Source organism: Vicia villosa, linkage group LG6 (assembly GCF_029867415.1).
Source record: "Vicia villosa cultivar HV-30 ecotype Madison, WI linkage group LG6, Vvil1.0, whole genome shotgun sequence".
Classification (NCBI taxonomy): Eukaryota; Viridiplantae; Streptophyta; class Magnoliopsida; order Fabales; family Fabaceae; genus Vicia; species Vicia villosa.
In genome coordinates, this window is record NC_081185.1 from 134861280 (window position 1) to 134933368 (window position 72089).

General features: G+C 35.3%; 5 protein-coding genes across 5 annotated transcripts; 3 read left to right on the plus strand and 2 right to left on the minus strand.

Moving 5' to 3' along the window:
• The first annotated feature begins 18037 nt into the window (after window positions 1-18037).
• On the plus strand, window positions 18038-19126 carry LOC131614743 (putative F-box protein At5g55150). The gene has a single exon (XM_058886300.1). The coding sequence runs from the start codon at window positions 18038-18040 to the stop codon at window positions 19124-19126; it is 1089 nt and encodes a 362-aa protein (XP_058742283.1).
• Window positions 19127-24935: 5809 nt separating this feature from the next.
• LOC131610111 (transcription factor bHLH3-like) lies at window positions 24936-26853 on the minus strand. The gene is made up of 2 exons (XM_058881982.1): window positions 26706-26853; window positions 24936-26625 (listed from the first exon to the last, which is right to left on the minus strand). Exon 2 carries the CDS (start codon window positions 26606-26608, stop codon window positions 25097-25099), a length of 1512 nt encoding a protein of 503 aa, XP_058737965.1. The 5' UTR covers window positions 26609-26625; window positions 26706-26853; the 3' UTR covers window positions 24936-25096.
• A 10701-nt stretch (window positions 26854-37554) lies between these two features.
• LOC131610112 (cytochrome P450 94A1-like) lies at window positions 37555-40415 on the plus strand. Its single transcript, XM_058881983.1, has one exon. It carries the CDS (start codon window positions 37683-37685, stop codon window positions 39231-39233), a length of 1551 nt encoding a protein of 516 aa, XP_058737966.1. The 5' UTR covers window positions 37555-37682; the 3' UTR covers window positions 39234-40415.
• Window positions 40416-40582: 167 nt separating this feature from the next.
• Window positions 40583-44389, plus strand: LOC131614744 (calmodulin calcium-dependent NAD kinase-like; the record flags this gene model as incomplete). The annotated part of the gene is made up of 8 exons (XM_058886301.1): window positions 40583-40778; window positions 40894-41117; window positions 41192-41256; window positions 41562-41783; window positions 42073-42199; window positions 42516-42838; window positions 42932-43076; window positions 43215-44389. Coding segments are annotated over 8 exons (1539 nt in total), but the record flags the coding sequence as incomplete, so codon positions are not given.
• A 5820-nt stretch (window positions 44390-50209) lies between these two features.
• LOC131610113 (histone H1-like) lies at window positions 50210-51495 on the minus strand. The gene is made up of 2 exons (XM_058881984.1): window positions 51219-51495; window positions 50210-51121 (listed from the first exon to the last, which is right to left on the minus strand). Exons 1-2 carry the CDS (start codon window positions 51405-51407, stop codon window positions 50423-50425), a joined length of 888 nt encoding a protein of 295 aa, XP_058737967.1. The 5' UTR covers window positions 51408-51495; the 3' UTR covers window positions 50210-50422.
• Between the last annotated feature and the right edge of the window lie 20594 nt (window positions 51496-72089).

The following is a 72089-nucleotide window of genomic DNA, read 5'->3' on the forward strand; positions in this document are numbered from 1 at the left end:
TATACAAGTAAGCATATACAATATATACTGTATGTATAAAGCTAAAAACCACATGAACTATTACGATGCAATCCTAAACAAAACCATCCCGACAACACCACCATTTTATTGATGTGGTATAGCAACAAACATAAAAGATTTGGAAGTATTTATCCGGGAATTAGCGTGTCCACATAGATGGTTGTTAGAATGCCATTCTACGGTTTCACTGTTTTCGAGCTTCGGTTTGAATGGATTAAAAGTAAAAGTGAATAATAAAAAGATATAAATAGAAAATAAATACATTCTTCGGATATAATTAGCTTATCAGGCATGCAAACATACTCACTCGTCACAAAATTAAATTTATCGACCAGCTATACCCAACCTACGATAATCTCCAATGTCATCACATATCAACCACTAAACCCACTGTATCATCTCAGCAGCGATCTCTCCACACACCTCGACAACACAGAAGACAACCGTGTTGCTCGTGCCGACAATCTCTCAACACAACACAACCAATACAGAGGCATTAAGCACAAATACCCAAGTGAATGTTAGCTCTAAATCTATCTCTAGAGTCTAGAAACTAACAGATAATTATCCTAGATAAGGATTCGAGTAATAGATGGGCTTGGTTATTGGAGGTTTTTTAGGGGTGAGAATTTTTCTTCAAAGAGTCTAGCAATAGAAACAACATGACTAAGTGATGCAGGGTTTAGAGAAATTACCTCGCGTTGAAGGTCTTTGTGAAGCTCACAGAGATAACAGTCCAATAACGCTTCTGGATCCAAGCTCATTGTCCGATTTTCCAACGTAGTAAAAGCCAAATAGTAATCATTGACAGATTTGATTTGAGTCAGCTTGAACAAAGCCTTTCTTGGCCGCTTAAATTCAGAAGGCCCAAACTCTAATTGGAGTGCACGAATAAACTCCTGCCACGACCGAAACAGAAAATCACGTTGAATCATCTAAAACCAAGGCACCACGGCCCAATCCAAGTGAACAGAAGCAATGGTAATGCGCTATGGGTCGGCCGTGCGGTAGTAATAAAAAAATTGATTCGCCTTAAAGATCGACGCCAAAATATTTGTACCGTCAAAGCGAGGAAAATCAAGACGAACATTACGAACATGAAACGGCGGCTCACGGTGAGGGTGCGAACCATGGGGAATGGAATATTGAGAGATTGTTGCAAGCACGGCCTCCATACGAGCCATTGAAGCAGCAATATCGGAGATGGATGTGCCAAGAGTCGTCACATATCAATGAGTTGATGTAACTATTACTGTATCTGAACTGAAATCCTTTCCATCAACTGCGACAGTTGGGTTTCAAGGACCTGTAGTTGATTTCCGTCAGCCATGGTTGCAATGAAAGCACCAAGTTGTTATGAGTACACAAACAACAAACATATAATGAAATGAAGGTGAAAGATTGTATTTATGCAATAGCCAGTAATACTCCAATACAACCACAAATGATATCAACAATAATGACAACATGAATTAAAAAGGATAGAATCTTCTCACAAGGAGAAGTACCCATTATGCTGGGTCTAGAGAGAAGAGAATTATCCTGTCAATTTATCTACACCCCTTATGTTATCTTTATCTACTATCAAGCCTTTACTAAGACATTGCCCAAACACCCCATTTTGCCCTTCACTTAAATTTCTTTTGCACTACCGATTGGATAAAAAGGTAATCAACTAAATGTGTTATGGAAAGTTCCTACCTTTATCACCCAAATCAACAAGTGCTCATTTCTAATTGGTCCAAGGTTTTCTTTATTTTTTCCCTCCAACAAAACCATACGACTCCTCCTACTTCTTCAAACATTGTCAACATCTCTCTCTCTCTCATTACCCTTTCCTTCTCTGCACAACTCCGGGTAAGACATTTATTTCTCATTACCCGTTATCTCTCATTACGATTCCGATATGCTGGTTTGCTTTTCCGTTTTGCTGGTTTGCTTTTCTTTGTATCTTCATTTGGGTGTATCTTTTTGTTGGCTTTTCATTCAATATTTGCTGGTTTGCTTTTCCGTTTTGCTATAGTGACGTTTTCTTTGTATCTTCATTTGGGTGTATCTTTTTGTTGGCTTTTCATTCAATATTTGCTGGTTTGCTTTTTCGTTTTGCTATAGTGAAGTTTTCTTTGTATCTTCATTTGTTTGTATCTTTTTGTTGGCTTTTCATTCAATATTTGCTGGTTTGCTTTCTATACGTTTCCTTTTTTTCTGCTTTCTATAGCTTTACAATTTTGTTGATGTATCATACATTCCTTGATTGTTTTCTTCTAAATGTACCGGTTATAAAGTCTCTTTTGCGTCCTCTTGCTATAGTATTTGCTGTTCTGTTTTGGTTATTTATATTTCCAGTCATTTTCTGCGGTTTGCTTTTCTGGTTTGCTTTTCTGGTTTGCTATATTTCCAGTCATTTTCTGCGGTTTGCTTTTGTGTCCCATATACTAAACTGTCTGCTAAAGAGTTGAGAAAGCTCATGATAGCGGTGAGTCACTGTGTTTGAATTATAAATTTTTAGTTATATAGCTCACTACATATGACATATTGATCAAACCTCTTGGTGTTCTTGATTGCATAGAATGGAGAAGACAACCCAAAAATATGGCCGGCTCAAGTTGACAATTTGTTGAATAAGGAAATGGCGTTCCGTATCAAATTTCAATCATCTTACAAACAATATTCAATTGTGACAATACTTAATGAGGATAATGTTTACAACAAACTTAAGGGCTACCTAACCCCGGATGAGGTAAATACATGTTTCTTTTAATGTTAGCAGTTTTTTTGGTTGCTCCTTTATATGTGATTCTGATTTAAACTTTGTGATCAGCATACCTCAAATGCTCCTGTTTTGGAGATCTCCAATTCTGATCCAAATCATGAGCCAACTGAACCTATTGTAAGGGCCTAATGCATACAGTCTTATTTAAACTTTGTATACTTTTACTTCCATTAACTATATTTTTTTTCATCCTTAGATGACACTTTCTGCGGAAGCTTCCATATCTCCTCAACCTTCGTCTGCTGCAAACCATGCTTGGAGTCCTTCTGCAAGCTCCAGTAGCACACCTGCCAAGAGGGGAGCTATAACAACATCAGTTAATGATTTGATTGAGGCTGAAGATCTGACTCCTAAACAATCTGCTACTAAGGCTAAGACTGCAAGAAAGATCAAGCATATCAAGAAGGAGTAATCTTGAGTTCTTAATTCAAAAGTGGATCTTTATTGCTGCATTGTTATTTCAAACTGTATTAGTACTGATTTCATATGCCCTTTTTTGTATTCTACCTGTTTTATGGGTGTATCTATGCTTTCTATTGCATGATGATCCAAAGTAAGCCACTAAACAATTGGTCTTAGTATTTTGTAATGCTTCTATTTTGAGATGACTCTATTTTGTAATGACTCTATTTGGTAATGACTATATTTTGATGGCATTTTATATAGATTTTGTACCTGCACTTTATATGATTTTAATCCATTTGCATTTTATATTGGTTTTCATGTGATGGAGGGTATAATATAGGTGTTACCTCATGAGTATTATATTGGGTATTATATTGGTTTGCATGACTCTGTTTAATTATATTGGTTTGCATGACTCTGTTTAATTATATTGGTTTGCAAGACTATGTTTCATGTGATGTCATACAAAACACACGAATATATTGATGGCATTTTATATGCTTTTATACAACCATGCTATATAGGTTTAATCCACTTGCATTTTATATGGCTCTTCATGTGATGAATGGTATTACAAAGGTGTAGCCTCACCTTTTTTGGAGTATGCTGCGATTTAGAATGCATTGTGTATCCCTTACAAAACACTATCCATACACACTCCATCGCATGAAAGCAGAAATTGTTTTTCAATTCTTTTATGTTAATAGCCCCTATTCTGTAAAGCTGCTTTTGATGTGATATACCATAATTTAAATAAACTTTTGCATTTTAATATACAGATTCGGTACTAACACATTGCCATTGGAAGAGTTAAAGATTTCTTTTACATTGGGAACCACACTTTGGACAACTTGCAGCAGACCCTACCATGTAATTTCGTAGGCTTTAAGGAGTGTCTGTCCCTTTATACCCTTGCAAAACGGATCATAGGAAATCAGTCAACAACTTTCTGCACCATTGGATAAAGTAAGTCATACACAATGTCAACTCATCATTAAATGCTTGCTGCTTTTTCAAATAGCTTGCTTAGTTGTACCAAGTATATCATCTAAAACCAGCAAATACTTCTCCCATTTTCCACGGTACAGGTACATCAATTTTGTACTTTTTGGTGTAAGGTCACATTATGTAATATATTATTCATTGCTTTATACTATGTTGATGATTCACTGTACACGGTTCACTGCACAAGATATTTCTCTTTTCTGATGCATGGAAACCTGGGATTTATATGAACCCCTTTTGCCATTTGAATGTAATTACACCACTTGGTTGTAAACTGACATTTGAATGTAATCCCACCACATGGTTGTAAACGGACTAATTAATTGAAAAATTTAAACTACTAACTACTAGCATATTAATTAAAATAATATTAATTTCAAACAAATTTTGGATTCAAATTTTTAGAGGGAAAATATTATTTTGGTGCGTTTTTCACTTTAGTTTGGTTATGGCTCTTAAAAAATAACAAATAAACATGCTGACCTTTTCCCTAACAATAATGTCTTTGATATATCTAAACATGAACATTTGAGCAGAGTTGAAACATTGCAGTCAAGAAACAAAGAGCATAGAAATTCAAGGTTTCCATTTTAACTGTTATTGCAATCAGTTCTAATCACTACATTACACTAATATTCAAAGTTAGGTTGGTATCGGTTTATTTCTTTGTTTTATTTATCTCATTAGTATTGTCTTAGATTGATAATTAATTTGTTATTGGCCTACTACTCATTTTTTACAGAAAGTTATATGTGTTATGTACATAAGAAGCATTTTTTTATGTGTGGCAGATTGTATAGAAATTCACTTTAAGTTATGGACAACAATAACTTGCATTTGGCTGGAAAGAAGGCAAGGGCACGACGATCGCTTATTATGAAAGAAAACCGTTCCAAACGTCAAAGACAGAACTTAATATGGTTTTTTTTCTAAAGAGTTTATATTGCATTTAGGTCAAACTTCGTTACTGCGCATTTTTCTTGTCGTTGATATTATACTACACCACCAAAAAAATGCACCCGTGCGACAGCACGGGTCTCCGACTAGTTTGGTTATGTAATCTTTCCACCATGTGCTAGGCACCCTCATTTTTTGGCTGCATCTAATTCCCGTAGTTTTTAGATATATAACCGAATGCATTTCCTCATCTGCTAAGTCACATGTCCCAACATGTATTTCATGGTCACATGTCCCAACATGTATTTCATGGAAACAGATTCTTTACTTTCCTATTCTCTAACATCTCCTAACTTTAGGCCTATTTCATGAGAGAGAAATGAAAAAAAGGTGAAAAAATGGAGGAAAATTAAAAGAGAGAGATTATATTATTAGAGAGAGATAGAGTGAAAGTTAGGGTGTGGTTCCCTCAATAAAGTCAGAGGATCCACATCCGTATTTCATCACCATTTGCCGAGTCAGCTTGTGGTGGGACCATTTCTTGCCCATGTGGCCTAGCACATTAGTGGTGATATCTTTATAATATCATTTTTTTAAGGAAAAAAAAAATCTAAAATGGCTCACGTTTATTTTATTGCTTTAGAGACAACAAGATTTTCAAGCATAGCTTTAGCTTTGTCCACACGTATGAATACGAACCGTGACCTTAAATTGAAACAAATACACATTAGTGATTTCTTTCTTCATTCCATTTCTCGTGTTTGAAATTTACTCATATGATCATAGATTTTGAATTTGAATGTATCAAACAAGCTTAACTTGGACGCCAAACCACGGTTCCATTAACGTGGAAATGAATAGTTGAAAATAATTGACTTATATAATTTATATCATAAGATAAAAAGTCAAAACAACGTCAGCAACAAGAATCAATAAAAAAAAAAGTACTATACCGTACATAAACAACTAGTAGTAACAAAGAAAGCGAGCATGCAAAATCATGAAGTCTACTCCCATAAAAACATTAACAGTAACTATTTTACATTAATTCCAGACTCAACTAACCTAAATAATACTTTATTCCCATAAAAACATTAATAGTAAATATTTGTTGATTGGATTAATTAAGCAATTTAGAATCACGTTGCTGTGTTTTACTCTTTCAATATTTTGAATTGGTCATGTTTTAGTGAGATATGGTCGCGCGTAAATATGGGTGAGTCCAAGGTATTATGCTATTCAAAAATTTCAATATTCAAAGCTATGATAGTCAAATGAAAACAATAAACAACTCAATTTCACTCCCTATATATAAATGCATTGTGTCTATTCTTTCATCAAACCACAACATATTTCATCATATACAAATTCATTCAAATAAACTCTTAGCTCAAAGCTCAACAAATCTTAGATACATGGCTTTCTCTTATAGAATGATCCTTTTCAGAGTTTTGCTTCTTGTACTAATCATTTTTGTTACATCTCAACCAGGAGGAGTGAATTGCAGACCATTGTTCATAAATTACTATGAATGGTCTTCTTGGGGTAATGGCCTTCTCTTGCAGTCTCTTCCGAACGCTCCTGCACCTCCTACAACCGGAGATCATACTCATCCTTAATGACATTAACACTCGTTCTTCAAGTTCCACACTTGGCATAGGAGTATATCAATTTTTTAAATTTATTTTTAGTTGCATGTCTCACATGCAATTTTTTCTTTCATATAGTGTATATTTTTTTATATTGTTGTATTCACATTCAATTTCAGTCACCTCACAGAATATATCTGCACAAAATTGAGATATATTCTTTTAGGTTGTTGTATGTAAATTTGGACTAAATCTAAATAAATATTTAAATCTTTCGATTTAGTAGATAAATATTGATTTTGAAAGAAACTTACTATCCTTCAAAAGTGACTGCTATGTTTTGCAAATTGCTCTTTACTAAATTTCCTTCCAGGCATCGGGAAAAGTTTGGGTGTGTCATAATAATATTGATCGGTGTTTAGAATTTGCTAAACAAAAGCATAGGAAGTGACAATGGTTTAAAAATAATAACATATATATTTTTTGAATAAGGTAGTATATAACAAAAGAAAAGAGGAATAAAATAGATCAAGACCCTCTAAAAAAGAAACCAACTTAAAAATAAATAAATAAATAAATCAAGTATATTTTTTATAAAATTTGTCCTAAAAAATAAATGTTGGAAATCTTGGTATGATGTTAACTTGGACGGTTGAGCTTTCGTCGATGTTGCAGGAATGGACACTGATGTGAATAGTACGGTTGAGCTTTCGTCAGTGTTGCAGGAATGGTCACTGATGTGGCGTCTTGAGCGATGTCTGGTGATTTTGATGCGTATTATGAGTGTGTTGCGATAAGATCTTCAAAGTATTCGACGAGTTGAATAGAAATACGATTCCATAATGAATTCTCTTAAACTCCAATAGATTGTTTATTTTTTTTATTCACTTTTCCCGCATTTACCTTCCGCAAACCAAATCATGAAACTTAGAATACGAGATAGTTGAACGGCAGTTTTTCTCCACCAAACTATGTGGACTACGATACGATATAACCTATATCACCCGGTAATAAATATACCTATTACTTTTTGCTTGCTGCTTTACCGCTCCAACACCGTCGTCGTTCGGCTGGCCGGCTCGGCTCGGCTCAGTTCAGTTTGGTCCGGTTCGGTCTACATGAATTAATTTTTTAAAACCCGAATTAGTGAAAGTTAATTATCATTAATTAATAAATTTGTTGGAAATTAAATATTATTATTTAATAGTAGAAAATTAATTAATATTTAATATTAATTAATTACGAAATGGTGATGTTGATCAAGTGAAAAACGGCTAGTTTTGACTGGACCGGTTCCACTCTCCCACGTTTTTTTTTCTCCACTCAGTTGGATCCTTTGCCAATAAATAGAGTTCTTAGTTTTATTTGCAACTTACTCCAGAATTCACATTGGAATTCTCTCTTCTCTCTCAGCTCTGCTTCATCTAAATATTTTTTCTTTTGTTTTCGACTGGATTAATTCCAGATACTACGACTGGTTATAATACCATCTGAAGGTGTATCTCTTCGAATGATTCATCATAGTGCAATTGATCATCGTATTTTCCCGAATGGGCTGTTTTATCCCGGAGATGTCGTCGAACCTCGAACTGCTTTGCATAATTATTGGTAATACGGCGAAACGTCTTAAAGAAAGCGACCTAGTACGCGATTCGTCCCGATAATTTTCTTCGTGGCAATATTTTCAAAAACCGAAAATAACAATAAAGGTATAAAGCTAAAGAATTGAGTCTGTAAGATAAAGACTTGCGTTAGCAAGAGAATCAGCGTAGCTATTTCCTTTTATATAGACGTGAGAAGCAACAAAAGAAATTTTTGAAATGATATTTATACAATTAATCCATTTGATCGATATAAATGTGTCAAGATACCTTGAAGGGGGTTTGATAGCTTCTATCACAACGACATAATATGATTCCAACCATAAATTGTGTCCACCCTTCTCATTAGCGAACTCAATTGCTGATATAGCATCGATGAGTTCGGTATTCAGAAAATTTAAGACACCAAAAAATAAACAAAAGCTCCAAAAAATGACCCTCAAAGTCTCTGTCAATGCCACCACAAGCAGAGGGCCCTGAGTTAACTAAAGACGCTCCATCATAGTTGATTTTATTCTAGTTGCATGGAGGCGACTTCCAAATCACCTCCAAAATTCATTGGGCGTTATGAGGCCAAATTTTGAGCTTGAAAGTTTTTAGCATCTTAAAATCATGAATGTTCACAAAGGAGGCCGCATTAAATTATTACTATGGTAATGAAGTGCTATCCATATTTCCCATAATGATGTTTTTTTATGAGTGCACAAAACATATTCAATGGCATCATGTTACTAATGACACCATATGTTTTATTTCTATTCCTTTTACCGACCAAGTTATTGATATCTTCACCAAAACACATCATTTGACGCGCTTCAATGATCTATCAAACAAACTCTATTGGCATCTACAATACCAACTAGAATTTAAGGGAGGGTGTTAAGAGAAATTATAAGAAGACTTTTTGCTGATAGATTAATTATAGAAGATCACAACTTTATTATTAAGAGAATTATAGAATTACCTTTTAATAATAAATCAATTATAAGAGATTACTACTTTAGCTTACATCCTCAAATTAACTAGTATTGGGATGTTTTTTAATATTTTTCATTTCCACGCTTTCGGCTAATAGGAACAAAAAATTTGTACAAGTTAAAAAGGAGGGAGGAGTAGTAACTAATTTTTGACAGAGTTAATTACACCAACTTAGAACCATGTTAGAGTGTTTTACTCTTTCAATTTATTGAATTGGTCATGTTTGTAGTGAGATATGGGTCACGCGTGAATATGGGTGTGTATGTGTTTGTAGTCTATTCAAAATTTTCAATATTCAAAGCCTTTGAAGTCAAAGCAAACCTATAATCAACTCAACTCCACTTCCTATATAACACAGTTATGTCTCATCTCCTTCCATCAAACCACAACACATTTCACATACATATTTTATCATAAACAAATTCATTCAAACATACATGGCTTTCACTTATAGAATGATCCTTTTCAGAGTTCTGCTCCTTGTACTAATCATATTTGTAACATCTCAATCAAGAGTAAATTGCAGGCCATTATCCATACATTGTTATGAATGGTCTTCTTGGGGTAATGGCCTTCTCTTGCAATCTCTTCCAAACGCTCCTTCACCTCCTTCAAATGGAGATCCTACTCATTAATCATATTAACATACACACATATTTGTTCAAGTTCTATGTGTCAGTGGATTGTATCAATTTTTATATTTTTTTAGTTGCATGTCTCACATGCAATTTTATTCTTTCATATGGTATTCATTAATTGTATTCACATTCAATTTCAATCATCCACAGAAAAAACTTGAGGTATATTCTTTTAGGTTGTGATATGTAAATTTGGACTATGTCTGAATAAATATATATAACTCTTTCTGTTTGATGTATAAATACAGATTTTAAAAAAAGTGATTGTTTTCGCTTGTTACTTGCTCTTCAATAAATTTCCTTTGAATTAAATATATACAGTGGATAATAATAGTATTCATCATTGGATATTAAGTGATAGTTGAGGTTCAATATACTGTCCATGTTTAAAATTAGCTAAATAAAAGCATTTAAAAAACGAAAGAAAAAAAAATTTGAGTAAAAGAAACATATAATAAGATGTTACAGCTGCAAGATGAAGATCTATTGATTGAAGTTATAGCACTTGTTTATGTAACTTCAAGTCAGGCTTTTCAAGCTTCTTAGAATAACAAATTAGATGGAGGGAAAACTAAAATTGAAATCTATAACATAAAGAGAAGGCTGAATGAATAAATCATGTGATCTCATGGAATTTGAAGGGAAGGAGAAAAGAGAATTTTTTTTTTAAGCAAGTTGTATTAATGAAGAACAAAAGTTCTGAATACAAGAGGATGATAATAAAATCAACCTAAAAGAAAATTACCCAACCAAATGGAACCTACCTTAAGTAAAACAATGGCTTTTTGCTAAACTCATAAAAGTTACAATTGAGTTGCATAATTTTCCCGATATACGATCACCTCCAAACGAGCTCTTTGCATCTCTACACCACATCCCTCATGTTTCAAGAAGAATTCTTGAAAACAATCTCATTCCTACACAATCAAATATTTCATATTATTGCCAACCACACACTTCCCACCTTGCCTCTTTTGACTTTCTTTTGGTGACAAAAGAAACTTCAATCACAATAACTCTTTAAAATCAAGCACAATGTTCAAATTCATACCAATCCAAACTGTCATTTCCTTCCAAACTTCTACCATAAAAGGGCAACACAAAAAGGAGTGAAGCAAGGATTCACCAACCACTTCACAAAAAACACAAGAAAGATTAGAGGAAGAATTAAGAATACCTCTTATCATAAGAGAGTCTCTAGTAGGAATCTTGTTTTTGAAGCATCTCCACCCAAAAGCCTTCACTTTAAGAGGCACATCCGCATTCCAAATAGAAGTCAAAACACAATCGAATCGATTAGCCGGACTGCAAGGAATGCTAGATTTTCGCAACTCGCTATAACACGAGGAAACAGAGAAAACGCCATCCGCCGCCAACGTCCAAAAAGCTGAATCCGCCCCGGAAGCATCATCCTTAGGCGCTGGCAGCAGCTGCCCCAAGGCTGTCCGCCCTGTAACAATACTCGGTTGAGTCGAATTTTGGATTCCGAAATCTCCCCAATGCCACTCACCGTCTAACCAACCACCCATAACGGAAACTGAGACGTCCTGCAAAAGAGATAAGTCAAACATTTTCGGAAAAGTCTCCTTTAAAATTCCCGCTTCCGACCATAAAGCATGCCACAAGGAAATAGAATGACCATGACCGATATTAAATTTAAGACTCTTCACTAAAAAGTCTTTCGGAAAGCTTTTATCCAAAGAAGTGATGTCCGACCACCATATGGATCTCTTATTCCTTGTAGCATTCTTCTTTTCTCCTACGAACGCTTTTAACTTCACATCCCCATATCTCGCCTTCAAAAATCTATACCGTGACGAATTCGAACCTTCAAAAATTCGCCACCTCCACTTCAAGAGAAGCGCTATATTGAAATTTTCCATACTTCTTATACCAAGACCGCCTTTATCCACCGGAAGAAACACTTCTTTCCAACTCACCCAATGAATTTTACGCTTCTCCTCCGTTCCTCCCCACAAAAAATTACTTTGAAGTTTATTGATCTCCGTCGTTATCTTCATATGGGCTTTGTAGAAAGATAAAGTGAAAATTGTCAAACTACTCAAAACCGATTTCAAAAGAGTAATCCTCCCACCGAAACTAAGCCACCTCCCTTTCCAAGAATTCAACTTTTTTATAATGTTATCCAAGAGCGTTCTCCAAGATGAAGCCCTTCTAGGATTAGAACCGATGTAAATACCAAGGAATTTGAACTCTTTAGCCTCCACCCTACAAGAATGAAAAGAAGTTGCTACATCCAAAAAATGCGGATTAATATTAATACCAATGATTTTACTCTTGTGATAATTGATACATAGGCCCGATACCAATTCGAAACCTTTCAAAACCGACTTAATGTCCCAAAGATGATTCCAACTCCCATCTCCTACCAATAAAGTGTCATTCGTGAATTGAAGTATATCTATGAAACATCATCCGCTCAAGTTGCAACCCACAAAATCACCATTTTGAACCGCCTTATTAACCAAAGCCTTTAAGCCTTCCACCACGATAACAAAAAGGAAAGGAGAAAGAGGATCCCCTTGACGAAGACCCCTTTCCACATTGAATTCCAAAGTAGGACTACCGTTGACAAGAACCGACATCTTACTCGAGAACACCAAAGCTTCCATACATTTCATCCACACTGACCCAAATCCCATCCTCCTCATGATATATCTAAGGAATTTCCAACTAACTTTATCATAAGCTTTTTCGAAATCCACCTTAAAAAGAAGACATTCATTTCTTCCTTAGTAGCATAGTCCACTAACTCATTAGCTACAAGAACGCCATCAATCATTTATCTTCCCGGAACGAAGGCACTTTGGTAATTCGAAATTATCGAAGAGAAGACCTTCTTGATTCTACTAGCCAAGACTTTAGATATGATTTTATGGACACACCCCACCAAGCAAATAGGGCGGTACTCATCAAGACCCAACGGATTAGAGGACTTTGGAATAAGAGCAAGAAAGGAAGAGATAATAGACTTTGATAACATCGCTCCGTTGTGGAAATCTCTAAAACACATAAAAACATCAACTCTTACGAAAGACCAACATTTCTTGAAAAAGATAAGAGAAAAGAGAATTTTGAAAAAGATTTTTTCTCGTTAAAGTATAGAAAAATATTTAGTATAAAATAGTGTTTATCATTAACATATTTTTAATTTTTAAAATACTATAACAACAAAAATTATATTGAATAATTTGTCTAAGTCCTTCAAAATTCTCCAATACATGATGTCGACTAAACTTCCCGAGTCGATTAGCACCTGCTTGATGCTCCAGTCATGTATCTGCACTTTTATGACCATCAGATCATTCACATGGGCCAATATGTCTCTTGAATCTTGTTTTGAGAAACTAACTGCCACCGACTTCTCTTCTCCCGATCTAGGCGATGTTTATTGCGAAACATTTATTACTTCTCGGGCATACCTCTTCCTTGTCGAGCTGGTTTCACCACCTCCTGCAAAACCCCCTACGATAATGTTAAGGGTGTGACGCATCAACCGGGTTTCACGCTCTTCCTCGGCGCTCTTCCCCTTCTTGGTAGGGGGGTCCTCCGAGTTTGTTTCCCTCCAAGAGGGGCTCCTCTTTCCTACAGGCCCCCCAACATATTTCACGTAGGATAATAAATTTCCTCGTTGAATAAGTATCTTGATTTTCTTCTTCAGGTGATGACAGTTTTCAATATGATGACCCTTCATACGGTGATAAGAAAACCAGGATCCTTCATAACTCCCCATCACTGGACCGAGCCTCATAGGCCTGGGTGGTGTTGGTAGCAACACGAGATGCGTCACTTCGTGCAATATGTCCACTCGCTTGGTGTTGAGCGGTGTATAGACCTCGGAGTGTTGTCGTATGGCCTCCGATTTCGCCTAGCCGTTGGCCTGTACGTCTCGGGAGACACATCTTTGTTGCTCTTTTCTTAGTCCCGACCCTTCTTGCCGGGACTGAGGTCTCTCCTTGGCGTCTCGGGATCGCTTCTCCATGTTACTTTCCTTGCCCTTAAAGTAACATTCGGCCCAATTCATTACTTCATCCATGTTAGAGGTTGGCTTTTACGCCAAAGAGTTATTAGAGTGACCGGCCCTCAAACCGCTTTGAAAAGCTCCCACAAACTTTCTTAAGTTGGGTGTGAGACCTTTATGGTTTCCTCATTGAAACGCGCCATGCATTCACGGAGAAACTCGAAGTGGCATCATTTTTCTGGTCAGGTCCTGGTAACCGGTGATGGAGAACCTCGGTAGGCTCATGTACTAGCGCAAGACGGCATCCTTAAACGTTCCGACCATGAGATTAAACTTTATAGAGTCGGAAGCACCGTCTATCTCCATCTGAATATTGATGGAGATAATATGCTCTTGGGGATCGCTTTTGTCTTCAAAAGATGCCAATGCTAGAGGTTTAAAGTTTTCCGGCACGAAGTCCTCCCATATGGCTTCAGCCAACGGTTGAGGGTCTACCAATTCATCCTTCTTGTCCACATCTGGTTGGCTTTGAGCCTGAAGTGTCTGAACGCTATCTTGCAAGGTTTCGTTCTCCTGTTAGAGAGCCTCCACGACGGCCATTAATTGCGCCATATCTGGCAGAGGGTCCTGCTCACTCATGCTAGGCGATGATCCAAACATCCTGCTGATGTAAGATCAAATGATTTTGTGCGGCCTGAGAAACTTTTACCTAGGACCCTCGGTGGGCTTCAAATGATTCTGCATAACACCTTTGGATAGCCTTCCTGAAGTGAATCAAGCAAGCTTGAAGATGTTTTGTGCTCTCAAAGCTATTGGATGTTTTTGTATGTTCTGCATATTGTCTATCCTCTTCTCCATAGGATACTCGCCTTTTATACTTAACCCTTTGCACTTATTAGGCAGCAACCCTTCAGATGGAGCAATAATAAGGCTTTCATAACGTCTGTCGTCGTAATCATGAGGGTGTAACGCTTGACGCCTTAATTTCTGTAACCTCCATGCATCTTTCAGACTATCGTAATTGTTATGTCGGCTTGGCACCTCGACCCTCCGACTAGATGTGTGCCTCGCTCACTCCGAATTTGTTCATCAGCCTCGAGTAGGTTCATTTTTCCTTATGAACGACCTCACACCTCGTGTCCAGTCCTACACGCTACTCCTACGCCCGCCTTCAGCATATGTTCCTTTTCCTACTTGCAAATCGTCTTTAAGAATTTTAGAGTGTACATAAGCCCCCCGATCACAAAACTCATCGGGCAGATGTGTTCGGCCAACGACCCTTAAAATTCCTTGGCCGATGTCCTTAACTGACTACTCTCATATCCAATGATTACCTGGTGAATACGTGCGTCAGTGGGTTTTTAAAAATAATGATGGCGCGCGTCCCATCAACATCTCTTCACTTTCACTTATAATGATGATTTTATGGGGAAATCACTACCATCATGACGCTATCCCCTAGCCTCCTTAACTAATCCAATATATTTAAAAACCCCTCACCTTCTCCTTCTCCTCATCTCACCTACTTTATTTGCTCCAAGGATTCTCTCTGCTTTGCCTCCTCTTCTTCATCAACGTGTCTTCAACCTTTTCCTTTCATCACTCAGGTAATCTTTATTTTATTTTTGTATTTTAATTTTTTATCAAGGTGCTCATACGAGAGTGCGACAATTTGGATAATGTACATGTTCCCTGAAAGGCCCAAGAGAGAAGTGAACTCTAGGAAAAATGCATGAAAGAGTGTGAGGGACATTTGGGGAGGACGGAGTTCGACCAAATCATTAGAGAAGTTTACGGTGATGTATTTTCACCTCTTAGCGACACTGATTCAGAGTCCCTTTCCTAAGGTTGTGTCGAAGTCTTGATGGAGACAAAAAAATCCTTCATTGATTTAGAAGTTTTAAGCTATGGCCACAGCACGGTGGACTCCCATGATATCTCCAAACTCCGTTCTAGCATGAGCCTCTCATCCACTAGGAATGAAGAAGATGTGGTGCTAGAACCATGTGAGGACGGTGAAAAAGACATTATTCCTTATGTGGGGCCCCGAGTTGGTTCATTATTCCTTATGTTCGACCTCACACCTTGTGTCCAGTCCTACATGTTACACCTTCGCCCGCCTTCAGCCTAAGTTCCTTTTTCGACTTGCAAATCGTCTTTAAGAATCTTATGGTGTACACTCGTAAAGTATTTTGTTGTGTTTTTTAATTTAATATTGGATGTATTTGGATAGGCAGACCTGATATTCATGCATCAACAGTGCAACAAATATATATATACCAATAATATCTCTATTTAGAAAAACAATTTAAAAATAGAAAAACGATTAAAATAAAATTATAAAAATCTAAATATACAATTAAAAATCAAATAAAATCAAATTTTTTTAATATTTTCGAAAATATGAAAACGTATAATAAATCAAATAAAATAGAAAAATAAGAAATTTAAGGTTTTTATCTAATAAAATGGCACTGTAAAATTTGATTCAGAATAAATTTTTTAAAAATGTCGGAGTTTTTTTATCGTGTAAGGTGCATTTAAAGATGCATCTCCAAAAATTTTTTAGGACAATTTTAATTTTTTAAAAGTGTGAGCCACGCCATAAGAGTAGAAAATGAAATTGCCTCAACATTTTTGAACTTTGAAGTCTCAATAAAATATATTATTAATAGATTAAATCAATAAAACAATAATTTTTGGAATTTTTTAAAATTATAAAAAAATTAATATATTAGTGATTGACTGAATCAATAAACATATATATATTATAATGATTGGTCTATTTTAATTGTTCAATAATAAATTTAAATAATAATATATATTATTATTCATATCGATTTCAAAATTAATAATTTTACTAAGATTGTTTTTTTTTATTCTGTATAGTTTTTTGTTGTTATGAGTATATCTTTTACTATCTATATTATCTTATTTTCACACCAAAAAAAAACACTTTTAAAGTACTATGAATAATCAAATATAACTATATCTTATCATCGTCAAATATAATATTAAATAGAAAAAATCTGATTAAAAAATCAAATATATAAATTATAATGATTGGTCTATTTTAATTGTTCAATAATAAATTTAAATAAAAATATATATTATTATTCATATCGATTTCAAAATTAATAATTTTACTAAGATTGTTTTTATTTATTCTGTATATTTTTTGTTGTTATGAGTATATCTTTTACTATCTATATTATTTTATTTTCACACAAAAAAAACACTTTTAAAGTACTATGAATAATCAAATATAGCTATATCTTATCATCGTCAAATATAATATTAAATAGATAAAAATCTGATTAAAAAATCAAATATATAAATTATAATGATTGGTCTATTTTAATTGTTCAATAATAAATTTAAATAAAAATATATATTATTATTCATATCGATTTCAAAATTAATAATTTTACTAAGATTGTTTTTCTTTATTCTGTATATTTTTTGTTGTTACAAGTATATCTTTTACTATCTATATTATCTTATTTTCACAACAAAAAAAAAAAAACACTTTTAAAATACTATGAATAATCAAATATAACTATATCTTATTATCGTCAAATATAATATTAAATAGATAAAAATCTGATTAAAAAATCAAATATATATCAAAATGATTTTAGATTTCGAGAATTCTAATAAAATTGGGATATGAATATACACTCAAGAATGGCTTTTCTCTCACAAATACATTACACCATAACTTTGAACGAGATTGGCTTTTCTCTCACCATAACATTTTGCTATATATAATATTATTCTATAATAAATTTTAATAAAAGAAAATATTATTATTCATATCGATTTCCAAATTTAGAATTATACTAAGGTTTTTTTTTTCTAATTCGGTAATTTTCATATCTTTTACAATCTATATCATCTGATTTTCATAACTATGTCTTATCATCATCAAATATAAATATATCTTATCATCATCAAATATAAATATTAAATAGGCTAATATCTCATTAAAAAATAAAATATATATCAAGAAGATTTAAGATTTTGAGAATTCTAATAAAATTGGATATTAATGAGACTTAATTAATTGATACACACAAGATTTAATATTTTAGCCTATATATAATTCTGAGAATCCCACAATACATTGCACCATAACTTGAATCACGATGGATTTCCTCTCAAAAGCTCCTTATGTCATCCTTCCTTCTTTCAATCAAGCAACATATTATGAAGAAGACGACAGCAACGTGCATCGTATCATTCTCTTCGACAATAAATACTACAAGTGGAACACTATCTTCAACTCCCATGAAGGTGCTTGGTGTATAGGTTCTTCAAATAATTTCTTGATATTTCTTGACATCAAAGGTTGTCCTTTTCTTCTAAATCCATCTTCCAACACTTTTATTCATGTTCCACCTTTTACCTCATCATTCATTAAACATGCAAATGTTCCCTCTTATTCTTATTATGTTCAATCTCTTCGCAAAACCTTTATATCCAAAGCGGTGTTGATGTCTTCTCCATCTCCTTCACAATACACTCTTGCCATTATGTATGATTGTCCATGTAGGATTGCTTTTTGCAATAATCATAATGCTTCATGGGTTGAACTCTATGATGTGAAACGATCTTATTCTGATATTGTGTTTGATAATAACATTCTATATACTTTGGATGAAGATGGATCAATTGAAGGGTGGGATTTTCTTTCTCAGAAGATTCCGAAAAAGATTTTGGAAATTAATTATCCAACCATGATTTTAGATAGGGAACAAGTGATAAAATTTTCGGTTGATAAATTTTCATCTAAACTTTATTTGGTGAAATCCAAAGGAGATTTCTTGTTGATAGAAAGGTTCATTGGTAATTTCGTTCGTGCTAATGGTGAAGTAGTTTATGAAGGAAGTTGTCTATCGGATGAGGTTGAAATTTGTCCTTATAGAACAAAGCATTTTAATGTGTACAAACTTGATTTGGTGAAGAAAAAGTGGGAAAAAGTGAAGTTTTTAGATGGTCAAGTTGTGTTTGTAGGCGCTAACGAGTCAAAGTTAATGGATGCTTCCAAATGTAAAAATGAAGAAAATTCAATTTACTTTAGTGATGATAGATGGGAAGAGATGAACTTAGACTATTTATACGGTGGACATGATTGGGGTGTTTTTAATCTTGAAGATTCAAGTGTCAGGTTCTTAACTCCTTATGCAAATAAGATGGATCCACCACCTATTTGGGTGGTTCCATATTCTAATTAACTTGTGTTACAAGTAATTCAATTCTCGAATTGTGATTTTATTTTTCAAGTGAATGTAATTTTAGTATCTACTACTTATAGTCAGGATTATTTCTATATGTTTTATTTGCATTGGATTATGATAATATAATTTGATTATTCGTTGTGTTCATTCATTATAAGAAATTGAATATCAATTTATTTATTATTCAAATAATTTAGTAGTTAGAATCGCACTCATAAAATCGGAATTCGACTTGAATCTCTCCCAAATACATATTAGTCTAATGGATAATTTTTTATAACCAGTATAATTTTTTTATAAAAAAACTAAAATCTCATACACTATAAAAACTAATCATGCTCAGTTAGTACAACTTTATTTACTAGTTGGAGAAATCTTACCTTTATTTATGTCATTTCTAATTGTTGCTTTAAGATTCTAAACACATGAACAATTTGTATTTATCTTGCTTTTGCTTCAATGATTTTCCTTTACCACTTTATACCTTCAAGACTGCATGTTCATCATTTTCTCTGTGTGTTGTAGTGTATGTTCTTATTTGAAACAAAACAAAACAAAACTCACCATCTTCTCTCCAATTTCATTTATACTAAGAGGTATGCAATGATGGGTTTTTCTCTTTAAAAGAGAGAAAAAGAAGAAGCACTAAAAAGAAAATAAATAAATGAATAAATAAATATAAAGAAAAAAACTTTTCTTTAAAGTAAATTCGCCACTCATGACAAGTAATTGGGTATAATACCTTTAATGCAAATTAATTAAAGATTTTAATTTATTTTAAAATAAAATAATTTAAAAGGTGATATGATAATGAATAACTTTTGAGAGAGAGAGAGAGAGAAGTACTTTTGAGTAGTGAAAATTCTAAAAAAGAATTTAGCCACTAATATTTTAGAGAGATCACTATTAATACTTTAGTAATTCAGACAATTTATAGTGGTAGATATTGTTATTATAAATAGTGTGGAAATAGTCTAATCAAAGAAAAATCAATTATTTGTTGGTTTTGTATTAAGTGATTTTTTTTTATCTTTTCCAACAAGTGGTATGAGAGCTTCGATTTGTTATGCAATTTAATTTGTTTTATTCAGAATAGACAATCAACCTTCACAATATCATTAACAATGATTAAGTTAACTTCTACACAAACTAATCCATTTAGAGGCCCTGAACAAAGTACATCCTCTGAGAATAATGTGTACCATCCTTGCAAAATAAAGGGACCATGTGAGCATAGGGAATGATAACAGGTCGAATATTGTAGGCAAAGGAGATGTTTGCCTAAAAACAAACACTAGTTGTCACCTAACACTGAAATATGTTAGAAATGTTTCTAACATGCATCTCAATCTAATATCTATAAGCTACTAGACAAAGAAGACTATACTAGTGTATTTGGGGATAAGAAATGGAAACTAGAAAAAAATTCTTTGGTGATAGCCCGAGGAAAGAAAGTAAGCAATATTTATGTGATATAAGTCAAAGTCAATAATAGGTATATTAATGCTCTCAGTAAAGACTCCTCGATTGAGCTATGGCTAAAATGGCTTGAACGTATGAGTAAGAAGGGACTTTAAATTCTAGCCAATAGAGGTATTTTGATATGTATGAAGGGATTCAAAATATATCTTGATACATGTACACATTGTTTGGCTAGAAAGAAACGGAGAGATTTATTCTACTATGATGTCCCTTGTAGAAAACTAAATATTTTAGATTCTGTGCATTCTGTTGTTTGTGGTCCAATGACCACTAGTACTCATGAAGGTGCAAGGTATTTTATTACCTTTATTAATTACCACTTCATGAAGGTTAGGGTGTATGGCCTTAAAACAAAAGACCATGTGTTTGTAGTATTTAGACACTTTCGTGCTAGTTTTGATCTTGAAATTGATATGAAGTAAAAATGTGTTTGCACGAACAGTGTAGGAGAATTTATAGGAGCTTTCAAAAATTATTGAATTAGTAATGGAATTTGGCATGAACTATCTTTTTCAAAGAAGCTTCAACACAATGGAGTGGTAAAGAGGATGAATAGAACTATTGTCGAAAAAGTGAGAACAATGTTATCTCATGCCAAGTTACCTTAGAGTTTTTGGGGTGAGTCTTTGATTGCATTTTATTTTATAAACTTATTCACAAGGAGATGTCTGATCAGTCAAGCAGGTTTACCTAAGGAACTTTAAAGTGGGACTACTTATGTTCCTTGGTTAGTATAATGTCGAACTGAATGTCATGACATTGCAGTTCAACATTCCAGTCCAGTCAAGGTCAAATCTTGGAAGGAGTAAAAGCTGCACAAAACATGGATTGTCACTTATTCTATCATAGCAAAGCATAGGTTCACACATGAAAGCGAAAATAGCGACTAACACCATGTCAAGACATTTTTTAAGACATGTTTGCTGAGTGACTAAATAGAGCATATATTTGATAATGTGATCACACACGTGTCGGAGGAGTGCAAAGAGAGGTGTGGTAATCGTCCATGTGCATGCATTGGGACTATTTCCTTTTCAGCTGAAACAGTCAAGATCCAGGAAAGGTATTCAGAGATACATTTGAATGAGTGTACATTGAATAGTCATGAGTTTCCTTTAGAAGAGCGTTTCATGTTGACCAAAAACATTGAAACATTCAAGGAGCGTTATCTTCGAAGAAATGGTTCAGCTATTTATAGAGGTCCCTTCTCACCTCTGTCATCTCGTGAGTGCTAGTTATCTCATTAATCATGGGTTTTTTCTGTGTGTGGGTGAGTTACGTCTGTTGTTGGTTTTGTGAGGGTTGTCTTTGTCAATTTTTGGCCAAAAGGGGGAGAAAGGGTCAACTCGATTGAGCCTAAAACTAAGTTATGCAAGTGCTGAACAGACATATCAAAGAGGAAGCAACTATGTCCCATGGCTGGTCATAAAGGAGATTGTTGCATTTGTGACTTGTAATCTGAGTTATGAACATAGTTGTGACTTGTGTTCTGAGTTACAAATTGGGTGTTTGGTATTCTACTTAGGAGGTTTGCCATTGTCCATGGTCCTCTTTCTCCACCACCTCAAAGGAAGATCATCCCTTTGAAACAAAGAAGAGCTTCTTGCGTTAAGGGGTAGTGGTCATCTTCTTCCTCATGTACATCAAATGAACTCAGAACCTCCTTACAGTTATTAATGTTGTAAGTAGTGCTGAAGATATTAATGCAAAGGAAATTCGTCAAAATACTGAAGAAAAAGATCTTTCTAAAGATGGTATTCTAGATCTACATTTGTTTTGTTATTTTTATTTGTTTTAGCCAAAAATTTGCCAAAGGGGGAGATTGTAAGTTCTTTGTTTTTAGGATTGGCTTAATTTTTGTAAAACAAATAATGACAGCAATAATGTAATGTAGAATAGGATGTAAAACTTGCTATTAGAACATAAGTACAAAAAAGGTACAGCAAGAAGATGTCCTATGAGATGTTAGAATATGTTCTGTAATAACATGTCCTATGGAATAGCTTTCGACATCGCGCCTGCTGAGCTGGATTAATGAGATTTAGTTTCAATTTAACAGATGCATAATATTCTTTGAATATTATGCAAATCATATAAGGCGTTATATGTTTAAAAGGTCTGAAGAATTAATCAAAATATTTGAAGATTATATAGTTTCTAAATATGGAGATATATTCGGAAACTAGGATATTGAAGACCTTGATTGTAGCAGAAGTAACTGCTTATTTGTAACAGCAAATTAGCTGTGATTGAAGGCCCAAACCCAGTTGGGAATCAGATATAAATATAAGGGTTTGTGACTAGTTAATATGGACTCAAGATGTAGAAGTCTAGGGTTTGTCTGGGTGAATCTCCCGGGCTGTGGGAAGATCACTATGTCTGTCTCGAAGCTGTAAAGCAAGAAATGTTATGTTTACCTTGAAGCCTGTAGGTAAGAGGTATATTGTTCTTAGAGGGAGCTTTGAAGTAACTCTAAGATATTGTTCTTAGTCAAGATTCTTGGCTAGGTATTGTCTTGTAAGTGTATCTTTCGGTTGTTGTTTAAATAGTTGTTACTGGGTTGTAACAGTTAGGTATCACTAGGGAGTGAGCAGAGGTTCTCTTGTCTTGGATGGGTTTCTAAGATAGAGGTTGCATTGGGTAGTGACTAGGTAAACTGGAGGTTGTTTATCTGTAAACCGGAGGTTGTTTACATAAAATAGTACTACTGATAGTGGAATCTTCTTCCTGGCTCGGGAACCCCCCAGAGTAGGTGTGTTTGTCGCCGAACTAGGTCAACAATTGATTGTATTCTTTACTTTTCAATATTGTGCGAAGCTGTTTATATCTTGCCTGTGTTTTTTTCATGACAGACCTGATGTCTCGACATCCTTTAGGACATATGGGTCTGTTGCACCAGAATTTCACTAATAGATACAATGTCATATTTACCTCCCTATCTAAGAAATTTAATATCACATTTTCCCTCCTTGTTGTAGCTCCACCTATGTATACGAGTAGACATAAAATCATTGTTGTTGATTTTGTCAACAATAATCATTGAATTCAGATAAAGTTTAAACATGATTGTCCATCGCCTTCTGTCATTGACCGTTGGTGACAGAACTGTACTGAAGATGCAAAAGCATGGGAATCAGCATATACGGGACGCATTAGACACTAGAAAAACGAAGTTTGAAAGTCATCTTGATTTATTTTGTATTTCTATATGTAGCACATTTTTTATTTTATGTATATATTTTATTAGGTAGATATTTTGTTGGGTTATTTATTTCACAAAATTAATGCCAAAAAAAATCAATATCTCAATGTTTACCGAATTTTCCAAGATTTCTGAAATTTTTTGGTACATATCGGATATTTCAACACTTCTGGTATGGCAATACCGGTCTATACCAGAAATTTTAAAAGGTTGATAAAAACAAAACAAAAAAATCAGTATTCTATAAAAAATTACCGATATTTTTGTAAAATTTCGGGCACGTACCTATACTTTATAAAAAAAATCGATAACTTTAAAAAAGAGTATAACGGTAAAGGCAAGTGTCAGGTTAAAAAAAATTAAATATCTAGTCTTTATCATATATGAATTATTAGCGACTCCCTTTGGCCTTTTGTTTGGGGGAGAAGTTTTAAGTACCCCAACCCCAAATCAGCATACCTATCTAAAAGCCATTTTACATACTAAAATTAATGAAAATTTGACAGGATACTAACAAACTGAATTGATATTTTATAAATTAAAAAGTTCTCTTATTCATTCATTGGAAGTTGGAACAATCTTCTCCATTCTCTCAACCTTGATGATTGCCCAATCCCCCACAAAAATGTGTCCATTCACTAAAAAGCTTTTAGTATATTTTAGTAGAATTGATGATATGAGGAGCCAGATTGAGAAACTTTCCCCCATAATGGAACATGTTTTCTCCACCAAAACTTGTTAAAGCAAATGTAACATGTTATATCATCTAACAATTTAGTTAGTTGAATGATGATCATAAAAATTACTTATCAATTTAGGAAAGTAAATAATAAATTCATTTATCCACAAATAAGTAAATGATGAAAACTACATTGGAACAAGCAAGTAATAACTGCATCTATAAACACAATCCCCCTACTGTGCAAGAATAAGCAAATTGCAACAGATACTCTAAAAACAATAACATGTGAACGCATTCTAATCTACAGCTGAATTCCTTGAAGACGGAGAACCAAAGAATGCCATGACCAAGAAGGACTGCTGAATTCCTTGCGTAAAACTTTCACAAGTTCATGTTCAAATTAAGCATTTGCTCGGAGATAATCAATGACAGATTAATCATTTTGGGAAGTTCAAAAAGATTTCTAGCTCCATATCTTACTATTTAGAATATAATACACTACAAGTTTCCAAGAATTTCTTGCATGTAATGTCAGCTAGCATAAGAAGAATACATACATAGTTTGCATTGAGATATACACTACATAATAACTATACTTTCATCACAAACTTTTGGATAAAGATGCTTCAAGCTTTTCTTTCAACTGTATCGCAGCTGCTTCCCCTCCTTGGGTTCTGATGGAGAAAGTATGAATTACCTTATCCTGTGCAGTTGAAACATTTGCCTCTTGAGCTGCAATTTGATGTTCTCTCAACACTTTAACGATTCCAGAAACCGGGTGAATATCCAAAGGGCAACTCACTCTCACAACTGCATCGTCCTGTCTAGCCTGAAAATCGATATCTTGCAATGGCAACTGTGAGCCCTTAGCCATGTTTTTCTCAGTTTCCAAAAGCTTGATCTTCTTCTGGAGATCAGTGATATGGGTGATAGCATCGCCAAGTAGAGAGGCCTTGTCCATTTTAGAAATGTTAGGAACAACAGCTCTTAAGGCGTAAAATCTCTGGTTAAGCTTCTCCCGTCTTTGCCTCTCCGCTTCAACGTGATTCAGCGGTTCCTCTCGTCCATTGGCAGGCTTTCTCCCTCTTTTTCTAGGCTTCCGCTCGTCTCCAAGAGGCGAGGATGACTCTTCATTAACCAAATCTATAGAAGATACCCTTGCTTGAGAAGTGAAATTCCCAGGAACCATTTGACCTAACTGAGGGTACATTTTTGCCTCATTAATCTCTCCTACACCGCCATTCGAAGAATTACCATAAGCATGATTCGGCCCAAGCGCCTGCACTTCGTAAGAGTCAGAAGTGAAACCAGAATCATCTTCCACCTTCGGGGAGAAACTAATAGTAATGGACTGAGATTTCGCATCCCCCCCTAAGCTCAACTCACGCCCAAAAATCTTCGGTACCGCCTTAGCCAATCCAGAACTAGATTCTCCAAACGTCGCCCGGACCATATCCAAAAAGCCCTGCTCTTCCGGCACCATCTCCATAGAACCAAGCTCAACAACCCCAGCCTTAAGAGGCACAAAAGCAACAGTTTGAAAACCCGCCGATTTAGCCAAAAACGACCTCGATTCATACTGCTTCAAACAACTACCCGCATCCGAAGACCAAGTCGGCTTACTACACTTAAAAGAACTCCCAGGACCATACTGAGAATTAAAACCAAACACATAATAAACCGAAGTCAAGTAAAGCATATACAAATCCGAAACTTCATCCAATTTCTTATAAACATTCTCAATCGAATTAGATCCACCCCAGGAAGCATGAATCTTCCCCAACACCCTCCTCCTAACCTCATCTCTCTCCCTTTCCTGCTCACTCCTCGGACCCCCAACCGGATCCTGACAATGCCCCTCCCCATATTTCAACACATACCCACCCGATTTCAAACCCGCAACCTGCCACAAAATCACATAATTCCACCTAGAACCCTTAACAATATGACACAGCCTTTGATGAATACCCGTATCCATATTAGGCGGAACAATAACATCGGAAAAAACATGTTTAGAAACCGCTGTACTAAAAAACCCAACAGCATCAGTTCCCAATACAGATTCCAACATAGCCTTGTCTTCTTCATCCTTACAAAACCTCCCACCCGCCATCTTTGTACTCTCAATTCCTACAAATTGAATCTTTCAGGGAAACAAAAACCCTAAACAGAACCCAAAATTTGCATAGAAGGAAAAGATTAAGAGTTACCTGAAACAGAAAGAAATTAGGGTTTATAGAAATGGAATTCAGAAGAACTTCATTTCTGCTAGATCTAACTTCAGATCTCAATAATCAAGTGTTCAATGCCAATAAATAATTTTTCATTTTCATTTTTTTTTGTTTTAAGATTTTTTATTGTGAATTTATTCTCTAAATTTTGGATACTGAATCTTCGCAATTATGGATTTGTGATCGTTGGATTAGAATCGGACGATTGTTATCTCATATTCTAAATTTAATGATGTTTTTATGCTGAATATATAAACACACACTAGTCACGTGAAACGCTGCCGTTTTATAATTTGAGATGGAAGAGTGCGTATTATTCAAGTTTTGTCTGATTAAAAGGACAAGTCCTTACAAAGGTGTATTAACATGTGAGAGATGCTTTTAGGTGTGGATTTTGATGCCAGTGTCACGCAAAATTCAACCTTCACAACAAAATTATGTTTTTTTCTTTTTATGGAGGTTACAAATATGCCAATAACCCATAAAGCTCTTGAACGTGGGGAGGGTCTATACCACAAGGACATCAAGGAATGAGTGAATTATAAAAATAATAATTAATTATATATTAAAAATGAGATTGAAATTCGCTTTGAGGTAAACTTTATTTGTTAAAATGATATTTATTTTAAAACTATTGAAAATAACATTTATTTTGAAACACACTGTATTTGTTAAAAGAACATTTATTTTGAAACTATTTCGGTGTAGAACAGAAGATTAATGATGTGTTATTGTGAAGCTCTCTAGTACATTTGTGCAAGTTCCTGGTACGGTGGAACGGGGATGTGCCTATAATGTTAACACTCCAACACTCGAAATAATGAGGTCACAAAGGTGTAACTTTGCGAGAGTGAATGAAATTGTACATGTTATGGTGTCAAAACGTTATGGTGATTAAAATTGTCCCCGATGAGTGCAATGTGAATTAAGGGAGATTGTTGGATTGGATCCAACGGCTTAAGATGATCGAGCGACTTCATTTTCGTGTGTATCCTCTTGGCGAGAGTCCATATGTTCATCAAATTTGATACACTAGTGTATTGGATTGGGTATTCTCGTATTGGGTCGGTCTTATTAGGTATTTTAACTGCCCCAGAAAAGTTTCCTCCAAGTTCTTGTCTCCGGGTATGGAGCCATGATTCAAATGGAAGCATAGACGAGCCTTAAGATTGTTTTCCTTCGTTTCCTCAAAGAATCACAGCAAGTCCCACCTTAGAGACGGGGTTGGAGACTAGGCAGGGAAATGGGGCGGGATGGGGACGGGTTTTACCTTTCCGATACCCAAATACAAATTCTAGTTAAATAATGCTTCTCTCCAGAACCTAAACATGGATAAATAATTGAACCCAAATTTGTTCTAAACCAACATCAGAATCCATTTTTTAAAGTTGAAATGATTTATTTTTCCAAACCCTAATAAGTCTCAAACTCCAATAAATATTAATATACATTAGAAATAATAAATTATAACAACCCTGGAAATTTTCAAATACACATTTATTAACTAAACAATTAATATTTTACATTAACAAAATCAAATGGGTATCGGTGTCCTCATTATTCATCTCGTTCCCAATCTATTTAAAATAAGCAAAACTCAAATCTAAACCCAAACTCAATCAATGTGAGTTTTCCCTGTCAAATTTGGGGTACATGTTATGTTTCCATGTATAGTAGAGACATGGTGAGTGGGAGCAAGTGACCTCGTGAACACACGCATTAAATGGTTTTCCTGTTACTAAAACATTTTGTAGTTTGGGCCATTGAATACTTGAGTATTACTCGAGTATTTTTTCGTGGTCGAGGTCGCATTTGGGTCATTGATTGTACTTTAGTACTCTCTGGAATCTTGCACATCGTGGGATTCCCCGCTACGTGTATATGTGTGTATATTGCATTTGGGCCATTGATTGTAATTTAGTACCTCTTGAATTTGGCAGATCCTGAATTCCTTATTATATGTGTGCATGTGTGTATATATTGCATTCGGGTCAGACCACTGATTATACTTTAGTACTTTCTTGAATTTTTTATTTTATGGGCTCTCCATATATATATATATATATATATATATATATATATATATATATATATATATATATATATATATGTGTGTGTGTGTGTGTGTGTGTGTGTGTGTGTGTGTGTGTGTGTGATTAAATGCACCTTAAGGTGTGTGTTTTTAAAACACACCTTCATAAAAAGAAGTGGGTATACGTTAACTAAACTATATATATATATATATATATATATATATATATATATATATATATATATATATATATATATATATATATATATATATATATATATATATATATATATATATATATATATATATATATATATGGGTGTGTGGGGGGGGGGGGGGGGGGGGGGGGGGGGGGGCGCGCGCGTGTGTGTTTTTCCCATTCATTTCTCATCTCAATATATCTTGCATTCATCTCAGTTTCTCTCTTAAATCCTTTAAAAATCAAGTCTTATCCAAATCCCAACTTACCATTTCTCCATATCCACACTTCAAATTCATCATTTTCATCTCTGTGTACTATAAAGAAGGGCATTTGGCTTGATTTATGTGTTAGGTTTAGTGAAAATATGGTAATTATAGATTCTCTGTTCATATTTTGCTCACCACTCATCATGTCACAACAAAATTAATTAGAAGTTGCAAAGAAGAAACTTTTTGAGTGTGTTTCTAAGCGGCCAAGGGGTGAAAGTTCAAGAGCCCATCAGATAAATGATATGGTGTATGTCTTTCACAAGGTTCGTGAGGTAATTCTAGAAAAAGAACAGGTTTTCTATAGACATAATTTCTTCAAAAACCCATACAATAGAAACAACTCCATTACTAAAGTTGCAGTAGAATAAGAAGGTTTGACATTCTTTAACTTCTTTGAAAGGGATAACTTAGCTACTTTTTTTGGTAGCGTTGTTCATGGTACATTTCGTGAGAAAACTAAACTGAACCAAACCAAATCATAGTAAAAATTCACTCAAACTGGACCGTTTCAGTTTATTAAGAACCGAACTAAAATCATTGGTTTGGTATACTATATCGAAATTTCGAACCATACCAATCTGCTTGGCTATTCAATTGGTTGTGGAACAATTGGTTCATCTGAAATTACTTCAGGTTGGGAAATAGGGTAAACAATGTATATAACAACCTTTCCATTACTTTTGGCCCAGTTCAAAGCTTCTAAAGCACTAAAGTCATCTTCTAGTTTCTTCAATGTTCCAGCAAAGTCGTACCAAATTTCAAGACACCCTGGATAGTTTAACTCCTTAACAACTCCCAACATCTCAAAGTACCCCCATTTATCACCATCAAACCTACCTCTTGCCACTTCCCCTTCTATGTAGTTATCACCAACAAAAAATCCCCCATGATGAATTTCAACATAAAAAATATCTGAATCCATTTTTCCTAATAATGACACAAAAACCCTAAATCAACAAAAGAACCACATGCAATGAATCGTTAAGTTAGACAGAACATAACATACCTGAGTGTCTTGATTTCGTCAGCTACAATTACGCCTTCGTCTTCTCCAAGTACCTTCGGCAAGTAGCTTCAATGACATGCTTCTCGTCTTCGCCTCTAACATTTCTGCATACTGATTTAGGATTAGGGTTTAACAAATGCAATTTGTTCCTCTAATTGTAAGATTCTGCCTTTAAGTGAGATAACAGACAAGTCAGCAAAGTTAAGTGACACCTAAGCACCGTTTGTGCCACATCACGTTTTTTGGAACAGAATTTGTGGACAAGGGCAACGCTGAAGGCGTTAGTCAACTTAAAGGATTTAGTTGTAGCAAAACCAACATAAGGGACCAAAGTGTTACAATTAAATAACTTAAAGGACCACGGGGGTGATTTTGCCTAATAAAAATGTTTAATGGTCAAAACTTTTTAAAAGATGCATAGTCAAGTAAAATTACACGAATAGTTTATTTAGAGTTAAACTCAACCATATATTTCAATTAGCACAAATATTAGAAAAATGATTTTGATCTCATGTTTTTAAATATATAAAAGTGTACAAGAATTAAGGACATATTCTAACTTATGGCCCAATATGCATCTGAAAAACCTTATTATGTCAAAGTTAATTGAAGTTAATGAAAGACAAATGACAATAAAACTAAATTAAAAAACATACAGTTAATGAGAAATCAAAATGAATAACAATGAGTAGTGTGATCAGGTTTTGAACGAGAGACAAGTCTTCTCATACAGGAACCTAAATTTTTGTGAGTAAGTCTCTTTTGTAATTTATTTGTATTAGGTACATTCCACTAGTGTCTCTGAGAACCTAAATTTCTAGGAAGTAATGTAAACTCGTCGAGTCTTTCAATGAGAAGGAAATATTGAGTCGTGTTATGAACTTTTTCAAAAATTTGTTGTTACTCCCTGTCGCTATTATGTCATCAACATAGATAAGAAGGAATGAAGTTTGTTCCTTACCTCATAGTCTACATATGTGATTAGGTCTAGCAGAGTCAATGTAACCCTTAGGTTGGTTCATAAACACGGTTTCCTTAAGATGATCATTCAAGAAAGTATTATTATGTCCAATTGTATTACTTCCCAATTTAAATGCACTCCAATTGTTAATATAACTCTAATTGTGCTAGATTTTACTACTTGGCTAAAATTTTCATCAAAGAACAAACTTGTAGTTTGTTGTAAACCCCTAGCTACCAGTTTTATCTTTCTTCTTTCAATTGAGCCATATGCCTTGTACTTGGTCTCAAAAATCCATTTTGAGTCTATGATGTTCTCTTGACCCTGATATGATACCAGCTTCCATGTTTGATTGGACATGAAAGTTTTGAGTTCTTTGTTCATTGCTTTCTTCCACATTGGCCTTTATATTTCTTCGTTCACACTTTTTGGTTCTCTTTCATCTGGGTTAGTTTTTGTCAATTCTACATTGATCTCATGTCTTTAAATATAAAAATATACTTTCTCCGTTTTTTATTATAAATCGTTTTGAAAAAAAAATTGTATTTAAATATAAGTCGTTTTACAATTCAATGAATAATTAATGATATTTTTCCTATATATCTTTAAATATTTATTATTCTCTCTTTTCAATTATGTAAATTTATCTTTCACATGTCATTAATAAAGAATAATTTTATAAACACCTTCATAATTTCTCATTTTTTATACAATAATTATTTTTTTAATATGTATGAAAAATTCAAAACGACTTATAATAATAATAATAAAAAAAACATAGCTAATATATAGATAATTGTACAAGAATTCATGCACCTTAATTACAATGAATGAACCACAATAAAGCTAAATAGAAAAAATATGGAGTACAACTAATGAGGAATCAAAATGAATGGTAAAAGAGTGGCATGATTTATTTATTTTTTGGAAAGTCAAAAGATAAAAATATTGCTGCTAGGCATAAGAGATGTCAGAAGTTACAACAACCTTATTACAGCAAAGTGGGAACACACCCGTACAGGAACATCCAGTACCATACTACACCAATTATGTAGATAATCCCAGACTCCTATTCACCACTCAAACTAGGAGAAAAAGAACAAAACTTATACCTCATACAAAAAGAATGAAACCTCCTTAACTTTATTATACCTACCTGTAATACGGTGAACTGACTTTTTATTAATCGGAATGTCGCGGTAAGCAAGAGTCGCCACCGACTTTTATTTTATCCAAACAATATTCGGAAAGGCAAAAAGAAACAGAAAAAAACCTTTAAAGAAAATCTAAGTTCGGGGGGTAATTTATGCAAAGGGAAGGTGTAAGGCACCCTTTGCATCCATGGTTTTCCATGGGCTCTTAATTGCTTTGCTTGCTCGTTTGTTTAGAAAATGTAGATGAAAGTGGAAAAATGGACTTTAGCTCGTAAATGAGCGTAGCCAGCTTTTGAAGAATTTAGAGAAAGAATATAGAAAATAGAGCATGGCAAGGCAATTAGGGGCAATTACCTTAAACTCAGATGATAGGTCTCTTTTTAGCCTTTCAGAATGAAAGGGTCTATCCTTGCCATAAGAGGGCAGGAAGCCTTTCGTTTGGAGGTTGAAGGGTCGTCGAAGCATCCTTTGCCATAAGAATGTCCCATGCCATAGAAGGGCAGGTAGTCTAAGGCAAGGATCAGAATAAGCCTTATTAGTAGGCAGCCAGAAGATACCTCAGCCTTTTTCCGTAGGCAACTTCCGAGGGTCGAGATCATTTGTATATCGAAGGCAGCATCATTTAGGGTCGTGACCTTTTTATCGAGGCAACATGGCTGAGGTATCCTCGTATTCGAGGGACTTGGCTTATTCTGCAAAAAAAACACAAGGCAACAGGCAACAAGGCAACAGAGAGGTTACCCAAAAGCGTGCGTGTGTGCACCAATCACGTGATTATATTCAATTATATTATCTTGTAAATTAGCGATTCTAAATTCAATTCATGGTTGCCACTCCCTATTTTACTAACCACGCAGATAATATAAGGCAAGAAACAGTAATATGGGGGAGGGAAATTGTAACCAGCGGATCCCTTAATAGGGTTTGACACAAGTAATAATAATAAAAGGCATAAAATAAAATGAGGTTTAGGGTTACCAATGACGTAGCTTTGGCAATTGATAAACCTGAAAAGGAGGAAGAACAAGAAGGCAAAGTGCAGTGAGTGCATTATCGGTTCGAAAGCGAACACAGTCAATCCCTAAAAATAAGGATATAATGTATTTAAAAATAAAATAAACAAAAGTACTTAGCTTGATTTGATCTGATATGGTTAGCGGGAAGCCTTGGGGTTAACCCTGAAAAGGCAAAGGCAGAAAAAAGATGAAGGCGGGGAAAACCCTAGATTTAAAGGAAACCAAATGGACTTTAAGAAAAAGAGTAAATAAGGTACTTAGCTTCGAGTCTTGATCGGGCGCATTGTCGGAGTGAACCATATTGGTAACCCTGAAAAGACACAGAAAACAGAAGTATTTAGTGTAGGGTGTGATCTTCGTAAACCCTGATTAGGGCACAAGTTAACCATGATTAACAGAATAAAGAGGCGAATTCATTGTTGGTTTTCAACCCAATCAATTAACTCGGCAGAAAATGAAATCTCGATTAAACAGCCTAACCCTAATTATATAACTTAATTAATTAATTAATAAAAATATTTGTAATTAATTAAACAATTTAAATAATTTAAATCAAATTAATCATTTGAATCAAATAAGAATTATTTTTTTATTTTTATGTTTTTGTAAAAGAAGAGAGTTAATAACAATTTTTATTAAAAGGAAATTTTGAAAATAAAAGGTATAAACAATGTATAAATAAATAAACCAAAATAAGTTATAAAATAAATAAAAATTGGAAAAAGGAACTTAGCTGAATATTCCGGTGTGGTTGCAGCCTGGGAGTCCCATGGTGGAGCTTCAAGTTCCTGGGCGTGGGCTCTCACGCTGGCTTCATCTGATGGCCTCAAATTGAGGGTGCGCTGTGAACCTTCACTAGCAGAGTGTACCAGATTCGCTGGAAACAAATATCAAACAAATATCTAAAAAGAATGAGTCGCTCTCAGGACTCGAACCCAGGTACATGGACTCACGCCAATACCTTGCCACTGAGCCACTTACCACATGATGTCCATTGAATCAAACATGAACAATTAGTTAAAAACAAATAATTTCAAAAAGAGGAAACGCGCGCGAGGAGCCTTCTTCTTCCTCGTGAATTTTCAGCAAAGGCAACACTTTTGCCCACAGAGTTTACGCGTTGCCATAGCCTGCGACTTGCAACAATCAAGAAAACGCTACATAAATCAAATTAAAAGCCATGGATCGATCCAGAATTACTTCCTGAGCGTAATGGTGCAAATCTCATGGTCCAATTAATCCTGTATACACAAACCCTAAATCGGAGGTCACTAACCCTAGCCATGGTGATTCTTTCAAACAAGCATTAAAACCGAATTAGACCTCCAGAAACATCATAAGCATCAATTTAAACACAAATATGCAATCAAATTAAATTTATAATGCATGAATTCGTGAAATTGAATCTAAGAAGTGTATGAACAAACCGCAGGCGTATGAGCGAGATTCCAGATGCCCTGTGACTTGGAGATGATTGGGAAAGCTTCCTAGGATTGCTATGAAGCTTGCTTGACTCTCAGAACTCCTTGAATTGGCTTCAATCGTGTAAACCGAATTTCAATTTTCTTGATTTTTTGAAACTTTTGTGAAGAGTTTGGAGGCAACCAATCCTTGTAATTTTTCGTCCCCAGGGTTTGATGTTTGTTCTGCTTATATATCTGAATCCATTAGGTCAACAAACTTGAGAAAAATCCTTGTGAATCAATCTTTTGAAAATTTGATTGGATCTTGAATGAAATATTTCTAATTAGGGCCAAACTCAATATTTTTCCACCATTTAACCCTTGCACGAATTTTGTAGTAATTAGTGAATATTTTGATGATTAATGATGATTGAAATTGGGAGGAAAATCAAATCTTTGATTATTTTTTCATATTTTATGCAATTAATTCATGGTTTAAATGAATTAAAATCATAAATAATTGATAAAAATTATGAAAAATAAATGGTCTTTGTTTTTATCACGTGGATGGGCCTATAATAAGGGTAGAACAAAAAAGTGCGAGCCCATTTAGAAATGTTTTGAGTTTTAGGCTTTTGTATAAGAGAGTATATCTAGGAGCTTTGTGTTTTGATTTGAACTTGAATAGGAGAAGATGTATGGGCAAATTTTGGGGTATGACACTACCCCATTACAAATAAAAATCAGTACCAGGCCCTGCAGAACTGAATTCTATCCGCGAAAGATTGATACGGCTATGCTGACAAGAAGCTGCTCGCCATACAGCCCATAGTGAGGCACTACATCATAGTGTACAGAAAGATAAACCAGACCTCCTCTACATGTGTTATTAACATTAATGACGTAGACGTAAACTTCTCGCTGCTGATTAACGATAATTCGCGCTTAAAATCATAATCTGAGTAACACTTCAACAAAACATCTTACTGAACCACCCTGCATAAGACCCAATGCATCACACATTCCTCCAAGTCCCCAATCAGCTAACCACATTTAGAAGCCGACACACCATAATCCGCTCCAAAACAGGGCAACCAAACCAACACATTAATAGAAAAATTAATAATAAGACAAACATAAAATCTTCGTGCGCGATTCCGATATCCATAGCATATGTACCCACCTGCAACGTAATTTCTACGCACTCCTCCAGCCCAAACATTCTTTTGAATTCGAAATCCGTTGATTTACTGCGTAGCTAAAACCTCTGACCTTCGACTTTATCCAGCTCCAAGACAGTATCTGAATTGCTTCCACACCATTTCTATTGCCTTGCTCCGAGGTTTTGAAAACCTTATCATTCCTCTGTTTCCAAATTATCCATATGCATGCAAATCAAATGACCATGAATCTTTCTTTATTGACTCTGCCTCCACAACTCATCCCTGCAAACTGCATAAAATTCTACACAGCGGAATTGTGAGAAACATACCAAAATCCTAGCCATTGATACACCTCACTCCATACAACTATCGTTGTCGGACACTCGAAAAAAATGTGCGCAACGTTTTCCTCACACAAGCAGCCATACGGATATAATACTTGAGATTGTGCTAAGATTCCCCTTTTAACTAAATTCTCTCTACTTGGAATTTTGTTTTGCCATATTCTCCAACTCAGCACCGACACTTTATGCGGAACAAGTTTGTTCCAAACATCCGTCATTTCCCTGTTTACTACTATTTGAGTCATTATCCTTTCCATGATCACAAAATAAGCTTTTTTAACTGAGTATCCATTCTTGTACCACCTCCACTTATCTTTAATACCATCCCTCAAAGAAATGCTACAAACCTTATTTCGAATTTCTTCCTCATACCTAACGTTTTCCCCTTCTAACAAACTCTCCCAACTCCCATTCCAAACTGATCCACGGCTTTCGCTCTTAATCGCCTCACTAACCAAAATGTACTTCTCCGTAGATAACTTATATAAATCATGGTATGCATTCTTAAGACTCTTCCCTTCCATCCACGGATCCTTCCAAAATGCAGTTTTCGTTCCGTCCCCAATTTCTATAGACAAATTATTATCAAACCAATGTTTCCTAAAGCTACCATCCTCCTTGTCTAGCATCTGCAGGTCTCTCCACCATAATGAGCTAAATTTATCCACCTTTTTACCCCAAACTCACTCTCACCGTACTTACTCTTCAAGATTCTAGCCCACAACATGTCTTTCTCCGTATATAACCTCCACTTCCACTTTCCTAATAGCGCTAAATTAAATGCCTTTATATTTTTAATCCCCAAACCTCCTTCCTCCTTCTTCCGACAAATTTTATCCCATTAAACCATGATTTAATATTGAATGAGAGATTACAGGTCCTTCTTTTTTTTTAGATCAAATGAATGTCGACATATTCTAACTTCCAACATGGATAATAATAATAATAATAAAAAAGTTAATTAATAATAATTATTATTATTATTATCATATTATTATTATATAAGTCAACTATCATATAAAATTATATTAATACATGTCATAGTTTTAAAAAGAATAATAATAATAGCTATCATATTTTATATTACACCACTGGAAATATAAATTAAGATTTTAAGTCAAATTAACCTAGTTAAATTAGAATGAATTGTTGGAACAAAATTGTTACTGCATAGCACAGGTCTTTAAAAAATAGAATAGAAACTGGAATTACCTATTTTAACATGTTTTTTACCCAAACACCACCATGGTTACATATTGATTCGTGACATATCGCATGAAGTACTCTGATTTTTGCTTCTATTCACATAATTTCTCCCAGTATATATTTAGTCAAAACTTACCAACGTTGAATATTCATTTCTTCTGCTTTCTTTCATTTCATTTCAACCTTGAATCGTTAGAACAATGCTTCAACTTGAAGTGCTTCTTCTCTATCTCTTACCCGTTCTCTTGTTAATCCTTCCCATAATACTCTTCTTCTTATCAAAACCAAACAAGAAAGAAAAACCACTTTCTTCATCTTCAAGCAACAACAACATCACAATCCCAAAATCATACCCACTTATCGGCTCTTACTTATCTTACAAAAACAACTTACACCGCCGCATCCAATGGCTCTCCGACATCGTCCAAATCTCCCCCTCCGCCACTTTCCAACTCGACGGCGCCTTAGGTAAACGCCAAATCATCACCGGAAACCCATCCACAGTCCAACACATTCTCAAAAACCAATTTTCCAATTACCAAAAAGGCACATCCTTCACAAACACCCTCTCCGATTTCTTAGGAACCGGAATCTTCAACACCGACGGCCAAAACTGGAAGTTCCAAAGACAAGTCGCAAGTCACGAATTCAACACCAAATCAATCCGTAACTTCGTAGAACACATAGTCGACACTGAACTCACCAACCGATTGATCCCGATCCTCAACTCATCGTCCCAAACAAACCAAATCCTCGACTTCCAAGACATTCTCCAACGTTTCACTTTCGACAACATCTGCAAAATCGCGTTTGGTTTTGATCCCGAGTATCTAACTCCGTCAGCGTCAACTAACCAAACAAAATTCGCTCTAGCATATGAAGATGCAATGGAAATAAGCTGCAAACGTTTTCGTTTACCGTTACCAATCATATGGAAAATCAAAAAATACTTCAACATAGGTTCCGAGAAGCGTCTCAAGGAAGCAGTTACAGAAGTACGAGAATTCGCGAAAAATATAGTACGAGAAAAAAAACGTGAGTTAGAAGAAACATCATTGCTTCAAACAGAAGACATGTTATCGCGTTTTTTAAGTTCAGGCCATTCAGAAGAAGAGTTTGTTACAGATATGGTGATAAGTTTTATATTAGCAGGGAAAGATACAACTTCAGCTGCATTAACATGGTTTTTCTGGCTATTATGGAAGAATCCACGTGTTGAGGAAGAGATAGTGAAGGAAGTGAGTAAAAAATCCGAGTCGTTGGTTTATGATGAAGTGAAGGAAATGGTTTATACGCATGCGGCGTTGAGTGAGAGTATGAGATTGTATCCGCCTGTGCCGACGGATAGTAAGGAAGCTGTGAAAGACGATGTTTTACCGGATGGAAGGTTTGTGAAGAAAGGGATGATAGTGACTTATCATGTGTATGCGATGGGGAGGATGAAGAGTTTGTGGGGGGATGATTGGGCTGAGTTTAGGCCGGAGAGGTGGTTGGAGAGAGATGAGGTGAATGGGAAATGGATTTTTGTGGGGAGAGATTTGTATTCTTATCCGGTTTTTCAGGCTGGGCCTAGGGTTTGTTTGGGAAAAGAAATGGCTTTTATGCAAATGAAGAGGATTGTTGCTGGGATTGTTGGGAAGTTTAAGGTGGTGCCTGTGGGGAAAATGGATGAACATCCTGGTTTCATTTCTTTTTTGACTTCGCAGATGGAAGGTGGGTTTCATGTCACCATTCAGAAGAAGGTTCCTTGACTGATTCAAGGTTGGTAGCATCATTCACGTTAATTATTAATAGTAATTGATAGAAGAATAAAGCAAATAAAGTTGACTTGTTTGTTTGCTTTAATGTTTAGATTATTCTACAATCTAGAGGCTTGAATTTTAGGATTGAATATGTATACAGTACGTATGATATAGCACATTTGGTTTTGTTTGTTTGTCGGCTGTCGTTGTTGGATGTTGCTTGAGGGATGGTGTCATGTTTTATTTATGGTAAGTACTTGGAGTTTGATAAACACTTTGATAGAAGTTTCATTGAATTTGTATTCATCATTCATTTATTTATTACTGTTTAATTTTCTGAATATTAATTTATTTTTAATGTATTTATATTTGAAATAAATTTAAGAGTATTGAAATTTAATAAAACACTCATATTCTCACCACACCCGACCAATACCATTACACTCCAACATGTATAAACACATAATTTATTTTAATTAAAATACATAATAATTAAATAAATACACAAACAATTCAATTAAATCAATTAATTGAATTTGAAGTGTTACACACCCCGTTTAAGCCCATCCAAAAGTGGGGTAGGACGGACCAACTTAAACGTCCGAGCTCAAAAGTTAAATTAGTCATGTTTGCTAACGAGTTGGCGGGTCGGCCTTAGCCGCGCTCCCGCCCCGTTTTTAAAGTGGATTAGTCAGGACGTGTCAACTTAAGGCACTAAGCCAAAATCCGTAGTCCAATCCGTCAAAAATGATGGGTCTAACGGGTCAGTCCCGCCGTTTTGCCACCCTTAGGGAAAATGAGGGACCGCCTACTCCTTGAAAATGGCTCAGAATATTTCCTACTCTAAATTATTATATTTTTTACTATTTTTTTCTTCTATTATTATTTTAAAAATCATTTAAAAATGTAAATATTTATATTTTAATAATTTTGTTATTATTTTTTAAACATTATAATATTGTATATATAATAAAAACAAACAAACTTTCATGCAAACTTAAGAGTGCCATGCAAAGTTATAGATCCACATGTCAACTTTACGACATACGTACTCCAAACAAACATAACTGTTAATATCCAACAAACAACGAAGGCCACAGGAGTGAAGAAATTCCTTCATCGATCAAACTGCAGAATCAAAGTAAAAAAAGCAAAGCCGAAGACACAAATTATATATCCTTCATTACACCTTGTGGTCATTGGCTTTTGATTTATGGATGACATACAGACAGGTAATAAAACATTTGTTAAGAACAACTCAAATTTCATCGGCATCTATATAAATTTATCCATTTGTTTTTCATAAGTTCCTATAGCAATGTAACGCTATTATATATTGATTTATATTCCTCACACAATCCATTGTTGTTCATTCAGATTATGATGCCAACCCCAGCTTTACACAGATCTTGGTAATCTCATCTATTGGGTTGATATTTTTCATAGCATTGCATTATCACCTCAAAAAGATTAGAGATCAAAAGATCATTCCACGTTTAAGATTATCGCGCGCAGGTCACCCCCCAAAACTCGAAAGATTCTCTCATTACGTAGGTAAACAAAAATACGTATTCTATTCAATTACATACATGGAGGGATCTACTATTGTTTTATTTATCATTTGGAAATTGGAATAAATCTATATGTAATTTTCTTTGATTTGTTACAGCTAGGCAAATGGGGTTCAAGGATAGACGAATCGGTCCTGATCTAAACAGATTGGCTTCTGAATACATAAGTAAATATGAGGGGTTTGAAGATGATATTTATGCCTATTTTGAGAATGAACCAGATGCTGATTCACTTTATGTCAAGTTGGTGGAAGAGTTTGAGAGATGCATTCTTAGTTACTTTGGATTTCATTGGAACCATTGTGACATATTGATAAGTCAGGTATCAGGGATACTTAGTTATTAACAAATACCAGCAATACACTCTCTAAAACTGAGATTTTTTTGGCTTTGCAGGTGTTGAGCTCGGAAATTTCTGAGCCAAAAAAGAAGTTAAAGAACATAGTTATGGCCGCTACTAGGTGTGTATTTCTAACATTCTCTTTGAACACCTAGCATACCGTATTTTAAAATGAGATGAGAGTCATTATTATGTTCCAAAGATTTGGGATTTGGTGCAGTAGTTGTTCACGCAAATCCTGATCTCGACCGCTCAATCTCAAATGAAGCCGGGATCGGTTAAAGCTAATTCTGGTAGCACAATCTAAGTATTTCGATCTCATGTCAATGATCGAAATCGTTTACTACGTAGAATTACTAACGCAGGAAATTCGGTCCATGTTCAAAAGAGTCGTAAATTCAGAGAGCATATTTTTTCTTTGCACAGGGATCAAAGGTTCGAGAGAGTTGCCAAGAGTCTGAAGGTGGCTAGTGTTTTTAATACATTGGTGGAAGAGATGAAAGCGATGGGTATTGCAGTAAACGATGACTCTCAATGTACAGAGGTAATGGCTCCTGTAGCTCACAGTGATAGGAGCCCGGTCCTCCTTCTAATGGGGGGAGGTATGGGAGCTGGCAAGAGCACTGTACTCAAGGATATTCTCAAAGAGTAAGCAATTACAGCAAGAAATTACAGTTTCTGAACAAAAGCTAAACATTACTTTGTTAGTTTAATTCTGTATAAAGTCTGCACATAATGGATTGTTTGAGTATATATTAATCTTTAACTAGTTAAGATTCTCCAAAAGGAAGTTCATAAATGTGTTGTTTTTCTTGTTTCAACTATCATTAGTGCTTATCTAGCTTTATAGTTTTGATGTACAAGACTCATCATGAAATTGTCAAAATAAACAGTATAAGAACCTAATGTTGTTTCTTTATGAATGAAATTTAAGCAGACCTTTCTGGGCAGGAGCTTCAGGAAATGCCGTAGTCATTGAAGCAGATGCCTTCAAAGAATCAGATGTCATCTACAAGGCACTTCGCTCAACAGGCCATCATGACATGATTCGAACGGCCGAACTGGTGAGATAATTGAGACTCTTCTCCACTCTTACCTGCAACTTTATTTCCTGTTTGTAGACTGAATGAGAGTAGATACACATATGTGCTTAATAAGTTGTTTTTATAAAATATCTTGAAGAACTTTAGAATATAGGCTGAAACAATTTAATCACATCATAAGTTATATTCATAAACCTTTTCAAACACATGCACGTGTATATGTACTGTAAGATTTCTTCTGAACAGTCCTAATAATCCAGCAGTCATCATTGCATAACTGTAGCTTGTAAGTTGTAAATGCTTTTCATTATTGCATCATGGAGTCTGGTCCAAACAGGTACACCAATCATCCACAGATGCAGCATCATCCCTCTTGGTAACAGCACTAAATGAGGGTCGTGATGTAATTATGGACGGCACACTCTCCTGGGTTCCATTTGTTGTGCAGACAATAACAATGGCTAGAAATGTTCACCGCCGCCGTTATCGCATGGGAGTTGGCTACAGAGTCAACAAAGACAGAAGCGTAACTGAAAACTATTGGGAACGAATTGAAGATGAAGAACCAGAACAAATTGGAGGAAAAAAGAGAAAACCATATAGGATTGAGCTTGTTGGAGTAGTGTGTGATGCTTACCTTGCTGTTGTTAGAGGCATAAGGTCATCTTTCAATCTTTCCATTTGACAATAACTCACAAATCACAAGGAATGAATTCCTCTTAGATATTAATAACTAGAATTGAATGTCAACAGGAGAGCTATCATGTGTAGAAGAGCTGTGAGAGTAAAATCGCAATTGAAATCCCACAAGAGATTTGCTGATGCATTTATGACATACTGTCAATTAGTAGACAATGCCCGTCTATACTGCACAAATGCATTGGAAGGCCCAGCCAAGGTACAAAATTCCAACATTATGTTTCTTAACATGTGTTCTAAGGGCACAAGTTAGCATCGTTCTAATAGTATTTATCACGGTTTCTTTTTTATTGTATGTTTAACATCTGCTACTGCTGACATTATAACTGATGTAAAGTTGATAGGATGGAAAGATAGAGACAGAACCTTGCTGGTTGATCCAGATGAAATTGACTGTTTGAAGAGGGTTGCAAAGTTAAATGAAGATGCCAACTCCATATATGAACTCTACAAACAACCCAACCCAGCTTGTGAAGCTGGATCCGTATGGAAAGACATTGTATTATCTCCTTCAAGGTTGAACATCCAACAAGAGCTCAAATTTTCAATCCAAGAAATTGAGCGCTTGAAATGAGAACTTCAAGGAGCACATAAAAGTTCCCACCTACGCATCTTTTCAGACAAGGATAATCAGATGAAAACCTTCAAGAGCAGACAAGTAAACCATGTTGAAATTTGTGACATAAGATTTTTTGTATGTTTTATCAATGTTAGCTAGTTACCTGTATAAACAAACAGCGTGTAGTCAGAATTTTGTAGCAAACTGCTCATATGCAGTCAATGCCTGTAGAGTACATACTGCACAACGGTCAAACTGATCAATCAAACAACCTACTTGGAGAAATTCTTTAATAAGGGAGGGCTCGCATAAAAAAGTGACATGCATCTACAGTAGATATATCTCGTTATTAGAGTATACCAGATTAGAATCAGTAAAAACCGTTGGTTAGTTAGTTACTATTAGAATGTCTGAGACTGTAATTTGCAATTATTCATAGATGCAGAAAGTATAGAGATGTATGAACAGAATATTGAATTAAGCTTCTCTGTTTTTATTGAATGAATTCTATTACAATTACAATAGAGGCTAATAGTATTTATAGGTTGCCTAAAGGATAGGGAGAGACTGACTTTAGCCAGTTTACTGATTGACATGTGCCAGTCAGTTAGTTACATCACAGCTTAGTTAGAGACATTACAACAGATTCAGTTACATGGCTTAACATAATCAGTTAGACGGTAATGCTTCAGTAAGACAGGGTCTAGGCCTGTTAAAGTGGGCTTCTACTAACTTAGATAACTCTAGCCTTTGACATGCCCCCTGCAAGCTTAACTAGAGGTTGCTTCACACACAGTAAGCTTCGATCTGAATTCTTCAGACTGGGAAGGAGAAGGGGCATTGGTCATGACATCTGCGCATTGCCCAAGACCGTGGACAGCCTGGAGCTGCTGCTGTAGAACTGTCTCTCTGACAAAAAACAAAAAAAAAAGATCCAACTCCATGGAGGACAGGATTGTGAGCTAGAGCAATTGTGCTCACATTATTACAATGAATGAGGGGTGTCTTGAACTTGATCCCTAATTCAGAGAAGAGAAATTGTAGCCAGAGAAGTTCTGAGGTAGCTAAGGCTAGACTCCTGTATTTTTGCTCAGTACTTGACCTGGAAATAACATGTTTCTTAGCCCACCATCTAACCAAATTGGAACCTAGGAACACACAGGCCCCAATCAGCATCACAGAAGGCTTGCAGAGTGATAGGATATGCAGGAACTGGTCTGAGGAGTAGACTAAGTTGAATGGTGCCTTTGAGGTAGCATAGGATTCTTTTAACTGCTTGCCAATGTGAATCAACAAGGTGACATACCCTGTTGACAGAGAAGCAAATAGTAGGCCTGGTGATGGTGGCACACTAAAGAGCTCCCACAATGGATCTATATTGAGTAGGACTCGGGAAGGTATCAAAGCCTTCCTTAAAAATCTTAAGGCCAACAATCATTTTGAGGGAAGAGATTTAGCTTCCTGCAGGTTGGTCTTTGCGAGTAAGTCCCTAATGTATTTTCCTTGAGAGAGAAGTAGGCACCCATTTGGTTGAAACATAGCTTCAATACCTAGGAAATAGTCCAGATCTCCTAATTCCTTTAGAATAAAATTGGAACTGAGATTGGTAACTATAGAAGTGATAAGCTGAGTATTGTTAGCGGTGAGGATGAGTGTAGTGTTTTTAGAATAAACAAAAAGAGAGGGGATTTACTGGCATAGCAGCCAAGTTGCAACAGTGTACTTTTAAGTTTGTCAAACCAAGCCCTGGGAGCCTGTTTGGGACCATATAGGGCATTGTGGAGTTTGCATACTCGGGACTTGTTTTGGGACTAGGAGGTTGAGAAAAGCATTATTGACATCCAATTGCTTTAGTTTCCAACCTTGTGAAAGTGCAAGAGTGAGGCTGGTTCTGACAGTGACAGGTTTGATGACTGGTGAGAAAGTTTCAGTGTAGTCATCACCATATCTCCGATGAAAACATTTAGCCACAAATCTGGACTTATACTTATTGATGGACCCACCAGGGTTCTCTTTCACTCTTAAAACCAACTTGCAACCAATAGACTCTGCCATGTGGGAGAAGAACAAGAGACCACGTAACGTTGTTGAGAAAGGCAGTATAATACCCAATAATATTGGGTGTTCATAGCAACTAGCTAAGTGAGATGAAATGGAGCATGTTTTGTGGTTTTACGTTCTGCATGAGCAATTGGGAGTCTAGAATTGACTCTTGGGGAGATGATCACAAAATCCAATAACAGAAAATCAAGAGAATTCATTTGAGAATTCTCTCATCAATCTCTTGAAAATTTAGAGTTCTAACATGGTATCAATAGAAGCACCCTACAGTCCATAGGCCTCTAGTCCTCCCACCCCATTGCAGCGCATTGAATTTTCTTCCCCAACGGGCAAACACTCAATCTCTTCCATTTCTTAAAAACTTGACTCAGAAAACTATATCATGTGGTGTCAATAGGTTGAACCTATAATCAAAGCTCATAAACTTCACCACTTATTACTAAATCCTCAAATTCCAGTGAAATTTAGTTCACTTGATGACGCAAATCATAACCACATTTCCCCTGCATTCGAAGTTTGGGAACAGTGAGATCAAATACTCCTTGTGTGGTTACAATCAACCATCTCTCGCAATATGCTTTTGTCACGTTATTGGTTGTAAAAGCTCAGGGATGCTTTAGGAAAAATCCATGCATATTTTCAACAACACACAGCGCGAAGCTATTTCAGCTTGGATCGAAACTCCGACACACAGCGTGAAGCTATTTCAGCTTCGATCGAAACTCCGACACACAGCGGCGAAGCTATGTTCAAGTTCTGCTACCCAACACTGTTATAGCACCGCTTTTTAACAAAATTTCATATTAAATAGAGTATTCTGGGACAATAATAATTTGTTTAAAGCCTGTTATGCAATAGCGCTTATAGCACCGCTTTTTAACAAAATTTTATACTAAATAAAGTACTGTGGGACAATAGTAATGTGTTCAAAATCTGTTATGCAATTGCACTTAACAAAAGTTCAAGTAACTACTAAATATATCAGATACATTAAAACTTTTCTTTACGGCTATACCATTTCACCCCACCATAACTTTATGATATTACATAGAAATATAGTAATAACTATGTACTTCATAAAGAGAGAGATTGTGTTGTATTGTATCTTTATTTTCAGGTATCCCTACCTTATGTATGGGCATCATAGATTCTTGGACTTTTCCAATCATTAGATAAGAAAAACCAACTGCCAAAACATCTGCGCTCCCTACTAATTCCAGACCAGTGTCACATATAGTGCCACATGCCACACTGCACCTCAATTTTGCTGTATTGTAACACCTGTTTGTTGTGTTGCTAGCTGGCAGCAGTACCCTGCAAAATAACACCTCATTGTAACAATAATCCTGTCATTATATTAGTAAATGTTTTAATTGAGCACCTTGATTCATCATTTTATCTCAACTCTCCTTATTTATCATATGATTTCTTTCATTGTGTTATTTAAATTATATAGCCTAACTAATCCAAACTTCTGATAAGAAAAAACAGTTTTTTCAAAGGATGACTTGAAACCCACACATACCTGTTTTCTCAGTTTACAAGAAAACTTGATTATGTTTACCATATGGTTCAGATCGTGCAAGATTTTTTTCCAAATAGACGCAAAACTTCCAAAAACATAGACCACAGTAGTGGCAATTTTAAGCATTCAAGTCAAACCAAAATGCTACCGTAGTAACTCAGTAGATCTCCACAACAATTAATGATGAGGCTTACCCCTGCTTCATTAATTTAATTATTTCTGGTCAATTAACTAACAGCTAGCATGCACAACTAAAAAAAAATGCATTCAGTAACACTAACAGCTAGCGTGCACAACTAAAAAAAAAATTCTTATTCGTTTCATTTTCCCAGAACTCTCAACACGATTACCACCAGAGAAAATCATATTAAATAGATCTGTAGTTATTAGTAAATTCCATTCCAAGAAAACAGCGATACAGCAATCCATTGGTACAGCCAAGAAGAATTGAAGATGGATAAATTCAACTAGACATCTGCAATAGTTAGGAAATAACAAATTGGCATCAACAAAATTATAAGTGCAGTTAATCATAATTCCAAAAGAAGTTCCATCCAGCAAAAACAGAACAGCACTAATATCTTTATGTTAATTTATCAAAATCGCGATCCTTTCAAGGAAGGGACTATAACTCCGATCATAAGATCATATCTTAGATTTTTTTTAAACATCTATTTAAGTAAACTCTGAGTCGCATTTAATAATGTAAATAAACAACCGGAAATTTACAATACTGGTTCAGAATAGGCCCTTAACCCATCCGTGTGGAAAATGCCCAACTAGTGGGATATCGCTTATTACAGCATTTTTAAAAGCTTCCCCGTTGATCCATCCGGAGTGTGATCGTCTGTGCATCTTAACCTATTTGGAAATATACAATTTGATAACCTTGCTTCACATCATTCTAACCCTATACTTTGGAAACAACATAAAGAAGAATGGGAGCAATTTTTTGTAAGACATTTTGAGCACCCAAAGATTACCTGTTAAATAATTTCAAAATTGTATATTCCTATAAAATTCAAGTCATGTAAAAGCTTAGGCAAGTCACGGACAAAGGACGTATCAAAGAAACCAGAGAACTCAAATTAGTTGTTATTTAAAAGGTTGAAGTCAATACTATGCAGTGATTAAATTAAAGGCTATTTGAACCAAAATATTTGACCTCTGAATTGCCCAATCTTAAAAATCAGTTTAAAAAAGGGACAAGTAAATGGGGAAGCAGCCAATACTACACAGAAAAACTGAATTTTGAGAGCTTGCCCAAATATTTGCCAAAACATTTGAAGCAGCTTTTCTAACAGGGACTATAACATGGACAGTAAGATCCAATCTGAAAAAATATGAGTATAACCAAACATATTCATATATGCATATAAAATAAGCTAGAGAAGAAAACATGACCTTAAATCATCCTCGGAAAATTTAACAACTCAATATATAAAGGCATAACATAAGTTCTAGTAAAAGGACAACATGGTGTTGCAAAGCTCTAAATATAATGGGATTCATAGATTAGAAATGGTCAGACCAATTGTGATTATGAAAGGTTAATTTCACAACTAAAACCCGTAAAATAACATGACTACAACTCTGACCATTTCAGTTCCTATAAGAAAACAGCCTGGACAAAATGACATAAGTTCTTAAAACCCATAAAATTAAAACACTACTAGCAAACAGTCTAATTACTAAAGCAGCGGGCAAGACAGAGGAATAGAGACGTCAAAGTAGCAAACAAAAACAGGAACAGAAACACAGGGTAACTCACAAACTTCAAATCTGGTCGCCTGACTCAATACACCTCCATCTGTGGAGTGTCAAATTGTGGTGTATCACTAGTTACAGGCTTACAGCATCAATCCATGTCTCAGGTTTCCCTGGCAATCCCATTACAGCATAATCTTCAGAATATATGGGAATGCAAGGTAATGTGGAGAGATCATTCGATCCTGCAAGCAGCGCTATTAATAGTGGCAGCGGCGGTGCTATAGCATAGCAGAATTTGAATTTGAATGCTATAGCATAGTGAAATAGCAGAATTTGAATTTGAATGCTATAGCATAGTGAAATTTGAACAACCGTTAATTTCTGCCATTTCCAATTGAAAAAACGATCTGCAAATAAACACAGTTTTGACAACCATGCTTCACATTACCCTAAGCTCAGAAACAAAGCTTGTATTGCCCACATTATCGCCAAAATATCTCAAGCAGCTTTGCTAAATAGTATAGTTTTTCCTGCTTTTATCTATGTAAAAGACTTTAGAAAACATGCAAAATCTATAGTCTTTTTTAAAGCATGCTCACATGTGCTAACATGCCCTTAATGCTCATCTGTTCAATAATTTCATTGAGACTACATATCAAGCATGTGCCAGTCAACAAAAAAAACATCTAACATGTTCAGATAAACCTCATGCTTCAGATGAATCCCCCCATGAAAACCCTGGCTTAATTAGTTTTAAATTCTCAATGCAGTAAATTAGACAACATCAAAAAATGCTGCAAAAGAGGCACAGATTTAAAATAACACTCCCTTGAATTATTTCATGAAATCCGTCATTGAAACTCCGGTATAGAAGTAAATCCCTTGAATGAAAAGCAACAACGTATGTTCATAAAGTAAGAACACGGCAAGAACCAAAAAGGGATTTTATACCAAAGGTGCATAGATACTAGATCTCAATAAACCAACATTTAGGGATTTTATACCAAAGGTGCATAGATAATAGATGTCAAAAAATTCAATCACAAAACCCAAGGATTATTCCAATGTCACAAAATCAAAAATTAGGGATTTTATACCTAATTGCATAGCTGAGTAATGCAATCACAAACAAGATTCCATAAAATCAATGGGAAAAAACCAGATCTATTCTATTCCATAGTAAAGTAATGCAACCAACGTCAAAAGGAATTTTATGCAAACCCTAAATCAATTCAAAGAAATGAACAAGATCCGAAGAAAATCACCAATTAAAACACAATTTCATGCCATTTGTGCAATAGTAACACAAGATTTAGAGAATCATTCCAATACTACATAAAATGCGATCTAGATCTGAAATCAGTCCATTACAAAAACCAGATCCATTCAATTTGTAAAACCATTCAACCAAGAATTAAAGATTTAGCATCAACGATACAAAGAAAAAATGAAATAGACAAGATCTGCAAAAATTGACTTTGAAACTCTAAAACCCTTCTAGCTTTCATTTATGTTTAGCTCAATAATAGTCGAAAATTACATAGCTAGAAAAAACTGTGTACCAGACAATGAAAATAAAAGTTTAATAAATTCAGAATTTTTTGACAACATCTGTGCCTAAACCGGATACCAAAGAAAAATTTACAGCTAACGCTACAAACACTAGCTTCACTAATTACCCTCACAACATTCACTTCCTCCCTCCTCTCTTAGCCGCTGCCTTCTTCACCGGAGTCTTTGCCTTTGCCGCTGCTTTCACCGGAGCCTTCTTCACTGGTGCAGCCTTCTTCGCCGCAGGCTTAGGTGCAGCAGCTCTCCCAGGAGTAGTCCTCGTTGAAGTCCTTGCAGCCTTAGCAGCAGGCTTGGCAGCCGGCTTAGCCTTAGCAGCTGGCTTAGCCTTGGCAGCCGGCTTCGCTTTAGCAGCAGGTTTGGGCTTAGCAGCTGGCTTCGCCTTGGCAGCGGGTTTAGCTTTGGCAACTGGCTTAGCCTTAGCTGCGGGCTTGGCTTTTGCAGCTGGCTTGGGTTTGACAGCTGGCTTGGCTTTGGCAGCTGGCTTGGCTTTTGCGGCAGGCTTGGCTTTGGCAGCTGGCTTGGCTTTTGCGGCGGGCTTAGCCTTTGACTTGGCAGCTGGCTTAGCCTTGGGCTTGGCTTTGGGTTTTGCAGCAGCAGGCTTCTTGGCGGGCTTTGGAGTAGAGGATTTCGCTGGTAGTTTGTAAGATGCTTTCACCTTCACGAGCTTGTCAGAAGCAACAAGCTTCCTGAGCTGAACCAACAAAATCTTCTTGAAGCTCGAAGGAAGCTGCTTGTACTTCTCTTCGATGAACTTCGCAATCGCGTACTGGCTCGAACCGTTCCTCTCCTTCAAAGCAACAATCGCTTCCTTCACCATCTGAGTCATTCAATTTCAAAGAAAAATCAGAACATAATCACAAAATGGGAATAACGATAATGAATTACATTGAGCAGAAATGAGTAAGGATAAGTACCTCTTCATAGGTTGGGTGAGTTTTGGGTTTGGCCGGAGCTTTCTTGGCCTTGGGCTCTTTGGGAGCCTTCTTGGGCTTAGCAGTGGGCTCTTCAGCTTCATTGACAACTGGTGGGAGTGTGTCGGCGGCGGCCGGCTCCTCCACGATGGGCTGCTCGACTGCGACGGTGGTGGGCTCTTCAGACGCCATTGCTTGAGCTTGAAAATGGGGGAAGTGAGAGAGAAAGAGAGAGAAAGAATGGATATGATAATTGTTTTCTTGAAAACGTTGAAATTTTTGTTGTGAGAATTAACGAAAATTACGTGGTTTATATAATATGTGAATCGAGAACAACATCCAAATGCTGGATTCTGATTGGTCCGTTGCGCTACACAAGGATTGATCCATTATTGAAGTTTAAATGTCAACCCTTGGATGTAACACTATCGACGGTGCGTGTTTCGTTTGGAGGAAGCATAAATGGGAAATTTTAGGAGAATGGATTTTGGAGGTAATAATTTAGGTGTGCTTTTAAGCTCGAATGATTTGATTGTATCTCGTTGGTTTCTTGATGGATTTGAGTGAGGTTTTTTGCAAATGGTAGATTATTTTGTGATCTTTCTAATGAATGTTTAAGCGTTGTAAATGGTTTGGTAGTTTGGGAGAAATTTGGCTTTGAAGCCACATTGGTTTTGATTATGGTTTCTTGTGATGGGATCATGGTTTTTGGATAATTTAGAGGAATGATTTGAACTTGGATTAGATTTTAAGAATTGTATGTGATAATAGGCTAAATGATGAATCCGTTGCATCGAGAATTTTGAAATTCCGATGAGATTTGAGTACTTAACTATTGATTATAAGATCACTAAGGTTGAACAAAAATTATCAATGAACATAGGTTGATATTTGTAATGTATAGAACAATGAATTTTTCTCAAACATTTTTCTGATGAATGATAAAAATTGAAATTCATTTGCACATATAGAGTTTTGCTACAGTTTAAAGGTGTGAATGATGATATTTTTTTAACTTTGAATTCTTCAAAACCAATTATAATATTTGTGGTATACTAACGTATTAAGAAGTGTTTTTCTTTGTGTATCATGGCTTTTGAGTTAGGATTATGATTCATTTGCTCATGAAAAAATTAAATAGGTTAGGTTATAGACTTTGTGATTATCTATATTATGTGGTGATAAGCTAAAGTTTGTTAGTTAAATTCATCATTGTCCCTGTTTGAACAACTTGTGAGCTCAAATAACACATATTTCACCTTATTTGAATTCTAACACATAAAACTTTGATTTTTTTTTAGCACAATGCTTTGGTATTTAACCACCAAAATATTAATGATTCATACATCTCCACCAAATTATTAATGAATAATGCTCAATTATCTATTTAAGTTCGTGTTAAAGTGATTTATAGAGGTATTGTCTAATAAATCAATACAATCTTTTTACCCATTTATAAATTTTATTGTTTATTGACAAAAACCCGTGATAATGGCATGATGGATCGTATCATACCCATTTAATTATATAGAATATAATACAGTTTAGAACACTCGTACAAAATGATAGGCTAAAATTAAAGTGAGGAGTTATCTTCCATAATAAGTAGTCAGAACATAAGTCATATGTGTAAATTATGAATGAATTGCTTGAATCATAAATCGTTGACAAATTTGATGCACAGTTGAATCATTCGGATTATTTTATTGAACTTGATTACTTAATCATTGAGTCGGCTGTAGAACATCTGTTTCTTTTTATACATAGTCGCGCTGGCTCCCAAATATGTTACTTTAGGAATCGAACTAAGATTATTTCAAGGGAAAAATATCATGTTACAAACTCGTATGACATCATGTTGATGATCCAATTCGATTTTTAGAACCTTGCATTCATCATTTCAAATTCAAATATTGAGATATATTGTTTATTCTCTTGAATCTTCCATTTTTAGGCAAAGAGGTACTCGTAATCTATAAGTTGACTAAAAGATAAGTTAAGTTTGAATTCAAACTCGAACATTTCTCCCATTTTAACTGTTACACACATTCATATCCTAATTAGTCAAAAATTTAATACTATAAAGTAGGAAAAAGTAATTCAAATCTTTATTTTTATCATTTGAATTGATACTTTATGGTGACATTTGGGGGTGGTTATGAGTTTCTTATTCTCTTTTATTTTAAAACTTATGTTTGAAAAACAAACACATGTTTGAGTGAAAAGGAATTAGTTTTTTTTTACCTATATTAGAAACAATTTTAACTTAAATCTTAAAATCACTTGAGTGGGTTTTAAAATTCTTGTTTTTGCTTTTAAGATTTAGCACTAACATGTCATCACTAGTAGTTAGCGACTACCAATCGTCAACCAACAGTTTGACCATTGACAAATATCACTCACACCACCTCCAATCACCACTCTAGCCACCAATTACCGCTTCAACCACATTTGATCATCACCAAACACCCTTTAACAACCACCAAATCATTATTCGGATCATCTACATCCACCCTCATCAATCACCATTCCGAAAATCACCTAAACCATGATCGGTTATTCTATGACCATCATCATTCATCATTTCATCCACGTTCAATCACAAACTTGGTTATAATTTACCATTACATTTACTATAACGACTATCACTGATCACCACTTTGACAGACGTCTACCGCCTAAACAAACCACCACTTTCATCCATAATTATTAAAAATCGTTACAAAGGGACACGGTGTGAACGTCGAGTTCCTACAGAAGCGTCAATGTTTTTTACCAGTCGACTTCAAGTTCGTGACACTGCGGCTACGGGGTGTTGTTCACTTTGGGTGTAAGAACCCTCGTGACTTTGTCCTTTAGAAAAGGCGTCTCATTGGGTTGAGGTGTATGTGTGTTATATATAAACTATCATTATCCTCCATTCTCAGACAATATGGGACTATTTTAGCCAACCCGAAACACTAGGAAGGCATTTCCTTGAGTCAGGGAAGAAAAGTGAAGCACTTAAATGATAGGAAGGCATTTTAATGTGCATGTTCCCCATTACTTTTGCAATTGATTCAAGGTGTTTCCACTTCCAATCAAAAGTGAACAATGTCCTCATAGGCCAACCACGATTACTAAGACTTCTTTGGCTAATAATTGTCCAGCAAACCTTGGGGACAACTGTTCTGAATCGGTTAAAGACCCAAAAGGTAAAGCATACTCTAATATCAATCCATTCCATATGACCTAACGTACAAAAGCCTTCATACATGTCACACAAGATACACTATTCTGATCTCCACTTTTACTACATTCATCTTGAATATTGAATTGACTAGGACGTTGGAGTGATAATCTTGCAAGTCCACTATGCACAACCGTATTAGATATCAGTACGAGTTCAAAATCATTTACCATCAATACACATCAATTTTGGCTCTGCAACGAAACAAGATTAATTAAAACAATAATTAAACTTTTATAAAATAATAAATAAATATTTTAATATAATATTTCAATATAATATTTCAATCAATAAAATATTATTATGAGCTTAAAGTGCACTAACGATGTAAAATATTTTACACGGTCAGTGCTTCACAACTCTTAAAAAATATATATGTGATTTGAAGAAAAATTCAAACGACTACAAAAGTTAAGGATTATGATTTCACTGACAGACTGTCGGTGTATTTTCATTAAATTCTATTATTATTGTAAGTTTTAACAAAGGTAATGTAATTCACGAGTTAGAAAAAAAAGGTAATGTTATCCAGATATTTCTAGATAATTCTCTCAATAAGTAGAGAAACGGTAATATTATCAGAGAAAAATGTTCCTAGATTGACAGTGTAAAATAATTTTACACTGTCAACCAATTACAATCTTGTATCAGAATAAATCACACTTTAAATTTAAAAGTTCTTTTAATGACAAAGCACTTTTTTTGTTTTTTATTGGATGACAGTCGGTGCATATAAATTAAACTCATATTATCATTAGATAGTTGTTTAAAAAAATATGGTGTCAAAATTGTCATTTTAAATTTTTTTATAGTTTTTTTTATTATTATTTTGTGAACTCATGGTAAAACGAAATAAAATGAGATTTGACTTTTAAAAAAAACATTGAATTTAAAACTAAAATCCAAAACAAATTTAAATTGAATAACATAAATTATAAACGAGATCCAGCAAGGCGCCTAAATCATTTATGTTAGATTTCTTTTTAAAAACATTAATTATAAGTTTATTTTAGTTTTTTTCGGGTATTAATTATTAATAAGTCAAATATAAATATAGACAAAAATGTAGAAATTCAATGTATGTTCAAAAGTCAGATAAAGATAATATCAAATTCAAATCTTAAACTTTCGGTAAAAAAAATAATAATAATTTTAGAGTTTATGATATCGTGTATCCAAGTCAGCTTTAAATAATAGAAGAGTTTATTCAGTAAAAATATTTAAATGGATAAAAATATAAAGCAATAAAAACTAAAAGATTTGGTCACTCTTTTTTAACATTAAAGTTACAATTACCTTTTTTATTGGTTAATTCAAGTGCTATTATATTAATTGTATAGATTAATTTTTTAAATTAACTTTAATTTATTTATGAAATTAACATTTTTTTAAAAATATTTTTTTATATGTGCTGACTAAAATCAAAATCTCAATCAAATAATTAAGAAATTTAAAGATATAACACTTCGGTCGTATTATACTGATAACTTTTTTAATAACTTCTTAAATATTGAATAACTTATTAATCATTAGTTGGTTTAGTGGTGATTGATGTTGGACTTGGTAGGAAGAATCACGATTTGATCCTCGCAACTGCGATCGAGAGGGAGTTTGACACACTTGATGTCAGAACTGACCTTTCGAACGGGACTATACCGGTGGTATAAGCCAAAAAAATTAAATATTGAATAACTTACTATTAAATAATTTAGAATTAGAATTAACTCATAGTTATTTAATTTTTTAATTAAAATATAAAATAATTAAATTGGAAAGACTATTTTATTAAATTAGAGGAAATCACTAGAAAAAAAACTCTTTTTCAAGCAATTTAACATTGATCAACTTTGACTGGGGGTGGCAAAAAGACATGTCGGTCATGTTTAGGCCTGCCCCGCAAAAGTCTTTTAAATATAGGACATGACAGAGCGAGCATAGTTAAGTGAGCGGACCTAAAATTTCTACCCGCCCTGCAAAAAAATGAGGGTAGGACGGAGAATACGCGCGGGCTTTGCACATTTTAGGCCTAAAAATGTAAAATTTTATGTAAATGCTCGTGCCCGCAAAAATACGGGGTGGAGCAGGGCAGACATATTAGAGATTGCGAGCCTAAAATCTTGTCTCGCCTCACAGAAAATTGGAGGCAAAACGAGCATGCTCAAAGGGACATACATGAGTGAATATTCAGTTAATGCTAAAGCTCATTTACCAATTCGACTATGTAAGATAGGTTTGGTCGTTTGGACAACATATATTTAATAACATCAAAGGGAGAATAGACAGAAACGTCAACTGGTTTTATATAATGCTTGAGTTTACTACAAGAAAAGTACAAACATAAACATAATTTCTCTATAGCATTATACCTAGTTTTGACATCATTTAATACTCGACTAAGATAGTAAATGGCTTTTTCAACGTCATTCTCATCATCCTGGGCTAACATACTACCCAGTGTCGACTCCAGTGAAGGTATGAAGAAAATACAAGAAATGGGGGGTTTGAATTGGGTTTTTCACTTTTGGTAAATTCTCGCTTCTTAACATGATTGTGTTAAGTGATGCTTTCTAGAAGGATTACAAAAGCATAACAGTAAAGCATAAGAGTAAAGAACACACAATAAATCCTAGTTCACTTGAGAAACCCTCAAGCTAATCCAGTCCATTCTTTCGAGGTGATTTCGCCTTGAACCCAAGGTCTTAATCCACTATAACCAAACTGATTACAATCGCACGGGCAACCTCTGATGACCAACCTTGCACATGAACCCCTGTGACTAACTACAATGCACGGGACACAGCCGGTGACTAACAACCTTGCACAAGCATCCTTGTGACTAACACCTGCACAAGCAACCGCTTGTGACTAACCAACAATGACATGTTCAGTGATCTGATCCACAAATATAACATTCATTGACCCCTTTAGACTTCTGACCTTCACTCGGTCTTCTAAGAGGATTTCTCACAATGACCGCAGCCACTGTCTTCTCAAGCTTCTGACCTTCACTCGGTCTCTCAAGGAACACGCAACATTCAGTTGATTAACTTTGTGTCGATCTCTCAGACAAACACGACCACTCAGATGCATTAAGCACTGACACTAAGTGATTATCAACCTAATCCATCTCTGCAATTAAGTTAATAGAAAATCATCCTAGATAAGCATTAGAGCCCTACATCTCTATAGCAACTCAAACACATAGTAACAAAGCAACAATCTAAGACAATAATCCATAAAAATATGAAAGCAAGCTTTATATAACATAATAGTCAACAAATATACATGAGATCAAAGTATATACATAACAAAACTCACAAAAGAAACTACAAAGAGAAGAAATGGAGAAAAACCCAAAAATCTCCCGGTTTGTCGGCTCCGATTGATGAAGGATTCAACCCCGGATCATCCATTTGACAGCTCCAATGTGTTTTCTAGCATCATTCCACTCAAAAAATGCTATTGGATGGATTGGAGCTCTAAAATATCCAACCATCCTTGAAAAAATGATTTCCAACAGCTTTATTGCGTTTTCTGCCGACACTGATTCGCCCGGCGATTAAAATGGTTCGCCGGGCGAGTGACACCAGTAGCAGAAAAATTCTGCACTGTTTCGGCCATAACTTGAGAACCGTAACTCCGATTTGCGCCCGGTTCGAAGCGTTGGAAAGCTTATTCCATGCTCTATCCAATAATGAATGAATATCAACTAAATTGATGATTTCTTTTTATTTTATTTTGAGATTTATTCGACGATTAGTTGGTTCCGTCGCTCAAAATTGCGCGTTTTTAAGTCGTGTCTTTGGCACTTTATTGCTCGTGCTCCAAAAGCGACTCGATATCTACAAAATGAATAGAAAACTATCAAATGACATATAAATGAATAAAAACTCAATTAAATCCTATTTATACATATTTATACAAAAAGCGGGGATTTAATCAGAGAATATAATACAAAAGAATTGATAAGTGCCACAAAACAATAGTAAAAATAACGAATTTCTGGCACTCAACACTCTCCCCAACTTTATACTTGTTTGTCCTCAAACAAGAAACAAACAACTCAAAGAAACGAAAGCGATCAACCAAAGAATCACAAATCGACAAGTTTTGAAAAAGAGAAACAAATGTATGACTCAAATGAAAAATGGTACACACAAAGTAAACACTTACCACTAAACTACGACGATAACATAAACATGAAACAAACGCAAAGTACAAATAATATACCAAACATTCTAAAACAATACTAGTTCAAAAATAAATCACACCTAGCAAAATGAAATCATCGGTAGATGACAAACACACAAAATAAGGTAATTTCACTCATCCACAATCTTGCAAACTAAAGACTAAATTATGCAGTCATCCAAAAATTATGTTGAAAACACAAATGCAAGAATCACATGGACTTTTCAAGGTTGTAATGTGGCTTGGTTAACAAACAAGGGATAATTCCTAAGGCTAATCGAAACAACATTTTGCCCAAACCTAAGGGAGTGATCAACTCACAAAAGTTCAAACACAAAATTCCAATCAAACTTCCTCATCAACCCACATTTCACACCAAAGCACCATACTTATTTGCACAATTATTCAAACTCTTTTTTTTTTCCAAAACTTTTCTCTTTTTTCTTTCTTTTTCTTTTCACTTTTTTTTTTCACATATTTTTTTTTCTTTTCTTTCAACCTCATAGCAATCAACCATTAAGTACACAATCATTCTCTCCCCAATTTGAATTCAACCATATTATCAAAATGTGAATACTCCCTACTTTCTAAGGCAAGGTAAAAATTCAAACCAAAAATCATGGTTAAGGGTTCAAGAAAACAAAGAATCAACATCCATACAAAAATGAGAACCAAACACTCATAGACAAGCATTTAGCAAAAACAACATGGACATTGACAAAAAGGCTCAAAGGAGGTACTAATAATCATACACTCACAAGGTGAATTGACTATTTGGCCAAGGTAGTTGTGCTCAAAATGAAACAAAACTGCCTTGATCCTTTTCATGCTTTCATATAATCAACACAAACAAAAGATTAAGCATAATAAAATCCAGTTAGAACAAGAATGTGGTCTCCAGCATATGTAAATAATGGAAAGCTACCTCACAAAAAGGGTAGGAACTAAAATGATTCACAAACGAACAAGTATACAAAAGAATGAATGGCATAGAAATTGTAAAAAGCCTAAGTAACATGAATATGCTAAAGTCTAGAAAGCGATAAAAACATACCTTGAATGTCTACAAAACTTTAACAAAATCATTACCATACACTCGCAAGTCAAAACGATCAAACTTGGAAAATCACCTTAAATTTCTCAAGCTACTCAAAACAAGCTCAAAGACAAACACACAACTATTAATATACACAAACTAAAAGACCGGATGGAATTGTCTAAACAAATTTAAAAGTGAAGATATGAAATTTAAGAATTGGTCTGATCTAAATTTGTTTAGACAATTGCATCACACTACCTAAACTAAACACAAACTAAAAAGAATAAACATGCTTGTTTTACGTCGTAAGCTCGACGCCTGTTATTAAAGAAAGTTCCTTCAAGTTACTTCCGTCCGACTATTCTTAACAACACACAAGCAAACGTGAAAAGAACAAACAATGATATGACAAATTTACAAGTATAGAAAACATGTGCAAGTATAGTAAACATATACAAGTATCAATATAAACAAGTGAGAATATACAATATGTGCGATATATACAAAACTCAAAACAAAAGAAATTATTACGATGCAAGTTCAATAAAACACCAATCCCCGGCAACGACGCCATTTTGTTGTGGCGGTAAAGCGGCAAGCAACAAAAATTAGGAAGTATTACTCCGGGAAAAATTATCGTCTCCACAGGGACTAGTGCATTGAACTACCGTTCAACAGTTTCCATAGTTATGAGTTTGGATTGAATTTGTTAAAGATAAAAAATGGAAAAGTAAATATTAACACAAAAAGAATTCATTCTTTAGAGAGAAGAAACTATCAAGTATTGCATATAATCTACTCTTCACAAACTTAAACTTATTGACCGAATATACTCAACTTGCAACCTATCAATATTACCACATGTCAACAACACAACCCACAACTTTATCTAAGTGACGATCTCTCACACACCTAAACAACACATGAGAAATCCGAGCTTCCCGTAAATGTCGATCTCTCAGACAAACACGACCACTCAGACGCATTAAGCACTGACAGTAAGTGATTATCAACCTAATCCATCTCTGCAATTAAGTTAATAGAAAATCATCCTAGATAAACATTAGAGCCATACATCTCTATAGCAACTCAAACACATAGCAACAAAGCAACAATCTAAGACAATAATCCATAAAAATATGAAAGCAAGCTTTATATAACATAATAGTCAACAAATATACATGAGATCAAAGTATATACATAACAAAACTCACAAAAGAAACTACAAAGAGAAGAAATGGAGAAAAACCCAAAAATCTCCCGGTTTGTCGGCTCCGATTGATGAAGGATTCAATCCCGGATCATCCATTTGACAGCTCCAATGTGTTTTCTAGCATCATTCCACTCAAAAAATGCTATTGGATGGATTGGAGCTCTAAAATATCCAACCATCCTTGAAAAAATGATTTCCAACAGCTTTATTGCGTTTTCTGCCGATACTGATTCGCCCGGCGACTAAAATGGTTCGTCCGGCGACTCCAGGCAGTAGCAAATCACATTTTTGGGCCAGTCGGGCTCGCCCGGCGAGCCTAATCCTTCGCCCGACGAGTGACACCAGTATCAGAAAAATTCTGCACTGTTTCGGCCATAACTTGAGAACCGTAACTCCGATTTGCGCCCGGTTCGAAGCGTTGGAAAGCTTATTCCATGCTCTATCCAATAATGAATGAATATCAACTAAATTGATGATTTATTTTTATTTTATTTTGAGATTTATTCGACGATTAGTTGGTTCCGTCGCTCAAAATTGCGCGTTTTTAAGTCGTGTCTTTGGCACTTTATTGCTCGTGCTCCAAAAGCGACTCAATATCTACAAAATGAATAGAAAACTATCAAATGGCATATAAATGAATAAAAACTCAATTAAATCCTATTTATACATATTTATACAAAAAGCGGGGATTTAATCAGAGAATATAATACAAAAGAATTGATAAAGACCATAAAACAATAGTAAAAATAACGAATTTCTGGCACTCAATAGTATCATTGCATGATGCGAATGTATCATGTCCGAGGGTGCTTTAGAATGGCTGACAATTCTGGATAACTTGTAGAACCCGTTGCTGAAATCTCCTTATCCATAGAAATACCCTTGGGAAGGACACCTGATCAGACCCCATGCAAGCCTTAAGCCAAAAATTGTGTGACTTGTGTGACTTGCCTGTGTTTGCTACTAACCTTCGTTTCCTTGTAGGTTTTGTTAAAAGGACTTGTTCGCCCTTACTGTCTCACGCTTTGCCTAATGAACTGCATTCGCATAACATCATGACATCATGACATCATAAGCATAACATAATTAACTAACCCTTTCAAGGATCTTAGGAATTTAGGGCGCGCAATTTCAGGTGCTCTTATCAAGGACTGAATCTCTATGTAGGGGCAAGAGGATTTATTTTTCTCTGGCCACGTACCTTCCAATTCAGAGACTCAGTACCTATCAAGGGGCAAGAGGATTTATTTTCCTCTGGCCATGTATCTTCAAATTCAGAAGTATCCCGAATCAGAGGCGATGACCCACTCGATATGGTGAGCTTGATTCTCAAAGAAAGACGTTCAAAGACAAAGTTCAGATTTCTTCAGACAAAGACGCGACCAAATCATTTTTTAATGTTGCTAACTAAAATCCTAAAGATCCTTGAAAGCATTGCATTTGCATTCATAACATTGCATAACAGGTTTCTTACAATAGGTCTCTCATCCGTCCTCGCTGTTTATTTCAGCATCATGAATCTCGAACAATCAGTTAAAGATCTCCAAGCTCAAAATGCCGAGTTCCAAGCCTTGATTCTGAATTTGTCCAAGGGGCAAGAAGAACTGAAGGCACTTCTGATTGAGAAAGGGAAGAATCAACATAAGCATCAAGGTGGTAAAGATAATCGGAAATCCAAACCTAAGCGAGCATTTACTCCGTTGCACATGCCGCTGTCTCGAGTTTTGCAAAAAACTGCTCGATCAAAACTTGATAACTCTATTGCCTCCATATTCATTTCCTACCAATGCCACTCATGGATACAAGTATCATGCAAGATGTGCTTATCATTCAAACAGTCCTGGTCATGACACAGAGGATTGTTGGCAACTGAAGTACAAGATTCAAGACTTAATTGACAACGAGATCATTAACTTCAACTCACCTGAGAAGCCTCATATGGCTAATGCTATATACAACCAGAAAGGTCGCAATGAACGCGACCTACCTGTTGAAGCAACTCCACAACAACGCAGCAAGCCAAGTGCACCGAGGCGTCAGTTTACAATGATCAATATGTCGCTGGCTCAGGTATTGCAACATCTGCTGAAGGCAAACTTGATTACTGTAAGGGATCCTCCGGCGAAGCCCAACACTTCCGCTACTGGCTATAAACCCAATGCGAGGTACGCATATCATTCCAATAGCCCTGGACACGATACGAATGATTGTTGGTCATTGAAGAACAAGATTCAAGACATGATCGATGCTGGTGAAATTGAATTCAACCATCCCAAGACTCCTGTAGTGATCACTGCTCCCATGCCTAGTCGCAAAAAGATTGATTAAAGTCTAGAAGGATGAACTTTTCAGATCATTAGTTTTACTTTTCAGTTGATGATTTCTATTCTGTTTGTTTAAACATTCGACTTATGATAGACATTATCTGTTTTAATAATCATCATCAGTGCATTGCATATGTTTGTCTTGAATAAGTTATTTCGCTATCACTCACTTTTAAATTGTGTATTTACTTTGCATATGTTTTGTGATATTCAACTCCTGCTAAGCTGTAAGCCTTTTAAGTGAGGATGACGAAAACGATACCGCAACCTCATACAGTATGCTTTTGAGTGGACTATGCTGACGATGTACAGGCATTGTTTCAATTCCTAAACAGTGGAGATATAAGGATGTTAATCCCTCGTCAACCCCTTTTAGCCTATGAAGTAGAAGTTTCTTTCTTGTACTAATTAAAACCCTTGATCATAACCTGGGGCAAGGTAGTTCTAAGTTAATTCGGCTGTGCATTCTATTTTAAGAGAATCATTCAGTACACCTTTCAACTAAGGTTTCAATCACAAGCGTTCATCCGCACACATCAAAGAAGTGTTGGAGATGTCAATCAAAAGCCAACGATGGTTCATCAATCATTAAGCAAGGCAGTCAATATCTTTCAAAAACAAAAATGATGAAAAAACATATATACAAAGAAAAGCCTGCTAAGTCAAAAATCAAAAAAGAAGACTTAGGCAAAAATCAAGGCATCCCGCTGACTGTAAGCTCAAGATAGACAGCTCAGGCAAAAGTTAGGGATATAAAAAAGATGAAAAAAGAGAAGTCAATAAATTCCTGAACAACACAATGTTGTGACTACCAAAAGGAAGAAGTGACTGCCATCTTAAAAGTTCTCTTTGCTTGGGAACCATCATCATTATCAAAGGTGCAAATCCAAAAGTCTCTGGGAATCTGAATGCATAAGTTGAATTAACTGAACTTAGGACTGAAGATCATCACGAAGATGGATGGGTACAAATAAACTTTGAAGCCTTTATCCTTTGTTTCTTAAACCGTGAACCAAGCCACGCTACAACCCTTGAAAGTCCTAACTGAAGCATGGTTAGTTCGAAAGCATACTGGCGTAACAAAGGTATCCCGACTCCTTAAGGTTCACCACAAATGCTGAGTTGGTATTTCATTTTTTTACAAACACCACGTTTTTACAAATATCACGCTTTTACGTCTCATGTTTTAATGTTTTCCATAAACTCAAGACGGACGTATGCATTGCATCTCATGAATTCATTATTAAACATATTCTGCTACATAATTTCAAATGTTAGCAACATAAAGAACTTGCACAGGGTACAACTAATGACTGAAAGTTATCCCGACAGACAAAATTATTCCGAGAAGCAATGTCTCCTACGTATACAAGGGGCATGGCACGCTTTGCCCAAATCAATCTGGGGCAATCAAGTCAAGATTCGAAGAATCTCTCAAATGCCAAACAGTCAAAGGCACACATCCCAAGTGGGCTTCAAGCTATTTCCCGATCAATCTGGGGCAATCAAGTCAAGATTCAGAGAATCTCTCAAGGGCGCCAAAACAATCAGGGGCATGCATCCAAATAGATCTGAAGCTACTTCCCAACCAACATGGGATATTGTCTTTGGCCTATGATTACTAGGGGCATGTCGCCCATAGTGCACGTCTCATAAAGTCCTCGCGAGGCGAATCTTTTCAAAGTCTCTACTAGCGGGGGCAAATCTATGCAAGTCCAGTTTGACATCTTGATCAATACTCAGCGGTGTGTCCTAATCAAATCCAGGAATGGTAGTTACTATAATACTGGGGGCAATGTTCAAGGCATCCATGCCTTCCCACAGCTCCGATTTCACAAGATCATATCCCCACAGAGCAATTCTCAAGAAGATATCTTCAAACATACTCGTCCCGACAAAGACTGACTCCCCAACAAAGTTTACATCTTCAACACTACCGGTTCTACAACACTTTGCTCTTCTCCAACATGGTGTATTAATATCTCTAATCCCCAATCAGGGTACATCAAGTTACTGATCGTCCCCAAGCAGAAACCATAAATCCTCAGCTGAGCATCTTCAAGATAAGATCAAACATCAAAATTACAATGACATGGAGATCCACCTTCTCAATCAAGATGTGTCAAATAGCATAAATCATAGTCATACGTCATAAATCATAAACATATTCATACATCGCATACATTTCATACAAAGTTTCTCATTTATTTTGAGGGACTCATTACACCATGCATCATACAATTGCATACATGTTCATACATAATACATAATGCATCGCGACAAATGCGTACATAACATGCAAGGTTCTCATTTATTTTGAGAATCTCGTCACATAAACGCATTACATGCATCATGACATGGCATAAAAAAACTAACTTTGCCTTTTTCAGGTTACTGCTGCAGTCAAATAAATAACTTCAAAACCTTTCAGATCTAAGTCGATACCTTGGACGGTTCCTTAATGATCTACCTTCGGATCTAAGTCGATACCTTGGACGGTTCCTTAATGATCTACCTTCGGATCTAAGTCGATACCTTGGACGGTTCCTTAATGATCTACCTTTGGATTTAAGTCGATACCTTGGACGGTTCCTTAATGATCTACCTTCGGATCTAAGTCGATACCTTGGACGGTTCCTTAATGATCTACCTTTGGATTTAAGTCGATACCTTGGACGGTTCCTTAATGATCTACCTTTGGATTTAAGTCGATACCTTGGACGGTTCCTTAATGATCTACCTTCGTATTTAAGTCGATACCTTGGACGGTTCCTTAATGATCTACCTTCGGATCTAAGTCGATACCTTGGACGGTTCCTTAATGATCTACCTTTGGATCTAAGTTGATACCTTGGACGGTTCCTTAATGATCTACCTTCGGATCTAAGTCGATACCTTGGACGGTTCCTTAATGATCTACCTTTGGATCTAAGTCGATACCTTGGACGGTTCCTTAATGATCTACCTTCGGATCTAAGTCGATACCTTGGACGGTTCCTTAATGATCTACCTTTGGATTTAAGTCGATACCTTGGACGGTTCCTTAATGATCTACCTTTGGATTTAAGTCGATACCTCAGACGGTTCCTTAAACAATCAACTTTTCAAAATCTAAAGCGGAAACCTCGGACGGTTCCGTAATGATTAACATTTAAAATATAAAGCGGACACCTCGGACGGTTCCATAACGATCAACTTTCAAAATCTAAAAGCGGTAACCTCGGACGGTTCCATAACGGTCAACGCTCGAAGATCTAATTCATTTACCATGAACGGTGGTGACACGATCATTTCCAAAGATCTAATTCAGTTACTACGAACGGTGCTGACACGACAAGAGATCTAATTCTATCATCACGAACGGTGTAGACAGGATCATCTTCCAAAGATCTAATTCAGTTACTACGAACGGTGCTGACACGACAAGAGATCTAATTCTATCATCACGAACGGTGTAGACACGATCATCTTTCAAAGATCTAATTCGTCTACTACGAACAGTAATGACACGATCAACACTCAAACAACTACTTCTCAAACACTCCAAACATAATCTAATGCATGATTTACTGGATGGCATCTTTAAGCCCATCCCCATCATACACCTGGATGGCATCTTCAAGCCCATCTCCGACAAAAGTCCCTACTTCATCTTGGGCAAATTCCTGGGTATTCTAGTGTTCAATCCTCTCCCACCTTCAGATACCGACTGACATACAAACCATTCTACATCTTCAGGTTTAAGAAGATTGAACAGGGGCAGCTGTCATACCCCAAAATTTGCCCTCATATAATCGCAAATGTCATTTTATTTCGATTAAGCGACATAGCACAGTGGGTAAGGATATGAGGTTAAAAGGTACAAGAGCGAGAGGTCCCGAGTTCGAATCTCACTTTTAACATTTTTTCCTTTTATTTGTTTCTAACCATAGTTTTAATTTTGTTTTATTTATATTAAAAAATCACAAAAAAATCATTTTTTTATCATCTTTATTTTAATTTTCGAAATTAATTAAATATATTTTTTAAATAGTCAATTTTTAATTTTTCGCATTTTTAACTAAAAAATCAACAAAATAATCAAAAAAGAAAGCTTTAATATAGTTTGTTGATATTTCTAACACATTAACTATCTTAGAAAATAAAAAATATTTTTCAATCAATTTCAACATTTTTTTTTATCAATTTCAATAATTTTCAATAAAAGTTCTAATCTAATTATTTTTACCTTTTCTAGCTTTAGGTCTAATTTTGCACATTATATAGACCAACAATTTCACCAATCCTGATTTTTTTTTTCGGTCACGTACAAACCCTCTCACTAACAAATTTCTCTAACCCTTATTCACTGCCATTCTTCATCGTATATTGATTTCAGCATTGTCTCTACAGCAACTATGAACAATTTCAACCAAAGACATTAGCCAAACAAGTTTTTTTATAAAACTTACAAACATGATTTCAATATAATTTTTGTTTTACAGAGAAAAGAAAAGAGGGGATTGGCCGCATAAAAAAAAAACAGGGAGAGCTTCAAAAAACGGCACACTCAAGCACCATGGTAGACGGATTTTGAGGTCGATTCAAGTTCTTCCACGCACCCATAAAGCGTCCTCGACCCTTTCTGAAGCCATTAACATCTTCACCATTGATCGTAGCCTGCAGAATCGCGAGAACACAGTCACGGTTTGACCATCCAAACTTTGCAATCGATTACATTCATTCTGGCATTATAAATAAATTCTGAATACATGATTATGTTTGTAATGATTTTTGCAATATGTTTGGACTATTTAATTGTGTTTTGAGTGCAGCAATCGCGAGACACCATTGTTAGGTTACACAAAGCTTTGAATTGGGGACTCCTATCTAACCACCGAATTGGCCCAAATTAATGATTCTGTTATGCTTAGGAATTGATTTCTGATCAATACATGTCATCTTTTATGATTTATGGTTGGTATTTGGTGAGATTAGAATTTACAGGTTTTTACTATGTTGAGAACCGTGGCAAAATCGAAGGGATTTCGTAGCAAAATTGATGGAAAATCAACTAAGAAGAAGATTGGGAAGCGCACGTGTTCTTTATTTTGAATTTCAAACATGTTTTTCTATTAATGGCTTTCGACGTATCCTGTTAACAGCGAATGTGAAGCAGCCCAGTTGGTAAAGGCGTGTGGAATGTTAGCGAAGAGGCAGCGGTTCGATTCCCATGTGCTGCGCTTTAGCTCAATTGTGTCAGGGATCCAGCACGCATCCCACCGGGTACAACGCACGCCAGGTTGCAGACCCATGGTGTTCCATCAAGATCCAACCACACTGGATAAAAGCCAGGTTGCAGACCCATGGTGTTCCATCAAGATCCAACCACACTGGATAAAAGCTGAGTATCTCTAATTTTTTTTACTTTTAATTACACAAACTCAATTTTTATTTTATTTATATATATTTATTTCTTTTATAATTTCTTTTAATAAAACCTTTCTCTCTTTTTACATAATAATAATTATTTATAATACTTATTATATTTTATAATACTTATTATATTTTATAATACTTATTTATTTTATTTATATTATTTATATTAGTTATATTTATTATATTATTTATTCTATTATTGATTTCTTATACTATTTATTTTATTTATAATAATTATGATGTTTGTTTTATTTATTTATTTTAATTCATAAAATTAGGAGAATGCTTTTGTCGGATTATATTTATTTTCTTTTCTCCGATTTAATTAATTAGGTTGCGAAACCAATAATTAATTAAACCGATTTGTTATTTATTCAATTTACGCCCGAATCAGGGTTTGCGAGAACTTGCCCTACACTAAAAATATTTTTGTGTGTCCTTTCCAGGGTTGTTTTCAGATGCTTTCCGACTACGCGCCATGCCCATTACGAAGCTAAGTCCTGATTTAACCCTTATTTAAATATTTGTTATTTTATTTAAAATTAGGGTTTACCTTCAAATATAATAAACTCCGCCTACACTCATTCCTTTTTCTGTCTGCCTTTATTTTTGCCCATTTTTCAGGGTTAAACACGAGGCTACCCCGAGATTGCCAACCATATCAGATCAAATCAAAAGTTAAGTCTTTTCCATGTTTTTATTTTCTTTTTGCCTTTTTTATTTAATTAGGGTTAGCCTTGATTGTCAGTGAATTGATAATGCACTCACCCCTTTGCGTTTATTTTTCCTTTTCCAATTTTCAGGGTCAGTCAGCCAGTCAGAGCTCGAGTGTTCGGTAACCCTGAAATCCACTTTTTTATTTTCTTATTATTATTACTTATGCCAAACCCTATTGCGCTATGAATCCGCTGGTTTCTTTTTCCCTTCCCCGTATTGCTTTAACATGTTTGTGTGGTTAGTAACCCTAGGGAGTGACAACTTTGAAATTGAAATTAGAATCACTTAATTTTTACAAGATAAATATTCGAATTAATCACGTGATTGTTGCACCCACGCACACTTTTTGGTAACCCTTATTGTTGCCTGTTGCCTTTGTTGCCTTGTGTTTTTGCAGAATAGCCATGTCACTCGAATACGAGGATACCTCAGCCATGTTTCCTCGATTAAGATCATGGGTCCCTAATGATGCTGCCTTCGATACACTAAACATGATCTCGACCCTCGGAAGTTGCCTACGAAAGGCTGAGGTGTCATCTAGCTGCCTACGAAAGGGTATTCTGGTCCTTCCCTTAGACTACCTACCTCTCTATGGTATGGGACAGTCTTATGGCGAACGAACTCTCGATGACCCTTCAACCTCCAAATGAAAGGCTTCCTGCCCTCTTATGGTATGGATAGACCCTTTCGCCTGAAAGGCTAAAATAACGTTTTTCATCTAACCAGGTAATTGCCCTTAATTGCTTTGCCTTACTCTAAAACCTTTTTCATATTCTTTCTCATAAACCTTCAAAATGGCTACGCTCATTTATGAGCTAAAGTCCGTACTCTCTTCTTCTACATTTCTGAACTCAAAGAGCAAAGCAATTAAGAGCCCATGGAAAACCATGGATGCAAAGGGTGCTTTTTAAACCTTCCCTTTGCATAATTACCCCCCGAACTCAGTTTTTATCAAAAAGGTTTTTCTCTGTTCTTTTAGCCTTTGTGATTTAATTTGGATAAAATAAAAGTCGGTGGCGACTCTTGCTATCCGCACATTTCGATATAAAAGTCAGTTCACCGTATTACAATATTCTACCGTCTTGAGCAGAATCTAAACCATGTTCGAGCAGATGGAAGCAAATTTTCATGATTGGTTGGTTCATACGGAATTGAACTGTCATGAAGAATTCTGAAAGTCTCCACCGTACTTAGATGTGATTGATAGTCATCAATGGTGGCTCCAGATGAAACACACTTTGTAACCCCCTCAATGATGAGATGGTGACAGCGATGGGAAGTTTGTAAAATTTAGACAAGACAGTATTTCCATCATCACTTATTCGGGCGAACTTCCATAATTCCTTTATTAGAGAAGTAAAGATGGGTCCGCTCAACAGGGCGTAGTAGCCAAACCAATCTTGGATATGCATACTTCTTATTATTTCCAGTCCAGAATCCTTAAGTATGGTAATATTGGGTCTTTTCTCTGAAATAACTTCAAGGGTTTCCTCATTTCCATGAAAGGTTTTGGTATACATTGTTAAATACAGGAATAAGTATAGGAAAAAGGATGATGGATAAAAAATGAATTGGTTACTGCTTTTTATATAGATGTAAGATAAGTTAGAAGATCATGCTTTAAATGAAGGTTGTTGTTTCCTAGATAGATTATGAGTATTTTGAAATAGCTAGGGGTCATAGGGGCATGGGAAAGTAAATATACATTAATCCTATTGATGAGAGAATATCAATCACCCCACATAATGACTAATGTAACTGACACACATTAGTAGTCTAGAAACTTACCTAAGCCTTAGTGAAGCGTGTATTTTGAGAAGAGAAAATAATTAACTTTCTTAATGTATAATGAATTTAAAATATTTAAGTACTACTTATTTTATGATAGTGTATTTCATTATAATAAATTAATGAACGACAAAACACACTTCTTTGATTAAAGCATATAACACGCATACAAATACAACAACAGTTCACAAACAAAGGCATACATAGAGAACACACATAAAAGCTTCAGACAAAACAAATCATGTTCTTCTAACCCCTAAAAACATCACACTTAGTTTTCAACAAGCAAAACTCAGGAAATCTATTTGGGTCATCTTATGATATCGCTTCCTTGATCATATCCACTATTCCCCCGAAAGAATATCTCAGACAGAACTATTCCATAAGGAATGTAGGACTTGATGCGATATATTGAATCATGGATAGATTTCCACAGAAAATCAAATATAGATTGAGGTAGGTTCACTCGAACATCATTCATCAGAAGATAAATGAGCACTTGATCATCATATCTCATAAAATATTGATTCTCCCCTTTGGGAAAAAGGTTAGACAACAGTAACTTGAACCAAACTTGTGGAAGGGGTAAGAGACTTTTAGGATTAAAAGGTTCATATCTTGATGAGGAGTCATGAAGAGAAGGAAATTTGTCATACATAGTAGTTCTGGCTTTGATAGATTCAACAATGACACCAACATCTTCACACCCAGTAGCAAGAACTATTGAGAATAGGTTAATGGTAATGGGAATCCCAAAGATATAGGAGTAGATGGAAACATCATCATAATCAAAGTGTGCATACTTCCAAAATTCATTAACAATGTTCACATAGATGGGTTTCTCCAACATAGTGAGATACCTTGACCATTCTTGGGTGTGTATCACATGTGAGATTCTGCAACCTATGCTACCTTCAACAGACATAACCTCAATTTTCTTTTCAATGACAAGTTC

Excerpts from the sequence above, each read along its gene's own strand:
- LOC131614743 (XM_058886300.1), top strand. The coding sequence starts at position 18,038 with ATGGATTTCCTCTCAAAAGCTCCTTATGTCATCCTTCCTTCTTTCAAT.
- LOC131610111 (XM_058881982.1), bottom strand. The coding sequence starts at position 26,608 with ATGGCGGGTGGGAGGTTTTGTAAGGATGAAGAAGACAAGGCTATGTTG.
- LOC131610112 (XM_058881983.1), top strand. The coding sequence starts at position 37,683 with ATGCTTCAACTTGAAGTGCTTCTTCTCTATCTCTTACCCGTTCTCTTG.
- LOC131610113 (XM_058881984.1), bottom strand. The coding sequence starts at position 51,407 with ATGGCGTCTGAAGAGCCCACCACCGTCGCAGTCGAGCAGCCCATCGTG. Across the intron at positions 51,122-51,218 it reads CTCACCCAACCTATGAAGAG|ATGGTGAAGGAAGCGATTGT; the intron begins GTACTTATCCTT and ends TGAATGACTCAG.